The sequence below is a fragment of the Hordeum vulgare genome, chromosome 1H (genome assembly GCF_904849725.1).
Source record: "Hordeum vulgare subsp. vulgare chromosome 1H, MorexV3_pseudomolecules_assembly, whole genome shotgun sequence".
Taxonomy (NCBI): domain Eukaryota; kingdom Viridiplantae; phylum Streptophyta; class Magnoliopsida; order Poales; family Poaceae; genus Hordeum; species Hordeum vulgare.
The window spans coordinates 412,630,905-412,701,671 of record NC_058518.1 but is presented as its reverse complement, the minus strand read 5'-3'; the positions used below and the strand labels follow the sequence as shown (position 1 = coordinate 412,701,671).

The window sequence follows — 70,767 nt, the reverse complement described above, 5'->3', positions numbered from 1 at the left end:
CCGAGATGCTTGCACAAGTCCATAAATGGATCGCTGGAGCTTGCACACCTTGTTAGCATTCTTAGGATCGACAAAACCTTCGGGTTGTATCATATACAATTCTTCCTTAAGGAAATCGTTAAGGAACGCTGTTTTGACATCCATCTGCCAGATTTCATAATCGAAAAATGCAGCTATTGCTAACATGATTCTGACGGACTTAAGCATCGCTACGGGTGAGAATGTCTCATCGTAGTCAACTCCTTGAACTTGTGAAAAACCCTTTGCCACAAGTCGAGCTTTATAAACGGTCACATTGCCGTCAGCGTCCGTCTTCCTCTTAAAGATCCATTTGTTCTGAATAGCCTTGCGGCCCTCAGGCAGTATCTCCAAAGTCCACACTTTGTTCTCATACATGGATCCTATCTCGGACTTCATGGCTTCTAGCCATTTATTGGAATCTGGGCCCACCATTGCTTCTTCATAATTTGCAGCTTCATTGTTGTCCAACAACATGATTGATAAGACGGGATTACCGTACCACTCTGGAGCAGCACGTGGTCTCGTCGACCTGCGTGGTTCGACAGAAACTTGAACCGGAGTTTCATGATCATTATCATTAACTTCCTCCTCAACCGGCGTCGCAACGACACAGGTTTCCCCTTGCCCTGCGCCACCATCCAGAGGGATGAGAGGTTCGACAACCTCGTCAAGTTCTATCTTCCTCCCACTCAATTCTCTCTCGAGAAACTCCTTCTCGAGAAAAGCTCCGTTTTTAGCAACAAACACTTTGCCCTCGGATTTGAGATAGAAGGTGTACCCAACTGTCTCTTTTGGGTAACCTATGAAGACGCACTTTTCCGCTTTGGGTTCCAGCTTTTCAGGCTGAAGCTTTTTTGACATAAGCATCACATCCCCAAACTTTAAGAAACGACAACTTTGGCATTTTGCCATACCACAGTTCGTATGGTGTCGTCTCAACGGATTTTGATGGTGCCCTATTTAAAGTGAATGCAGTTGTTTCTAATGCATAACCCCAAAACGATAACGACAAATCGGTAAGAGACATCATAGATCGCACCATCTCTAATAAAGTACGATTACGACGTTCGGACACACCATTACGCTGTGGTGTTCCAGGCGGTGTCAACTGTGAAACAATTCCACATTGTCTTAAGTGAGCACCAAACTCGAAACTCAGATATTCACCCCCACGATCAGACCGTAGGAACTTGATCTTCTTGTTACGATGATTTTCAACTTCACTCTGAAATTGCTTGAACTTTTCAAATTTTTCAGACTTGTGCTTCATTAAGTAGACATAACCATATCTACTCAAATCGTCAGTGAAGGTGAGAAAATAACGATATCCGCCGCGTGCCTCTACGCTCATCGGACCACACACATCGGTATGTATGATTTCCAACAAGTCATTTGCACGCTCCATTGTTCCGGAGAACGGAGTTTTAGTCATCTTGCCCATGAGGCATGGTTCGCACGTGTCAAGTGAATCAAAGTCAAGTGACTCCAGAATTCCATCGGCATGGAGTTTCTTCATGCGCTTTACACCAATATGACCTAAGCGGCAGTGCCACAAAAATATGGCGCTATCATTGTTAACTCTAACTCTTTTGGTCTCAATGTTATGTATGTGTGTATCGCTATCAAGATTCAATATGAACAATCCTTTCACATTGGGTGCATGACCATAAAAGATGTTACTCATAGAAATAGAACAACCATTATTCTCTGACTTAAAAGAGTAACCGTCTCGCAATAAACAAGATCCAGATATAATGTTCATGCTCAACGCAGGCACTAAATAACAATGATTCAAGTTCATAGCTAATCCTGATGGTAACAGAAGTGAAACTGTGCCGAAGGCGATTGCATCAACCTTGGAACCATTTCCTACGCGCATCGTCACTTCATCTTTCGCCAGCCTTCGTCTATTCCGCAGTTCCTGTTTCGAGTTGCAAATATGAGCAACAGAACCGGTATCAAATACCCAGGCACTACTACGAGAGCCGGTTAAGTACACATCAATAACATGTATATCAAATATACCTGATTTTTTTTTGGCCGCCTTCTTATCTGCCAGATACTTGTGGCAATTGCGCTTCTAGTGACCCATACCCTTGCAATAATAACACTCTGTTTCAGGCTTAGGTCCAGCTTTGGGTTTCTTCGTCCGATTGGCAACAGGCTTGCCGCTCTTCTTTGAATTTCCCTTCTTGCCTTTGCCGTATATCTTGAAACTAGTGGTCTTATTCACCATGAACACTTGATGCTCTTTACGGAGTTCAGACTCTGCGACTTTCAGCATCGCAAACAACTCGCCGGGAGACTTGTTCATCCCTTGCATGTTGTAGTTCAACACAAAGCCTTTATAGCTTGGCGACAGTGATTGAAGGATTCTGTCAGTGATAGCCTCTTGCGGGAGTTCAATCCCCAGCCCAGCTAGATGGTTTGAGTACCCAGACATTTTGAGCACATGTTCACTGACACACGAGTTCTCCTCCATCTTGCAAGCATAGAATTTATCGGAGGTCTCATACCTCTCGATCCGGGCGTTCTTCTGAAAGATAAACTTCAACTCCTGGAACATCTCAAATGCTCCATGACGCTCAAAGCGACGTTGAAGTCCCGGTTCTAAGCCATACAAGACTGCACATTGAACTACTGAGTAGTCCTCCTTACGTGCTAACCAAGCGTTCTTAACATCCTGATCAGCCGTAGCGGGTGGTTCATCTCCTAGCGTAGCATTAAGGACATAATCCTTCTTCCTAGCTTGTAAGATTAGCTTAAGATTACGAGCCCAGTCTACAAAGTTGCTTCCATCATCTTTCAACTTAGCTTTCTCTAGGAACGTATTAAAATTCAGGGTGACTGTCGCGTGAGCCATGATCTACAACACAAATATATTCAAAGTGGACTTAGACTATGTTCAATATAATTAGAGTTTAACTTAATCAAATTATTCTCTAAACTCCCACTCAAAAAGTACATCTCTCTAGTCATTTGAGTGCTTCATGATCCACTTACACTAGCTCAAGTCCGATCATCACGTGAGTTGAGCATAGTTTCAGTGGTAAGCATCCCTATGCTAATCATATCATCTATATGATTCATGATCGACCTTTCGGTCTCATGTGTTCCGAGGCCATGTCTGCACATGCTAGGCCCGTCAAGCTTAACCCGAGTGTTCCGCATGCGCAACTGTTTTGCACCCGTTGTATGTGAACGTTGAGTCTATCACACCCGATCATCACGTGGTGTCTCGAAACGACGAACTGTAGCAACGGTGCATAGTCGGGGAGAACACAATTTCGTCTTGAAATTTTAGTGAGAGATCACCTCATAATGCTACCGTCGTTCTAAGCAAAATAAGGTGCATAAAAGGATTAACATCACATGCAATTCATAAGTGACATGATATGGCCATCATCACGTGCTCCTTGATCTCCATCACCAAAGCACCGACACGGTCTTCTTGTCACCGGCGCCACACCATGATCTCCATCAACGTGTCGCCATCGGGGTTGTCGTGCTACTCAGCTATTACTACCAAAGCTACATCCTAGCAAAATAGTAAACGCATATGCAAACACAAACATTAGTATAAAGACAACCCTATGGCTCCTGCCGGTTGTCGTACCATCGGCGTGCAAGTCGATATTATCTATTACAACATGATCATCTCATACATCCAATATATCACATCACATCATTGGCCATATCACATCACAAGCATACCCTGCAAAAACAAGTTAGACGTCCTCTAATTTTGTTGTTGCATGTTTTACGTGGTGAGCATGGGTATCTAGTAGGATCGCATCTTACTTACGCAAACACCACAACGGAGATATATGAGTTGCTATTTAACCTCATCCAAGGACCTCCTCGGTCAAATCCGATTCAACTAAAGTTGGAGAAACTGACACTTGCCAGTCATCTTTGAGCAACGGGGTTACTCGTAGCGATGAAACCAGTCTCTCGTAAGCGTACGAGTAATGTCGGTCCAAGCCGCTTCAATCCAACAATACCGCGGAATCAAGAAAAGACTAAGGAGGGCAGCAAAACGCACATCACCGCCCACAAAAACTTTTGTGTTCTACTCGAGAAGACATCTACGCATGAACCTAGCTCATGATGCCACTTTTGGGGAACGTCGCATGGGAAACAAAAAATTTCCTACGCGCACGAAGACCTATCATGGTGATGTCCATCTACGAGAGGGGATGTGTGATCTACGTACCCTTGTAGAATGTACAGCAGAAGCATTAGTGAACGCGGTTGATGTAGTGGAACGTCCTCACGTCCCTCGATCCGCCCCGCGAACCGTCCCGCGATCAGTCCCACGATCTAGTGTCGAACTGACGGCACCTCCGCGTTCAGCACACGTACAGCTCGACGATGATCTCGGCCTTCTTGATCCAGCAAGAGAGACGGAGAGGTAGAAGAGTTCTCCGGCAGCGTGACGGCGCTCCGGAGGTTGGTGATGATCTTGTCTCAGCAGGGCTCCGCCCGAGCTCCGCAGAAACGCGATCTAGAGGAAAAACCGTGGAGGTATGTGGTCGGGCTGCCGTGGAAAAGTCGTCTCAAATCAGCCCTAAAACCTCCGTATATATAGGTGGGAGAGGGGGAGCCTTGCCTTGGGGCTCAAGGAGCCCCAAGGGGGTCAGCCGAGCCAAGGGGGGAAGGTCTCCCCCCCCCAAACCGAGTCCTACTTCGTTTGGTGGGTGGAGTCCTTCTTTCCTTTCCCACCTCCTCCTTTTTTTTCTTTTCTCTATGATTTTCTTCCTATGGCGCATAGGGCCTTCTTGGGCTGTCCCACCAGCCCACTAAGGGCTGGTGTGCCACCCCCAAGGCCTATGGGCTTCCCCGGGGTGGGTTGCCCCCCCGGTGAACTCCCGGAACCCATTCGTCATTCCCGGTACATTCCGGGTAACTCCGAAAACCTTCCGGTAATCAAATGAGGTCATCCTATATATCAATCTTCGTTTCCGGACCATTCCGGAAACCCTCGTGACGTCCGTGATCTCATCTGGGACTCCGAACAACATTCGGTAACCAACCATATAACTCAAATACGCATAAAACAACGCCGAACCTTAAGTGTGCAGACCATGCGGGTTCGAGAACTATGTAGACATGACCCGAGAGACTCCTCGGTCAATATCCAATAGCGGGACCTGGATGCCCATATTGGATCCTACATATTCTACGAAGATCTTATCGTTTGAACCTCAGTGCCAAGGATTCATATAATCCCGTATGTCATTCCCTTTGTCCTTCGGTATGTTACTTGCCCGAGATCCGATCGTCAATATCCGCATACCTATTTCAATCTCGTTTACCGGCAAGTCTCTTTACTCGTTCCGTAATACAAATACCGCAACTTACACTAAGTCACATTGCTTGCAAGGCTTGTGTGTGATGTTGTACTACCGAGTGGGCCCCGAGATACCTCTCCGTCACACGGAGTGACAAATCCCAGTCTTGATCCATACTAACTCAACGAACACCTTCGGAGATACCTGTAGAGCATCTTTATAGTCACCCAGTTACGTTGCGACGTTTGATACACACAAAGTATTCCTCCGGTGTTAGTGAGTTATATGATCTCATGGTCATGGGAACAAACACTTGACACGCAAAAAACAGTAGCAACAAAATGACACGATCAACATGCTACGTCTAGTAGTTTGGATCTAGTCCATCACGTGCTTCTCCTAATGACGTGATCCAGTTATCAAGCAACAACACCTTGTTCATAATCAGAAGACACTGACTATCTTTGATCAACTGGCTACCCAACTAGAGGCTTGCTAGGGACAGTGTTTTGTCTATGTATCCACACATGTAAATGAGTCTTCATTCAATACAATTATAGCATGGATAATAAACGATTATCTTGATACAGGAATTATAATAATAACTATATTTATTATTGCCTCTAGGGCATAATTCCAACAAGTGATCCTATATATCAATCTTCGTTTCCGGACCATTCCGGAAAGCCTCGTGACGTCCGTGATCTCATCCGGGACTCCGAACAACATTCGGTAACCAACCATATAACTCAAATACGCACAAAACAACGTTGAACCTTAAGTGTGCAGACCCTGCGGGTTCGAGAACTATGTAGACATGACCCGAGTGACTCCTCGGTCAATATCCAATAGCGGGACCTGGATGCCCATATTGGATCCTACATATTCTACGAAGATCTTATCGTTTGAACCTCAGTGCCAAGGATTCATATAATCCCGTATGTCATTCCCTTTGTCCTTCGGTATGTTACTTGCCCGAGATTCGATCGTCAGTATCCGCATACCTATTTCAATCTCGTTTACCGGCAAGTCTCTTTACTCGTTCCGTAATACAAGATCCCGCAACTTACACTAAGTCACATTGCTTGCAAGGCTTGTGTGTGATGTTGTATTACCGAGTGGGCCCCGAGATACTTCTCCGTCACACGGAGTGACAAATCCCAGTCTCGATCCATACTAACTCAACGAACACCCTCGAAGATACCTGTAGAGCATCTTTATAGTCACCGAGTTACGTTGCGAAGTTTGATACACACAAAGCATTCCTCCGGTGTCAGTGAGTTATATGATCTCATGGTCATAGGAACAAATACTTGACACGCAGAAAACAGTAGGAACAAAATGACACAATCAACATGCTACGTCTATTAGTTTGGGTCTAGTCCATCACATGATTCTCCTAATGATGTGATCCTGTTATCAAGTGACAACACTTGCCTATGGTGAGGAAACCTTGACCATCTTTGATCAACGAGCTAGTCAACTAGAGGCTTACTAGGGACAGTGTTTTGTCTATGTATCCACACATGCAGTGTGTTTCCAATCAATACAATTATAGCATGGATAATAAACGATTATCATGAACAAAGAAATATAATAATAACTAATTTATTATTGCCTCTAGGGCATATTTCCAACATAAGTGGTAGTACACAGCGGAAGTACCGCCCAAGCGGTACTACCGCCTGATTAGAGAAAAATAGCCCAACCACTAAATCTGCCATAACTTTCGCGTATGAGCTTTGAATTGAGCAAACTAAAGCTTGTTTAATAGCACACGACAAGCGATGGGAGCTGGGGTACTTGGGTCAGAAGTTGTCCTCTCAGTTATTGTGCATGAATCCATCTCAACATTGTCCTCAAGAAAATTGTTCACGCTATCATCAGAACCTAATATCCTAGCAGCCAAAGCAGACTAGCAACCAACAGACCAGTAGACAAGCAACCCCGTGAAATAGATATAGAAGAGAAGAAGGGTTGAGGATCACAAAACACAAAAGAGTTTTTCAAAATTTTAATTCAAAAACTTAGGGTATGATCTTCTGCAGAATATAAATCAATAGCACCGGGTTGGTCATTTCGGAGTCACCGAGATCAATCACTCGCATAACAGAGACTTGGAGTCTTTTCGGTGTCACCGAAAAGAACTACTCGGTCTCACCGAGATGTTTCTCAGGAACCCTAAAACAGAAGTTGGTGGAACCGATTTCACCAACTCGGTATTACCGAGATGCATGCTGCAGGGGATCAGATCCAAAATTTCATCATTCTCTATGCTACGGGATCTTCTGGTGGAGAGGAGGGTTTGCACATGGTGGATTATAGATAAAAGTTTCTAATGCACATGAATTGGAACAATGGAGCGCAAGAGAAAAATGGAGTCGTACCCTAGCTTGGTGGAGGTCCGACTACGGCGACGAATCCCAACGGCGGAGGTGTCCGAGGATGAAAATGTGACGACCAGGGGTCATGTGCGGCATATTAGGGTTTTGGGTCGATGCGTTTAAGAGGTAATTTCAAAACATGCTGTTATGAAAATGCCAATGATATAGAGATATGAAACCTCTATGAATGAAGAACCGGCAAAAACTCCAACATCGAAAACATCATAGAAGATGCACCTGAACTCCGTTTTCGATGAACTCAAGCTTGTCATAAAGATGACCATAAGCTCTAAACTCACACAGAGAAACACCAAACAAGAACCAAGAAATATGATGCAAGGATGCAAATGGTCTGAGCTCTCAACGAACGATATGATCAAGCTACTCACTTGAGAGCCCCCTTGACAATACGGCAATCTATCCTAAATAGAAAAACTTATCAAGGGCAAACCTATACCTTGTACATAGTCCACTTGAGATAGATGATGACGATCTTGACTTCCTCAAAATGGACCACCTTTCTTGATTACGTTGGCTTGATGAAGGCTAGTTGATTGCTCCCCCATACTCACTATGGGTGAGCCACTCTTGAGCACATCTTCAAAAGTCCATTGCCACCACAACGGACGACAAACTTCAAGCATGATATCTTTGTGATGCTCCACTTAAACTTGCACACCGCAATCTTGATGACGATCACCACTTGATGTCATCCTTCATGGGTTGAATGAGATCTTCCTCTTGACGCAAACCCATGGGAACACACCTAACCCACATAGAACTCTCACGAAGACCATGGGTTAGTACACAAAGCGTAATGGACAATGCTTACCATACCATGGGATCACTTTACCCCCCTCGTTACATCTTGTACGCTTTGTGTGTTGATCAACTTGATTCATTATTGACTTAGTCTTGATCAACCTCGTGTCTTTATGATCATTTTTGGATAATACCTTGAATACCACCTTGCTCATCATATAAACTCCTTGAAACCAACATATGGACTTCAAGAAGTGCCTATGGACAAATCCTTCGAATATAACTTAAGGCAACCATTAGTTCATAGGGATTATCATCAATTACCAAAACCACATATGGAGAAATATGCTCTAACAGGCGGGATGGAGGTGGACGGGGCGGCGGGGGCGGGTGTACAGGGCCGGCGATGGAGGGCGAGAGGGGGTAGCGGGAGGAGGAGAACGGGAGGCAGCGAGAGAGGACGAATAGATAAGATCTGGTGCGGCTCGATGCGGGAGAAAACGATGTTTTTTATGGATCCCACCACAACTAGCTTCAATTAGCACCTCTCCACAGGGATAGTTCTTTTAGTGGGTTAGTACCAATCTAGCTCAAACTAGCCTATGTGTTTGGATGCTCTAAGGGTTAGTTGAGCCCCAACTAGCTCAAACTAGCTCTAGCGTGAGGATTCAAACAGGGCCTATGTTTAGGCTAAGTAGGCATATCCTTAGAATATTCTATGTAGCAGTTTCGATACTACGTTGTTCAAACGTTGTTTTCAGCAAACTATCGCTGCGTCGTTCCAAATCGACACAACTATTGTAATTGACATATACTCCCTCTATAAATAGATCTAAGAATATTTAGACCACTCCTTTAATGATCTAAACACTCTTATATTTGTTTACGAAGAAAGTACCGATAATTATATAAAACATATAAATACTTATAGCCACTATCAATCAAATCAATCTATTCACTTCTATCTTTCTTGTTTCTCTTCACTACTACCTCTTTTTGGTTTGTTCGATCCAAGGTCCAGCAGATACCACGTCAGTTTCGTGGTCTCCTATATCCGGTGACGTGCCACCCACAATCATATGCTCATCTGACGCCGTCAACTTAGCGACGAAGGAACAGACAACATCGTTACCAGGAAGGCCCGGTCCACAGACCACCGACAAGGTCACGAATCTCGACGCATCATTTACCGGCCCACACACGTCAGAGTCCATACACCGCGTGCACAGTGGCGATATCTCCGCGACACCGCCGCACGACTAACCTCGTCGTCACTGTAAAGCTTAGATTAAAGTCCGGTAGGTCGCGGCCGATCTCCGCTCTCCACTTCATCGCTTCCTCCGATTCCGGCGATCCAAACCGAATCCGGCCGATTCGAGGCGGACCGGGGAAGAGGAGAGGAGGCTAGGGGAGATGGACCAGGTGTTGAACAAGGTGGGGAGCTACTGGTTCAGCAAGAGGGCCACCAAGGAGATCGACTCCATCGGCGACGACCTGAACGTACGCGCTCTGATCCCTGGCCTGCATTGCGTTTACACTAGGAACGTTTCTGCTGTTTGCGCCGACGCTCAGCCGCTAAATTTGGGAGGAGCCAAACTAGATTGGGGATTAATTCGCTTGGGTTTGCCGTGGGGTCCGAGGTGTTCAGGAAGATGATTTTCTTTCTTCTTTCGATTTGTGCATTGTGTTAGATTAATTCATTTTCTTTCGAGTACTTGATACCTCGTTCCGCCGCAGAAATAGGATTCCGAGACTTCTCAGCTGGGAGACTGCTCCTTGATCTAAGTAATGTATTTATTGTTGTCATACTTCTCCAACCAGTTTTGAAGTTCCTTGGTAAATGACTCAACTAGATTGGGTTTGCAGGGAAGGATGTAATTTGGCATGAACCATGTGGTTCTACATGTATCCTCGCGTGCGTAATCGATTTACGTTATTGCTGTACAAGTCCATGATTACTCCTTTAGGTTTCGAATATCAATGTAGACAGGATCACAGGATAGTTGTATGTGCAAGCCCTTGAGTATGCACGCCCTCTCTCTCTCTCTTCACCTTTTCTTTTGAGCCATGCTAATGGGAGGCATTGGAATGTAGTGGAAACAAGATGCAGAAGATGTTTCAGCTCCGAGGGCCATTCCTTCTTTTTGAAAAAGAAGTAGATGTTCAGCTCGATGGTTTCCTTCATAGAGTTGAAATGGCTACTGAATTACTGATCGACACAATAAAGGAAATTCTTAACTATTTTCCTACAGCATAAGTAGAACTAAAAAACTAAATACTCACTCCGATCCATATTAATTGTCGCTGATTTAGTACAAATCAGAGACAGTTAATATTGGATCGGAGGAAGTACTAAATTTTGTTTCCAGCTCATGATACAGTTTGAGATAACCTCACATTCTGATTCCTGAAACTTTGACATGATTGTTCAGACTTTTGACTCACAAATAATCCATGAAAGATGTACCAAAACTAGTATTAACTTCCCTATATTAGAAACTAAGCTAATGAATCATTATGAATGAGTTTATCTATCTGTACAAACACCACCACCTCTGAAGGTGTGTTAGGCTGTTTTGGTGCGGTTCTTCCTACCAAATACACCTCCATTCGGCAGTAAGCAACTTCTATTTTTCTTTACTTTGCGTGATCTGAAACTGACAACTGATTTGAAATATATTGGAGATTATGAAGTTACTATATTCTGACGTTTCTTAGTATGAATTTACTTGTGTCATTCGCATGGGCCAGTCTAAAAGATATGCTAGTGCTTAAAAATACTAAAGTAGTGGTTGCTTGTCTGCTGGTCCTTCTGCTGGTCAGCATTTCTACTAGTACCTTTCAATTTTCATAAGTTTCTAAGTAAAAGCGTTGACCTCCATAACTATTCAATACTGCATGATATGTAGAGTAAAAAGGAGAGACTGCAGTGATGAGAGGCAGCTGTAAATCCACGCTATAGCTGTGAAGTGGGTATGATGGTCTGGTTATATCTACTGGACAAAGTGTAGTAACTGTGGTGGAAGTTAATTGCTCATGGCCTGTGATGGTGGTAGACAGATAGAGAGGACAAGGGAGAAACATAGGCTATTAATATCCATTATCGGGTGACTTTGTTGGTCTATTCCTGACACTGATTGTTCTCTGCGTGAGTTGGTCTGTAACTGAAGCTGCTTAAATTTCCTCTTCCATTGATTAAGCCTAGCCCAATCTGTGACTGAAGGGCAGCCCGGTGCATGTGACCCCCGCTTGCGCAGGGTCCGGGGAAGGGTCCAACCACTTTGGGTCTTTTGTACGCAGCCTTTCCCTGCATTTCTGCAAGAGTCTGTTTCCAAGACTCAAACCCGTGACTCGAACCCAGTCTCTGACTACTGTGATGAATTCTTCGTTTACTCTAAACTTCACTCTCTGTTATGCACATGGGCGATAATACTAGTTATCTCTGTTATGCTCTGCTCTTATATTTTCAGTGTTGAATAGTTTTTATTTTCTATTTATTTATTTTACTTTAATGTGTTTGCAGTATCAATATTGTTACAGTATATGTGGTTTGCATTAGCCCTTTCCATCAGTTCGGACTTTTGGTTGCGTTGGCTAGTGCATGAAGTTTAACATGGTATCGGAGCTAAGGTCTTGAGTTCAAGTCCCGGCCTTCACAATTTATTAAAAATTGCTCGTAGCCCCTCTTTGTGTCCACGTAGAGGCCTCTTGAGTCATACGTGAGTTTCGCGCGCCGTCGCTCTCTTCCGGTTGCACGTGTTGACTTGTCTTCCCCGTCACACGTGAGAGGGGGTGTTACAGTATGTGTGGATTGCACCGCCCTTTCCATCAGTCCGGACTTTTGGTTGCGTTGGCTAGTGCATGAAGCTTAACAAATATAAATATCATATGTGAAACATTTGCCACTGTTTTGATGTTTTACACTGTGTTCCAGACTCTGCTTTTAGGCAAGCCAAAGCTCTATATGCAGTTCTAGCTTCTAACATAACACTATTTGCATTTTGAACCCAGTCGGTTTCTTCCAGCATTGGCGGAGGAGCTAAATGGATGGTGAACAAGATCAAAGGTATGTCATGTCTATCCTGTATTTTCTTATGGCAAAAGTGCAAAACTATGTTGCAGAAAATATGTGTACCACCTGATATACTGCTCAACTGCTGGTACACATCAGCAGTATATAAAAGTTAACTATTGTAACTTTATAAGTATTGCACAATATGTTGCTTAGGATATAAATTCTGATGACGTTCATTAATTGATGCACATCGATATCTAGTATGTGAATGAAAATAACTATGTTTGTTTACACTTCATAACTAAATGTGACTTCTTAAGTTTGAGTTTCATATACTGTTGTGATTTATCAAATTACCAAGGAGGAAGCTGATCATTTCAGATATATCTGAAAAGCTGTGTGTTAATAATATTGAGCAATGAGCAGATGATTTAACTCACTAAAATGCTCCCTCCATTTCAAAATAGACGTCTTTTTAGAGCTGGACACACAAATTGAGAGTGTTGGGGCATGTCTATATGCCCCATCCCTTTTTCCTCACAAGATCATTACGTTATCTTTTTCCTCCACTAAGCAAAGTATTGCAAGTACAAGAGAAGTTAAATGCCTCTTTTATTCGACATTTTTTAAGGGCAAAGAGGAACACATTGACCAAAATAAGGACAATTATTTTGAAAATACTTGGAGTCGCTAAAAGGACATCTATTTTGAAATGGAGAGAGTGAGATAAAACCATGACGGCACCATCTTTGTAAAGAATAAGAAATAGCAGGTTGTTCATTTTATTGGATATGTAGATCTGGAAGGGGTGGCGTTTGTTACTTTTTGGAGCTGTACAATGTTTTGACGAGTTAAATATACACTCATGTTTCATAATATCTACCTAGTGGTCTGGTACGCAGTTAATGCTGGTTCCCTTCATTTGATAACCAAAAATGTGGCCTATGGGTTTAATTTTGTTAACTAGAACAAAGAGGCACTATCATGATGAGGTATTCTTAAAGACCAAAGGCATGCCAAAATCATCCTGAGACTCCGTGATGAATCTGTGCCATTATCGGCAGCCTAGTTGTTTGTATTATTTTGTTTGCTTTAAAGGACATCAATTTCAGGTGACATATTTTGATTGGTCAAAATTATAGTTCCAGTAACCATGACATAAGTCACATCTATATGAATAATGCTGGTAAGGGTCCATCTGCATTGTGAGGAAATGAGAGATTACCTTTAGGATTGTGACTCTGCTTCCCCACCTATTATAGGCAAAGCTGCTTGTTGTTTTGCTCCTTTCTATCCGTCTGACTGTCTAGCAACAAAAAATGCTTCTCAAATAAGAAAATTAGGCAAAAACTTCTGCATGTTGAAAAGGGCTGAAATTTCCAATGTTCAAGTTACTGCTCTTATTTTCCCTTTGAAGTACTAATATTTGCTGACCTGAGTACAACATGTCTTGGTCACAGGGAAGCTGCAGAAAGCATTACCCGATCTTCTCAAAGAATATGACATGCCAGCAGGCCTCTTCCCGCGGGACACAACTAATTACGAGTTCAATGAAGAGACAAAGAAGCTGACGGTTTACATCCCGTCAGCTTGTGATGTCGGGTACAAGGACTCGTCGGTGGTCCGGTTCTTCACCTGTGTGACTGGCTACCTTGAGAAGGGAAAGCTTTCCGATATCGAGGGCATGAAGACCAAGGTGCTTGTATGGACCAAGGTGACCTCCATCAAGACGGAGGGCTCAAAGGTCCATTTCACTGCAGGCATGAAGAAGACCCGCAGCCGCGATGCCTATGAGGTTGTCAGAGATGGTATCATCATAGACAAGTTCTAGAGCATACCTGGTCTGAGAGGTGCAATGTAATTACTTAGATATACTTTCTCGGCTAGCTTACATTGAAATCTGTTGTGCTATCCATCGGCCTATTAACCAACTGTGTTGCTGACATACTCCCATCTATGACTTTCTCTATATCTTCACAATTTGGTGCTTGTTCTGCTGTTCTATCCAGTTTTTAGTTTTCAATTCCTCTAGATCTTTCTATCCAGTTTTTAGTTTTGAATTCCTCTAGATCTTGGGTGCGGCGTGGCCTGTAAAGGCCATCAAGTTTGGATGCAGGTGGCAATGCAGGAAATGGGGGAGAAGAATAGATTATGGGAGGATTGTTTCTTCTTCAAGCTGTACTTGTGCTTCAGTCTTCGGTTTTTTCCTTGTTTTCTGGCGGAAGGTTCCATCAACCTCAAGCAATGCTTGTGCTTTACTCTTTACATTTTTGCTTGTTCTCTGATTGATGCTTTGCACGACACTTCGTATTTGTCATCTTCTTTTTTTGAGAGAGAGGCTGTCGGTTTTGTTTGTTGCTTTGCAAGTCATTGGTCGTTGCAATTTTATTTTGGCCGGTCGATGACTTCGTTGGTTCAAAGTCAGATCTTGAGCCTTAGTTCTTGCAAACAAATGCATACTACAGCAGGTACCACAAAATATTTATGAAGGATTGAAGGGCTAGACCTAGAGCTTGCAAACAGAGAAATGCCGAAGTGCGCACAGTCACGCGAACACAACCATTATGATTTGCATATTTGCAAAGCTCTCCAAGAAATCATACCATATGAGTATGCGTGGATTTGCATATTTGCAAAGCTCTCCAAGAAATCATATCATATGAGTATGTGTGTCGGGACCCCGATCCTAAGCCATAGGAATCCAGCATGTAACACATCACATCTCTTTGCGGTCTTACGCACGGTTATCCCCACGGCTGCAGCCTTACCTTAGCCGGGACCGTTTGCGCCTTTTGACTCGCGTATGCAATTGTGTCGCTAGCATCCAATGACAAAGAACCCGGATCGACATGTCTAGTCATAAACCAAAGCGGCAGTTCCACACAGGAACAAACATACATGACCCAGCAAAGCAGGTGTCGGTCACCAGCGAATGTAGACGAGTCGTAGCAAGCTACAGGGACTTCATTACATCGCGTGACATTTCCCCAAAGGGGACAGACACAACAGCTAAGAAGGACACATGCCGGTCAACCAATGTAACGGAGCAGTAGCGAACTACCATGGCTCGTTGGATCACAAATGGGCATTTCCCTGTAAGGAATGCTAATAAAGCCTACGGCTAGGTAATCGAACCCCATACATATCAAGTACAACACACGTACGCATGGCATACCGATATGTATAGATACATCGATGACATCACAACATAACCATAACATACAAACTTTATTTAGAAGGCTCGGAAGAGCCACACACATAATATTACAAGGTAGGGGTCTCACGACCCATCATCACAAGTCATACACACAGTTCTTACAAACCAGCGGAAGAGTAAAGCTGTCTGAGTACAGACAGATGGAAAGATAAAGGCACATGGCCTGACTATCTACAGACCCATCCTAGGGCCAGATCGTAGCTGGGATACCAGCTACTCGTCGTCGTTGATGTCTAGGTAGAACCCTCCATTAGGGTCATTAACAACCTCTGCAACAATTTATTAGGCAAACGTGAGTACAAAAGTACTCAGCAAGATTTTAGGATAAGCTATCTACTCATGCAATGTATCAATAAGGAATTGTGGGGTTTCATGCGGAAAGCCAGCATTTGACTCGTGGCTAGACAACTTGCATTTTTAAATAGTATTGACAATTTTGATTTCTCGCACACGAGTCCACTAACACCACAACAATACTCCATCGTGGAATCATTCCGTCTCCATACGGAAATGCCGTCCACGACACTCACGCTTATCTTGACAATTTTATGAGTAGCCATTAAAGTTATCTATGAACAACATATGTCTCCAAGTAGTCCATATCCGCGGATGCGGCTATTCGAATAGATCATAACCCTGCAGGGGTGTACTTCTTCACACACGCTCTCGCCACTTATCGCCGTGTGCACGTCATGCACCTCGGCAACCTTCAAGCGGAAGCCCAGCGAGGGAGTCGACCACGACCATTAACCACACTAATACTTAGTCCAGGTCTATCGCCTATCTGAGGGTAACCCGCACGGAAGTCCGGCCAAGGTTTCCGCCACGGCCCCAAACGATGTGCGCAGGGTTCCCAAGCCCACCATCCGGGTGCCACTTGGTACACCGTGCCACTGCCTACCGCATCATAGCCCACCTCTCAGGTCAACGCTACGCACGACCTCCAACATAACTATAAACACCAGAAACTACTTGCAACTCCTGAACCAAGTACTAGGCGGTTAATAAGTCGAGCGGGGTCATATTTCAGGGCCCAACATGTGGTAGTATCTCGTCTTGGATTACATACACGGAACTCAGTTCCTAAGGACGGTTCCAATGAAACAACCCGCCATGTACTCCTACATAGCCTTTCACCGGTACCTTTACCAAATCAGGTTCAACACACAACCTTTACTTACTGAACACATTCTCACAATTCTGTTCATCACCCAGATGACAAACCATACACAACTCTAAGCATAGCATGCATAGCAGGATAAGGCATATCATGGCTCAAGCATCTACCAGGTATGCTAGGTTGCAAGGTTCAGCTATTTACTGTTACAAAGACAGGTCATGCAAAGGAAGTGGGTTCAACTAACGTGGCAAAAGCATTTGAAGCATTTGATCTTAATGCAATAAGTAAGTGCAGGAGCGAAACATGGGATTTATCGGGATGATCAAAATGGTTGCTTGCCTTGTTGCTCAGCAGAGGGACAATATCCGTCAGTCGGATATTCGGTGGAATCCGGAGGAGCGGGGCCTACCGATAAAACAACATCAATCAATAACAATCATATGCAACAAGATGATGCATGAGCATGGCATGAAATGAAAGGTGGTAGGCTAATGTGACTACCATTTCTTAAGTTGAAGTTGATTTGAATCAAGATTCAAATATCACTTCAAACAAGGTATTTTCAAATACCCTTTTAATTGATTCGACCTGATGCCCAGGTAATCTTGTTTTAGCATGCATGATGATGGTATGTTGGGTTGCTGGTTGTTCTTGATCATGGTTTGGTCATAATATTTGAAGTGGAATTCAAATGGATTTCAAATTCCAAATCTATATTATTTAATAAGGTTATCCTAATCATCATTTAATCTGTTTGGTGATGTTAACATTTTCAAACATGTTTGAAAATATCAAAATCAGATTCCTTGGATTTTTCTGATACTTTTTCATATATAAATTATTTTCATTGGGTTTTGGGCATTTTTTGGAATTCTTTTAAATCAGAAAACTCTTTATTGCGTCATAACCACGCCAGCACTGCGTCAGCAGGTCAACTGACCTGGTCAGGTCAAACCTGACACGTGGGGGCCACTGGTCAGCGTCTCAGGAGCTAATCCCGCACTGACCAGCCCCTAAGTGGGTTTGACCCACTACTAGGGCCCACTGTCAGTGACTGCTTAGTGCTAATCCACCGGGATTAGGCCGGCCACGTCGTCCCCCGCCGGAGACTGACCGGCGGCGACCAGATCTGCGACGGATCTTCGCCGGAGACGCACCAGAGCGTGCTATGGTGCTCGGGATCGAGTGCCGAGAGCACTGGGATGATCCCGAGGCTTGGCCTCATCCTCTACGGGCATCAGGAGGGGCTATAGGTGGCCGGAGCATGCCGGCGACGAGCCGAGGCGGCTGCCGGAGCTCGGGTTCATGGGTCTCGGGGCTAGAGTGCCGGGGAGAGAGGGGAAACAGAGGGGAAATGCTCGCAAGCTCACGGTGGAGGCGAAGCTGGGCTCAGACTGCTCGGGGAAGGGCTGTAGCCGGCGATCCACCGTCGATTTGCCAGCGACCGGAGGTTGAAGACGACGGCACTGGGGGGCGTTGCAGGGCTCGGGGAGGACGGTTTCGTTGACGTGCGCGTTAAGCTCGACGTTGCGGAGAGGATGGAGCACTCGGGGGGGGGGGGGGGGGTTCCCTGTGGCCAGAGAGCTCGGGCTCCTCGAGCTCAAGCTTCTGTCAATGGCGGCAGGAGGAGAAGAAAGAAACCGAGAGGAGGGGGGAGGGGAATGGAGAGCGGCGATGGATAGGGACGCGCTCGGGGTAGTCATCCCCGTTGTCGCGCTGTCCTGGGGGGCACCGTAGGACTCCACGGCGAAGCAGGAGGTGGAGGAGGCCGCCGTGGTCGTTCTCTCCTATGCGAGAAGGCAGAGGAAGAAGACGACCCTACCCCTGGTGGGTTGGGCTTCGCAGGTAAGCGTAGGATAGCATTTTTCTATTTTTCTGTTTCTGTTTTATTTGCTGACATTGATTTCTATTTATTTTGGCTTCAGAAAGCAAACTAAAAATAATTTGAAAAATGCTGGGGTGTTAGTTGGAATATTTCCAATCACCCATAAAACTTTCAGCATTTTTGAAAACTATATATTTTTGAATTCAAATATAAGTTTGATGTTAGAGACTTGCTAGTTTAAAAATAAAATGCCAAAAGTAATTTGAAAATAGTTTTCTCCCCTGATAATTTGTTTTCAATATTTATCAGAAATATTGAACTTTTAAGAAGGCAATTTTGGGTTCATTGATTTTGACAAGATTTGAATTTCCTTTGAACAAGAAGTGGCTAGGGTTTTTGGTTGAATTTCACCACTTATTTGGAGTTTGTTTCAATTTCTTGAATGCAATGGAAGAAAACATGAGCACAAATACTAAACCCTAGTTAGGGATCCAAGGATGTGACAATGCGAATATGGATAAGTCGAACTCATCACCCGCACAACTTAAATCTTCACCACACATCCTCATGCATGTCACGTCTGCATGTCCACTCTCTCTCTCTCTCTCTCTTCTCTCTCCCAAACAAATCCACCATTTTATTCCACATTTCCTGATTTAAATCATTTATATCTTTTAAGCCAATATTCTGATTTGAAAACATTTTTATATATTTGAAATCTTGGCGCAAAGACCTTTAGAATAAGACTAATACTGAATATATTTTAAATAGTGTAACTTTTTTATACGAGTGAAATCAGTTATTGTACTAATGAAATAAGTGAAATTAATGAAATGTGTGAAATGATGATTTCAAAATAAGTGAAATGAGGGAAATTTGTTATAGAAACGAGTGAAATCTGTTATTCATCTAGTGAGATGAGTGAAATAGCCTATTTGAACTAGTGAAATGATGATTTTGAAACGAGTGAAAAGAGTGAAATTTGTTATTTGAAACGAGTGAAAAGAGTAAAATTTGTTTTTTGAAATGAGTGAAATGATTGAAATCTGTTATTGAAAAATTCAAACTAGTCAAAATATATCGAAGATTGGTTTTGTTCTAAAGGTCTTTTTGCCAGGAGTCAAAATATATAAAAAGTTTTGAAATTGAAATATTAGTCTAGAAGATATATACTTCATCCATCCCAAAATAAATGTCTCAAGTTTAGTACAACTTTGTACTAGAGCTAGTACAAAGTTGAGACACTTATTTTGGGACGGATGGAGTATGATTTAAGTTAGCTAAGGTGAAACAAAATGATGGATTTGTTTGTATGGGAAAAGAGAGAAGATAGAGAATGGACATGCAGATGTGATACCATGTGTAGCAAGGAAAAAATGCCAACGGTGACTGACCACCATGATGGACAGTTTCAAAATACAATATTTCACAAAGCGAAACATTTCTTTTTTTTTTTTTGTGAACACACATACACATGTATTAGGTGTATATGCAAAATTTCATAACATTACATTTTCATACATGGTATACATAAAAAAGACAAAATACGCTATTTCTAAATGGGCCAGCATATTATGTTATTGGGCCAGATTTTTTTTGTACAGCCTAAATCACAACATTTCTGAACGATTTTTCTCATGTTTCCACGTATTGTTTTCCATTTTTTTTAACTTTTAGATGGGCTTTTTGATTTTTGGTCGAGCACCAAAAGTTCGCACTCGTGTACAAAGACAGATGTGCGGCTGAGATATAAGATTCATGTATAATGAGTTAGACAAAATACACTTTCACGAGTATGTGCGAACACACTCCTCTTTTCTCGCCCCCTCCTACTACTCACCATCCACTCGCGGAGTTATGTTGAGGCTGGGGGGCAGTACCCCCTACCTTGGATCAGATCGAGGCCGTGGCCTCTTGTCTCATTCACTTCCATGGCAACACAAGACAACAATGAGCAATCCACTTTTTTAGGATCGCGATAACGCCCGCGCGTCGCTCCGAGAAGGGGTGACTCGAGCGGATCACACGCAACCGCCACCCCTTCTCCCTCTAATATTGCTCCCCCGTTGTCATCAAGGACGCCTCCGGTCAAAAGTCGACGACAACGGTGGGTTCTCATCCTCCTCACGCGACTGATGGCGGCGAGGGCCCCATCATTTCTTGCGTTGTGGGATCTTTGTCCGGAGCTTCATGGCGGCCCTGGACGGTGTGGTTCGTCCGACGGAGGGTGGCGACCCTGGATTTCTTCGGCGACCTCAACTATTGCTGTGACCGTGAGGGTGGCACAATGAATGGATCGGGGGGCTCGGCGCGACTCAGCTACTCATCTCCACGTGGTATGGGTAGTGGCGGCGGTGCCCGCTGAGGTATCAGGCCTATTGTAGGGAACCGACGGTTGGCGCGATCCTTTGGTTCTTTTTGATCTAAGATGGTGTTCTGTCGGTTGCTCACCCTCATGGATCTGGCCGTTGATGAGTTTCGGAATGCTCCGCGGGAGATCCTCATTGAGTGCATGACACCTGTAAATTTCTGGATCGGATGGGATTCGATCATGTGCACCCCTCTTTTAGCCTGAGTGGCTTCAATAGGGTGTGACGCATTATGGGACACGTTGATATTTCAATTTCCATGGTGAAGACAATGGCGAAGAACGTAATGGCGACTAAGGTCTGCCGCCTTATAATGGTGGATCAAGTCTTCGTGACGATGAGGAATTTGCTTGATCATTTGTGACTCGTAGCAACGACATCGGCAAGTGGGGCGACAACATAGGCGGACATTTCGGGGTAAAAACCCAAGACCTAGCCTTAGTTGGTTGTGCGTGATAGTGACCTTGTTGAAGGCATTATTTATATCGAAAAAGGCTTTCATCCTGTTTTATATATAAAGCAACGATCATCAACAACATAGTACAAACGCACGCCACCATAACACACACACACCCAAAGCCGGATACATAGGCAGTGAGCGGAAAAACACCACACCAAGCACTACAAGAGCAACCGGAGTCCTCACCTATGAACACACCACCGCGAAGAGATGAAGCCGCATACGACGAACCATGGGCTTTGTTGGGGAACGTTGCATGGGAAACAAAATTTTTCCTACGCACACATAAGATCTATCCATGGTGATGACCATCTACGAGAGGAGAGAATGGATCCACATACCCTTGTAGATCGCTAAGCGGGAAGCGTTAAGAAACGCGGTGATGTAGTCGAACTTCTTGGCGATCCAAATCACAATCTGTCCCACGAACTCCGTCCCGATCTAGCACCGAAAGGACATCACCTCCGCGTTCAACACACGTACAACTTGATGACGATGTCCGCTTTCTTGATCCAGCAAGAGGGGCAAAGAGGTAGATGAATTCTCCAGCAGCACGACGGCGTGACGATGATGATGGTGTAGCTACTCCGGGAAGGCTTCGCCATACCATATCGAACTAGCTATGGGGCGTCACGAGGTGGTGCAGAGAGAGAGGGTTGCGCCGTGAATTGAGGTGCCAAAAGCCTCTCTCACCTCCACTATATATAGGTGGGAGGGAGGGGTGGCACCCTATGGAAAAATCCCTAGGGTTGGCCGGCACGCCGAGGAGGAGGAGGAGTCCTCCTCCAATACGGTTTCGAGGAGGAGAACTCCTCTCCAATTCGGTTTGGCCCCACCTCCCCTTTCCTTCTCCACTTCGGCCGAGTAGGCCCTCTTGGGCTGGCCAGCAGTCCACCAGGGGTTGGTGCGCCACCCTTGGGCCTGTTTGGTCCCCTCCCGGGTGGGTGGCCCCTCCCGGTGGAACTTTGGAACCTATTCGTCACTCCCAGTACTTTACCGGTAACGCCCGAAATCCTTCTGAAAGCCAAATGGATACTTCCTATATATCCATCTTCGTCTCCGGACCATTCCGGAAACCCTCATGACGTCCGAGATCTCATCCGGGACTCCAAACAACATTCGGTCACCAACATCAATAATTCAACTATACCGAAACGTCACCGAACCTTAAGTGTGGAGACCCTGCAGGTTCGAGAACTATGTAGACATGACCGAGACACTCTCTGGTAATATCCAATAGCGGGACCTGGATGTCCATATTGGATCCTACATATTCTATGAAGATCTTTAATCGGTTGAACCTCTATGTCAAGGATTCAGTTAATCCCGTATAACATTCCCTTTGTCCTTCGGTGTGTTACTTGCCCGAGATTTGATCGTCGGTATCTCTATACCTATTTGAATCTCGTTACTAGCAAGTATATTTACTCGTTATGTAATACAAAATCATGTGTCTAACTCTTTAGTCACAATGCTTGCAAGACTTGATGTGATGTTGTATTACCGAGTGGGCCCCGAGATACCTCTTCGTCATACAGAGTGAGAAATCCCGGTCTTGATCCATGCTAACTCAACGGACACCTTCAGAGATACCTATAGAGCACCTTTATAGTCACCCAGTTACGTTGAGACGTTTGAGACACACAAGCTATTCCTCCGGCGTCAGTGTGTTACATGATCTCATGGTCATAGGAATATATAGTTGACATGCAGAAAATAGTAGCAATAAAAATGACACGATCACATGCTACGTTCATAGTTTCGGTCTTGTCCATCACATCATTATCCTAATGATGTGATCCTGTTATCAAGTGACAACACTTGTCTATGGCCACGAAACCTTGACCATCTTTGATCAACGAGCTAGTCAACTAGAGGCTTACTAGGGACGGTGTGTTGTCTAAGTATCCACACATGTATCTGAGTTTCCCTTCAATACAATTCTAGTATGGATAATAAATGATTATCTTGAATAAGGAAATATAATAATAACTATTTATTATTGCCTCTAGGGCATATTTCCAAGAGTCTCCCACTTGCACTATAGTCAATAATCTAGCTCACATCACTATGTGATTTACAATGTAACAAATCTAACACCCATACAGTTCTGGTGTTGATAATGTTTCGCTCGTGGAAGAGGTTTAATCAATGGGTATGCAACATTTAGATCCATGTGCACTTTGCAAATATTTATGTCCTCCTCCTTGATGTAAGCGCGGATGGAATTGAAGCGTCGCTTTATGTGTATGGCCCTCTTCTGAAACCTCGGTTCCTTGGCTAGAGCAATGGCACCAGTGTTGTCACAGAACAATCATTGGATCCACTGCACCGGGCACAACTCCTAGATCTGTCATGAACTGCTTTATCTAGACACGTTCTTTAGCTGCCTCTGCTGCAACTATGTACTCTGCTTCGCATGTAGAATAAGCTACCATGCTTTGCTTGGAATCGCACCAGCTTACCGCACCCCATTAAGAATAAATATGTATCCGGTTTGTGACTTAGAGTCATCCGGATTAGTGTCACAGCTTGCATCGACGTAACCATTTACGACGAGCTCTTTGTCACCTCCATAAACGAGAAACATTTCTTTAGTCCTTTTCAGGTACTTCAGAATATTCTTGACCGTTGTCCAGTGCTCCATTCCAGGATTACTTTGAAACCTTCCTGCCATACTTATGGCAAGGCTGACATTAGGTCTTGTGCACAACATTGCATACATGATAGACCCTATGGCTGAAGCATAGGGGACGACATGCATCTTTTCTCTATCTTCTGCAGTTACTGGACTGTTCCATTTTAAACTTCTTCAAAACTTTATCAAGGTATGTGCTCTGTGAAAGTCCTATCAAGCGTATTGATCTATCTCTATATATTTTGATGCCCAATATGTAAGCATCTTCTCCCAGGTCCTCCATTGAAAAACTTTTATTCAAGTAATCCTTTACGATTCCCAAAAGTTATATATTGTTTCCGGTCAACAATATGTCATCCACATATAATATTAGAAATGCTATAGACCTCCCACTCACTTTCTTGTAAATACAAGCTTCTCCATAAACTTGTATAAACCCGAATGCTTTGATCACCTCATCAAAGCGCTGATTCCAATTCTGAAATGCTTGCACCAGTCCATAAATGGATCGGGGGAGCTTGCATACTTTGTCAGCATTATCTGGATCGAGATAATCTTGTGTTTGCATCATATACAACTCTTCCTTAAGAAAACCATTAAGGAACGTTGTTTTGACATCCATCTCCCAAATTTCATAATAAAAAAATGCAGCTATTGCTAACATGATTTTGACGGACTTAAGCATCGCTACGGGTGAGAAAGTCTCATCGTAGTCAACTCCTTGAAATTGTGAAAAACCCTTTGCCACAAGTCAAGCTTTATAGACGGTGACATTACCGTCCGCATCCGTCTTCTTCTTAAAGATCCATTTGTTCTAAATGACCTTTCGCCCTTCAAGTAATACTTCCAAAGTCCATACTTTGTTTTCATACATAGATCCTATCTCGGATTTCATGGCCTCTAACCATTTGTTGGAATCCGGGCCCACCTTTGCTTCTCCATAGCTTGTAGTTTCATCGTTGTCTAACAACATATTGATAAGACAGGGTTTCTGTACCACTCAGGAGCAACACGTGCCCTTGTTGACCTACAAGGTTCGATAGCAATTTGATCTGAAGTTTCATGATCATCATCATTAGCTTCCTCTTCAACTGATGTAGCTTCGACAAAAACATCTTTTTGTCTTGCGCCACCATCTGGTTGAAGCAAAGGTTCTATAACCTCATCAAGTTCTATCTTCCGCCCACTCAATTCTTTCGAGAGAAACTCTTTTTCAAGAAAAGCTCTGTTCTTAGTGAAAAACACTTTGTCATCGGATCTGAGATAAAAGGTATACACAACTATCTCTTTTGGGTATCCTATGAAGACACACTTTTCCGCTTTGGGTTCCATCTTTTCAGGCTGAAGCTTTTTGACATGAGCATCACATCCCCAAACTTTAAGAAACGACAACTTTGGCTTCTTGCTAGACCACATCTCATATGGCGTTGTCTCGACATATTTTGATGGTGCCCTATTTAAAGTGAATGCAACTGTCTCTAATGCATAACCCCAAAATGATAACGGCAAATCGGTAAGAGACATCATAGAACACACAATATCTGATAAAGTGTGATTATGATGTTCAGACACACCATTACGCTATGGTGTTCCCCGCGACGTCAAGTGTGAAACAATTCCACATTGTCTTAAGTGAGTGCCAAACTCATAACTCAGATACTCACCTCCTTGATCAGATCGCAGGAACTTGATCTTCTTGTTACGATGATTCTCAACTTCACTATGAAATTGCTTGAACTTTTCAAACGTTTCAGACTTGTGTTTCATCAATTAAATATAACCATATCTACTCAAATCATCTGTGAAGGTGAGAAAATAACGATAGCCACCACACGCCTCTATGCTCATTGGTCCACACACATCAGTATGTATGATCTCCAACAAGTCACTTGCACGCTCCATTGTTCCGGAGAACGGAGTCTTAGTCATCTTGCCCATGAGGCATGGCTCACATGTGTCAAGTGATTCAAAATCAAGTGATTCCAAAAGCCCACTAGCATGGAGTTTCTTCATACGTTTTATGCCAATATGACCTAAGCGGCGGTGCCTCAAGAAAGTGGCGCTATCATTATCAATTCTACAACTTTTGGCTTCAATGTTATGTAAATGTGTATCATTACTATCGAGATTCAACATGAACAAACCTCTCACATTGGGTACATGACCATAAAAGATATTACTCATATAATAGAGCAACCATTATGCTCAGACTTAAATGAGTAACCGTCTCACAATAAACAAGATCAAGATATAATGTTCATGCTTAACGCATACACTAAATAACAATTATTTAGGTTCATCACTAATCCCGATGGTAAGTGAAGTGAAAGTGTGCCGACGGCGATCACATCAATCTTGGAAACATTTCCCACGCGCATCGTCACTTCATCCTTCGCCAGCCTTTGTTTTTTCCGTAGTTCCTGTTTCGAGTTGCAAATGTGAGCAACAGAACCGGTATCAAATACCCAAGCACTACTACGAGAGCTGGTGAGGTACACATCAATAACATGTATATCAAATATACCTTGTTTGGTGTTGGCCGCCTTCTTATCGGCCAGATACGTGGGGTAGTTCCGCTTCCAGTGACCAGTCCCCTTGCAATGATAACACCCAGTTTCCGGCTTGGGTTTCTTCGTCGGAGGGGCAACAACTTTGCCACTCTTCTTGAAGTTACCCTTCTTGCCCTTGCCGTTTTTCTTGAAGCCAGTGGTCTTATTGACCATCAACACTTCATGTTCTTTCTGGATTTCTGACTCAGCGACTTTCAGCATCGCAAATAGCTAGGTGGCAGTGATTGAAGAACTCTGTCAGTGATAGCCTCTTGCGAGAGATAAATTCCTAGCTCAGCTAGATGGTTAGAGTATCGAGACATTCTGAGCACATGCTCACCGACAGACCCGTTCTCCTCCATTTTGCAAGCATAGAATTTATCGAAGGTTTCATACCTCTCGATCCGGGCATTCTTCTCAAAGATAAACTTCAACTCCTGGAACATCTCATATGCTCCATGACGTTCAAAATGTCTTTGAAGTCTCGGTTCTAAGCCATACAAAACTGCACAATGAACTAATGAGTAGTCACCCTGACGCGACTGCCAGATGTTCATAACGTCGGGGGTTGCCGGTTGGGGTGGTGCTTCACCTAGCGGCGCATCAAGGACATATTGCTTTTGGGCAGCCGTGAGGATAAGCCTCAGATTATGGGCCCAGTCAACAAAGTTGCTTCCATCATTTTCGAGCTTAGCTTTCTCTAGGAACGCATTAAAATTTAGGGTTGCAACTACGCGAGCCATTGATATACAACATAAATTTGCAAATATTACTTAGACTATGTTCAAGATAATTGAGTTTATTTAATCATATTACTAATAAAATCCCACTCAAATTGGCATCCCTCTAGTCATTCACGTGACACATGATCCAAATTCACTAATTCAAGTGCGATCATCACGTGAGTTGAGTTAGCTTCAATGGTGAACATCTGTATGTTGATCATATCTACTATATGACTCATGTTCGACCTTTCAGTCTCTTGTGTTCCAAGGCCATGTCTGTACATGCTAGGCTCGTCAAGTTTAACCCGAGTGTTCCACGTGTGCAACTGTTTTGCACCCATTGTATGTGAACGTAGAGTCTATCACACCCGATCATCACGTGGTGTCTCGAAACGACGAACTGTCGCAACGGTGCACACTGTTGGGGAACGTTGCATGGGAAACAAAATTTTTCCTACACACACGCAATACCTATCCATGGTGATGATCATCTACGAGAGGGAGAGTGAATCTACATACCCTTGTAGATCGCTAAGCGGAAGCGTATATAACGCGGTTGATGTAGTGGAACATCTTCGCGATCCAAATTGCAACTCGTCCCGCGATCTCATCACGGTCCGTCCCGCGATCCCATCACGATCCATCCCGATCTAGTGCCGAACGGACGACAACTCCGTGTTCAGCACACTTACAACTCGATGACGATCCCCGCCTTCTTGATCCATCAAGAGGTGCGGAGAGGTAGATGAGTTCTCTAGCACGGCGGCGTGGTGGTGGTGGAGGTGAACTAATCCAGCAGGGCTTCGCCTAAGCACCACCGAATTAGACTAGAGGAGAAACCGATCTAGATGAAGTAGAGGGAGCACGTGGCAATTAGGGTTATGGCTGCCTCTAATTCCTCTAGTATATATAGGAGGGAGGGAGGGGAGGAGGCAGCCTCAAACCCTCAAGGTTTGGCCGAAATTGGAGGTGGAGGAGTCCTACTCCAATCCTACTAGGAGTAGGATTCCTCCTCTCCACTTGGAAACCCTTTCCTCCTCTTCCACCTTTGGTTTTTTTCCTTCTCAAACCTCATGGGCCTTAGTGGGGGCATAGGCTAGCCCACTAGGGGCTGGTTTGTCTCCTCCCACAGCCCATGAGGCTCCTCGGGGCGTGACACCCCTCCTGATGGTCCCTGGTACCCTCCCGACACTCCCGGTACACTACCGATGAGCCCGAAACTTTCCCGGTGACCAAAACAGGACTTCCTATGTATCAATCTTTACCGCTGGACCATTCTGGAGCTCCTCGTGACGTCCAGGATCTCATCCAGGACTCAGAACAACTTTTGGTTACCAACACACATAACTCAATAATATCGAAGCGTCACCGAACCTTAAGTGTGCAGACCTTGCAGGTTCGAGAACTATGCAGACATGACCTAAGACACTCCCCGATCAATAACCAATAGCAGGACCTGGATGTCCATATTGGCTCCTACATATTCTACGAAGATCTCTATCGGTTGAACCTCTATGTCAAGGATTTAGTTAATCCCATATGCTCTTCCCTTTGTCCTTCGGTACGTTACTTGCCCGAGATTCGATCGTCGGTATCTCTATACCTAGTTCAATCTCGTTACCGGCAAGTCTCTTTACTCGTTCCGTAATACAAGATCACGTGCCTAACTCCTGTCACATTGCTTGCAAGGTTGTTGTGATGTTGTATTACCGAGTGGGCCCTCAAATACCTCTTTGTCACACGGAGTGACAAATCCCAGTCTTGATCCATGCCAACCCAACAGACACCTTCGAAGATACTTATAGATCACCTTTATAGTCACCCAGTTACGTTGCGAAGTTTGATACACACAAGGTATTCCTCCGGTGTTCATGAGTTGCATGATCTCATGGTCATAGGAACAGATACATTGACATGCAGAAAACAATAGCAATAAACTCAGGCGATCATATGCTACATTTATAGTTTGGGTCTTGTCCATCAAATCATTCTCCTAATGATGTAATCCCATTATCAAGTGACAACACTTGTCTATGGCCAGGAAACCTTGGCCATCTTTGATCAACGAGCCAGTCAACTAGAGGCTCACTAGGGACAGTGCGTTGTCTATGTATCCACACATGTATTTGAGTTTCCAATCAATACAATTCTAGCAGGGATAATAAAAGATTATCATGAACAAGGAAATATAATAATAACGATTTATTATTTCTTCTAGGGCATATTTCCAACACACACTTGGGGAGAACATAATTTTATCTTGAAATTTTAGTGAGGGACCACCTTATAATGCTATCGCCGTCCTAAGCAAAATAAGATGCATAAAAGGATTAATATCACATGCAAATCATAAGTGGCATGATATGGCCATAAACTTGTGCTTCTTGATCTCCATCACCAAAGCACCGGCGTGATCTCCATCGTCACTGGCGCCACACCATGATCTCCATCATTGTGCTACAATCAAGGTTGCCGCGCTAACTATGCTATTACTACTAAAGCTATTGAGTAGCGATAAAGCAAAGCATCATCAAGCGGAAAATAATTAAATACAACCCTATGGCTCCTGCCGGTTGCCGTACCATCGACGTGCAAGTCAATATTTAACTATTACAACATGATCATCTCATACATCAAATATATCATATCATGTCTTTGGCCATATCACATCACAACATACCCTGCAAAAACAAGTTAGACATCCTCTAATTTGTTGTTGCATGTTTTACGTGGCTCTTATGGGTATCTAGTATGATCGCATCTTACTTACGCAAAACCACAACGATGATATGCAAGTTGCTATTTAACCTTCTCCAAGGACCATCTCGGTCAAATCCGATTCAACTAAAGTTGGAGAAACACACACCTGCCAGTTATCTTTACGTAACAAGTTGCATGTTAGTCGATGAAAACGGTCTCTTGTAAGCGTACGAGTAATGTTTATCCAGGCCGCTTCATCCAATAATCTGAATATCAACGCCCACAAACTCCTATGTGTTCTTCTCGAGATGTCATCTATGCATAGACCTAGCTCTGATACCACTATTGGGGAACGTTGCATGAGAAACAAAATCTTTCGTACACACACATAAGACCTATCCATGGTGATGACCATCTACGAGAGGATAGATCGAATCCACATATCCTTGTATATCTCTAAGCGGGAAGCGCTAAGAAACGCGATTGATGTAGTCGAACGTCTTCGCGATTCAAATCGCAATCCGTCCCACGAACTCCGTCCCAATCTAGCACCTAATGGACGACACCTCCGCCTTCAGCACACGTACAGCTTGATGACGATCTCCGCCTTCTTGATCCAGCAAGAGGGGCGAAGAGGTAGATGAATTCTCCGGCAGCACGATGACGTGATGGTGATAATGGTGGGGCTACACCGACAGGGCTTCGCTGTACCGTAGCGAACTAGCTACGGGGTGTCACGAGGTGGTGGAGGGAGAGAGGGATGCGCCGTGGCTTGAGGTGCCAAAAGCCTCTCTCACCTCCAATATATATAGGTGGGAGGGAGGGGTGGCGCCCTAGGGAAAAATCCCTAGGGTTGGCCGGCGCGCCAAGGAGGAGGAGGAGTCCTCCTCCAATACGGTTTGGAGGAGGAGAACTCCTCTCCAATTCGGTTTGGCCCCACCTCCCCTTTCCTTCTCCACTTCGGCCAAATAGGCCCTCTTGGGCTGGCCACCAGCCCACCAGGGGCTAGTGCGCCACCCTTGGGCCTGTTTGGTCCCCTCCCAATGGAACTTTGGAACCCATTCGTCACTCCCGGTACTTTACCGGTAATGCCCGAAATCCTTTCGGAAGCCAAATGGATACTTCCTATATATCAATCTTTGTCTCCGGACCACTCCGGAAACCCTCGTGACGTCTGGGATCTCATCCAGGACTCCGAACAACATACGGTCACCAACATCAATAATTCAACTATACTGAAACATCACCGAACCTTAAGTGTGCAGACCGTGCGGGTTCGAGAACTATGTAGACATGAACGAGACACTCTCTGGTCAATATCCAATAGTGGGACCTGGATGTCCATATTGGATCCTACATATTCTACGAAGATCTTTAATCGGTTGTACCTCTATGTCAAGGATTCAGTTAATCTCGTACATTACCTTTGTCCTTGAGTATGTTACTTTCCCAAGATTCGATCGTCGGTATCTCTATACCTATTTGAATCTCGTTACTAGCAAGTCTCTTTACTCGTTCCGTAATACAAAATCCCTTGGCTACTCTTTAGTCACAATGCTTGCAAGGCTTGATGTGATGTTGCATTACCGAGTGGGCCCCGAGATACCTCTTCGTCATACGAGTGGCAAATCCCAGTCTTGATCGATGCTAACTCAATGGAGACCTTCGGAGATACATGTAGAACACCTTTATAGTCACCCAGTTACGTTGCGATGTTTGATACACAGAAGACATTCCTCCGACGTCAGTGAGTTACATGATCTCGTGGTCATAGGAATATATACTTGGCATGCAGAAAACAGTAGCAAGAAAAATGACATGATCATATGCTACGTTCATAGTTTGGGTCTTGTCCATCACATCATTCTTCTAATGATGTGATCCTGTTATCAAGTGACAACACTTGTCTATGGCCAGGAAACCTTGACCATCTTTGATTAACAAGCTAGTCAACTAGAGGCTTACTAGGGACAGTGTGTTGTCTTTGTATCCACACATGTATCCGAGTTTCGATTCAATATAATTTTAGCATGGATAATAAACGATTATCTTGAAGAAGGAAATATAATAATAACTATTTATTATTGCCTCTATGGCACATTTCCAACAGGCTTCAAGGCGGCGCCTTCAGGAAGGAAACGATACCAGAGCGCCGCCACCGCCTCACCCGAGGGTCCGAGTTCCCCCTCGAGCAACACGTCGTGCAATAAGGGCTGCGACGATGCCTTCAAGAAGGGAACAGGCTTCGTCGTCACCGGTCCGTCCAAAAATAGAGCAGTTTTTTACCTCGGCGAACACTCACCGCCACCGGACGCCACACCTCGCCTACCATGCCTCCCACACGGGCATGGTCACCGTGCAGCACCAAGGCACATGCTACCACCACCAGGGCCGCCGCCCCGGCATCCAAGACCTTGACACCACCTCACCCGAGACCCATCGCTTTCCCAACTAAAGAGATGAATGGAAAGGCGCCACCTTTCACACCCCTGGGCGGTCCCCGACGCTGAGACCCCATAGGCCAGTCAAAACTGGCCACCATCGACCCGTCCTACGACATCGGGTGCAAGACAAGTTCGGTCCTGCTGTCGGGCATGAGACGAGCTTGGTCCTGTTGCCGTGCGAGAGACGAGTTCGGTCCGGTAGCACCGGGCATGAGACAAGCGATGGACCGCAACTGGGAGAGGGCCAACCCTTTGACGAAGGTAGTAGCCGGACAACAAGGTGAGGGATTGAAGGCCAATACAAGCCGCTCACCAACGGGCCGATGCCGGAGATATCCAGCCGCCGTCGTGAGACGATCCAGACCATCGCCATGGGCCACCACCACACTGTGGCAGCCCAAATCCACACCGGGACCCCGAGGGGCAACCCCGAATGCCGTGCAGCAGCAGCGATGGCGCACCGCCGAGGCCGCAGCCCGCCCAAGCACCGTCACGCTCCACCCTCGAGCCGCTCCCGCTGCCAGCCAACAGCAGGAGGAGGCCCCTCAACCTCGTCGGAGCACCACCCAGCCATGGCAGAGCATCCTACGACCCTTGCTGTCGCAGCCCGAGCCGACCGACAAGTGGATCTGGCCATCTTCACGACACCGCCCGCAGCAGGCAGCTCCCCGTCGTCCCTGCTTTGCCAACCACCCAACCACTCCGCAGCCGCCGCCGCTCCACCGGCAAGCCGCGCCTCCAGCACGGCCGCCCTAGTCATCGACGCGCCACCTCGCACGAACGAGCGTCCCTGTCAAGCCGTCGCGCCCGCATCGTGAGCAACAGGGGAGGGAGGCCAGGAGACCCCACCACCGTCGACACAGATCGGGTTTCGCTTGGCAGCGCCCTCCGACGACGGCAAGGAGGGAAGGAGGCGGAGAAGAGGAGTGGCTTGGCAGCGGCTAGGGTTCGCCCTGTCGCCCGCGGGAGCGGCTCGGGCGAGAGAATTTTCTTGTGTATGAAGATATTGTTTCGAGTGCGTGGATCTTCTTGAGAATGAAAACTTAAGATCTAGGATTGGACGATCACTGCACTATTTTCTTTTGAAGGTGTCGCTTTTGAAGAGTTTGGACTTCGGATGTTGTACCGACGGAGGTTCCTGCTGCAATTATAAGGAATTGATCACTGTAGCGTTTTTCCTTTCAGTCTTCTGACTGTATGAATTCATAATATCTTTATGACATTGCGTGTTGTATAGACTAAATTAATTGATATCTTCGTCATATTAATTTTTCCTTTTTTTAAAGAAAATGGCCGGAGAATACCCACTCCCACGGGATACCGGATTCCTCTCCACTTTCAGCTCGGACTTGTTTCAGCAACTTCGATTGGAGAAAGAGATCGTCCTATACAACTCCGAAGCGAACCCCCCAACTACGAGGAGGAGGAGGCTATAAAGGTGTGCCAATCCCCTCAACTTCCTCCTCACATCGCACCGCGAGACCAAGGATCGTTACCCAATCTTCCGAGGAAAACAGTCGAATCGAATCGAGACAAACGCGCGTCCCATGGCGAGGCAGGGCGACCCGAGCGGGAAGAAGGACTACTCGACGGCGATCCTGGAGAGGAAGAGGTCGCCGAACCGGCTGGAGGTCGACGAGACGACCGACGACGAGAACTCCGTCGTCGCCCTGCACCCGGACACCATGGACAGCCTCCAGCTCTTCCGCGGCGACACCGTCCTGCTCAAGGGCAAGAAGCGGAGGGACACGGTCTGCATTCTGCTTCCGGACGACACGTGCGACAAGGCCAAGGTCCGGATGAACAGGGTCGTCAGGAAGAACCTGAGGGTCCGGCTCGGCGACGTCGTCTCCGTCCACCAGTGCCCGGACGTCCGATACGGGAAACGCGTGCACGTGCTCCCCGTCGACGACACCGTCCAAGGGATGACCGGAAACCTGTTCGACGCCTTCCTGAGACCCTACTTCCTTGAGGCCTACCGTCCGCTCAGAAAGGGAGACCTGTTCCTGGTGAGAGGCGGCATGACGAGCGTGGAGTTCAAGGTCGTGGAGACCGACCCCGCGGAGTACTGCATCGTCGCTCCTGACACGGAGGTTTTCTGCGACGGCGAGCCTGTCAAGAGGGAGGACGAGGAGAGGCTCGACGACGTCGGCTACGACGATGTCGGCGGAGTCAGGAAGCAGATGGCCCAGATCAGAGAGCTGGTTGAGCTCCCGCTGCGCCACCCCCAGCTGTTCAAGTCCATTGGTGTCAAGCCTCCGAAGGGCATCTTGCTGTATGGGCCACCTGGGACCGGCAAAACCCTCATTGCCAGAGCTGTGGCCAACGAGACAGGCGCCTTCTTCTTCCTGATCAATGGCCCGGAGATTATGTCGAAGCTCGCCGGAGAAAGCGAGAGCAACCTCAGGAAGGCGTTTGAAGAGGCCGAGAAGAACGCGCCGGCCATCATCTTCATCGACGAGATTGACTCCATAGCCCCAAAGAGAGAAAAGACCAACGGAGAGGTGGAAAGGCGTATCGTTTCGCAGCTGCTCACTCTCATGGATGGGCTTAAGTCCCGTGCACACGTTATTGTCATGGGTGCTACCAACCGCCCGAACAGCATCGACCCTGCTCTCAGAAGGTTTGGAAGGTTTGATAGAGAGATCGACATTGGAGTCCCCGATGAGGTCGGGCGGCTCGAGGTTCTCCGGATTCACACTAAGAACATGAAGCTGGCTGAAGATGTTGAGCTGGAGCATGTTTCAAGAGACACCCATGGGTACGTCGGCGCCGATCTCGCTGCCCTTTGTACCGAGGCTGCTCTCCAGTGCATTCGCGAGAAGATGGATATCATAGACCTCGAGGATGACACCATTGATGCGGAGATACTGAATTCCATGGCCGTCACAAATGACCATTTCAAGATTGCACTGGGGACAAGCAACCCATCTGCTCTTCGTGAAACTATGGTCGAAGTTCCGAATGTCTCTTGGGAAGATATTGGTGGCCTGGAGAGTGTAAAAAGGGAGCTGCAGGAGACCGTCCAGTATCCAGTGGAGCATCCAGAGAAATTCGAGAAGTTTGGCATGGCTCCCTCCAAAGGTGTTCTGTTCTACGGCCCTCCGGGCTGCGGCAAGACCTTGTTGGCCAAGGCGATTGCCAATGAGTGCCAGGCAAACTTCATCAGCATCAAAGGACCGGAGCTGCTTACCATGTGGTTTGGCGAGAGCGAGGCCAATGTGCGTGAGATCTTCGACAAGGCTAGGGGGTCGGCACCATGCGTCCTCTTCTTTGACGAGCTCGACTCGATTGCCACCAAGCGAGGAAGCAGTGTTGGCGATGCCGGAGGTGCCGCCGATAGGGTGCTGAATCAGCTTCTTACCGAGATGGACGGCATGAATGCCAAGAAAACCGTGTTCATCATCGGCGCCACCAACAGGCCAGACATCATAGACCCTGCCTTGCTTCGGCCTGGGCGCCTTGATCAGCTTATCTACATTCCTCTGCCTGACGTTGAATCCAGGCTCCAGATCTTCAGGGCCTGCCTCAGGAAGTCTCCTGTGGCCAAGGATGTTGACTTGAATGCGCTCGCCAAATACACGCAGGGGTTCAGCGGCGCAGACATCACGGAGATCTGTCAGCGTGCGTGCAAATATGCCATCAGAGAGAACATTGAGAAGGACATGGAAAAGGAGAGGCGGCGGAAGGACAACCCTGAAGCCATGGAGGAAGACGAGGTCGATGAGATCAGGGCTGCTCACTTGGAGGAGAGCATGAGGTATGCACGCCGGAGTGTGAGCGATGCTGATATTCGCAAATACCAGGCCTTTGCTCAGACGCTGCAGCAGTCCCGTGGTTTCGGCACCGAGTTCCGATTCCCTGATCGGCCGGTGGGGGGCGCTACAGCCGCGGCCGATCCTTTCGCGTCCGCTGCCACGGCAGCTGAAGAAGATGATTTGTACAGTTAAATTTGCCTGCTGTTCCACCAACTTACCGTGGTTTCCTTTGATATACTTGCTGTATTTATGCTGCCATTTGTAAGACACAGGAAGACAATGTAATTATATTTTTTTCGTGCAGTGTTGTGATCATATATACTGAAGATTGTATCCTCCACCTTTTTCTACTGACAATAACAGAGCCTCTCCAGAATGTTGATAAATTAGTTTAGCTGAAAGTCTCTGCAATGCACCAATACCAATTTTTGGATTTTCTTGCCACCAGCATTAAACAGGCCAATGACATGGCCGTCCTGAAAGATCGAGCAATATACCAACAGCAGGGTTTACTCAACCAGCTCTGTAGAAAATTACTCCCTCCGTTCTTAAATATAAGACCTTTTAAAGATTTTAATATGGACTACATATGAAGCAAGTGAATGTACGCTCTAAAATACGTCTATATACATCCGTATGTTATTTATATTGAAATATCTAAAAGGTCTTATATTTAGGAACGGAGGGAGTAGTAATCACAGGGGAGTGGCTCGAGTCATTACCTCTTCCATATAGGAAATACAACTCCCTTCAGAAGTTGAGATTTTCCTATGGCTAGTACTATATCTCATAACAAAATGATGACCATGGATGGTCTGAAAAGGAGGTACATGAATAAACCAGAGGAGCCTATTTTGGAGTCCATAGGCTGCATCCCTCTCTGATGATCGTGGTTAGCGGTTGTAGAATACAAGCATCGTACTCTACAAGTAGGCAGTATATGGATTTTTTTGAGTTGAAGTGAACCTCAAAGAGCTTGCGCATTTTCTAAGCATCAAAGATTGCTTTTTCCACAAGTAACAGCACTAAGCAATGTTTGTGTAGTAAGCAACCAGCATACTGGTAATATCAAAGAGACAGTTCAAATAAATAGGACCGCAATCAACTTCTCAGCAGCTTCTCATACCAACCCAATCACTTTATTTCTTTCTTCTTTCCTTCATCAGGGTATAAAATGAAATATGGTAATGGAACGAATCGTTGCATTGTAATTGTATGTATATCAAGGTTACACGCCAGTGTCAACTGGCACCAAAAACAACTTTGGACATTCCTCGAGTTCTTGGCGGCTGCCATCCCGCCCACACGCTTGAATGATAAATTTCAGGCTGGCGACTTCGTTGGGAACCTGAAGGTCTGACACATAGAAGGCTTCAACGCTTGCGACACCAAGAAAACTCCTGGAAGCCTTGGCATTTGAATCCGCAGTTAGCTTCTCTACATATATGTTGTACTTCATGAATGATGCTTGATGACCCGGATTCAGCTTCCAGCTAATTTTCAGACTAAGAAGCTTAGATGTGTTGGAGTTATTTGACCAAGAGATGTAATTGCCTTCTGTCACCCACGATTCTGCTGAAGGGAACTGTGTGTTTTCGTCCATGTTCCGGATGCTTATGTGGCCTACGGATGCATGGTAAGGCGACGATCTATCTGCATCTTCCTCTGAGCTTCCATCTTCCTCTGCTTCTGAATCGATTTTGCCAGTGGTTTTCAATGTGCAGACAATGTTGATTCCAGTTAATGTGTAGCTGGCACTGGACTGGACAGTTGCTCGGTAGAGGACCCAGTTTTGGTTATCGGGAGCTTGTGACTCGACCTTATCAGATCGAACATATGAGCCGTACAAGTGATGGTGTTTCTTTCTACTGAATGTCGATATGTCCTCTGCAATGAGAATGGAGGTATTCCCCTTGTTTTTGGATGACAAGTCCAGGGATAATCCTATGTCACAGTTTGCATCAGCTTTGACCTGAATCAATCACCACGAAGGAACTATAACATTTTGCTGAGAAGAATAAGGCGTATAGAAAAAGCAGAGCAGTAAGGTAAGGTTGTGCATGTAGTGTTATCATGGACATACTTTTGCTTGGCACTTAAGATACCTCTTGTCAATGTTAGTAACAAATAACAAGAAACGTTTCTGCAGTGTGATTGGGAATGAAGTGAAGGTTCCACAGAGCATGCAGTGACTATGCTCAATGATCAGTTGGAAGATAGTTAAAATGGCATAACGAGTGGAATATATTTTCTCACCGAATAAAACACATGTACATATCCATCTTCCATGGAAAGTCCTCCATTAAAAAGCTGCTCTGAGAAAATTGCGTTCTGCCTGAGACTTCCTTGGACTGTCACACAATCCCCTCCACTGTACGGCTCATCCCTGAAACTATGTAGCAACCAGCGAAAATATGGTTATAAATTGGAAAAGCCTGTAGAAGTAATAATATGCCATGTAGAAGGAAAATAAAAATGGCTTGCTCGGTGATAAGACACTTAAAGGAAGCACAAGTTCAATTAGCACAATATAAAATAACAAACAGCCAGTCTGCTTGTCCAGCACAGTACACCTTTCTAGTTCTAGCATAAGAAATGGAAAATAATAAGAATGTAAAGCCCACATAATTTTTAGCTAAACTTAATGGTGAGCTTACTTGATAGAAGTTTGTACTGGTGGTTGAACTTCATCTCCAGTGTACTTAAGCATAGGCTGGTCAAAATGGGGCCATCATGACAGGTTAGTTCAGGATGGGTCGACAAAGTCACCTTTAAATCCTTTAAAAAGAAAGCAACAATTTTTAGAGGCAGGCATGGCAATGACATTTTTCAAACATAGTTTCACCCCTGCAGTTTAAACCTTTTCTGGTAACATATCATATTTCATAGAGGTGCAGAAAAAGAAGTGCTAGATGATCAATGTTATCAGTCAGGTAGGAAATTTCAATTCAAACCACGCAAGACAGCATGTATACGGTGCTTTTAAGATACATCACTTTGTGTCAAGGTGTAGAGTGTGAACAATATACATAAAAGACATGATCCAAGAGGATCTGTTGGCAGTATAGTACCTGAAAACTTTGGCAGGAAATATTGTTCCATGGATCACGTGAGACTTGTTGACCTTCAGAAGATACCTGGTAACCATGACCCTGGAGGAAATCAAAAGTTTAAAGCCAATTAATATAAAAAATATAAAATGGAGAAATTTTGACAATTGGATAGAGAAATTGCAACTATGTATATATGATACGAAGAAAAAAAAACATTAAGTAACTCATATACTATCCACTAGTTATACTCACTGTTAAGCATCAATTGTTGCATATCAAATCATTCCACATTGTGCTAATACCACATAGATACTTGGCCATGTAAATATATACTCACAGTGATAAAGTAGTATACATATTACCACACCGTAGTATATGAGACATGGCTATAAGCCTATAACTACACCTGCTGAACAGGTACAATTGAAGATATGAGCACTTAGGAACTACTACTAGAACATGGCAAGGTTTAAATAGCTCTTCATTCTAAAAAATTAGCATCGAGAATCACTGTATCATCATTCCTGGGCTTAGAGGTTCTGTAAACAGCTTCTACATCATATGACATCCCTAAGCTGCAGATTCTATCATTAATTATATTCTGAGCATGTGTATGTACTGACTTCTGCACCCAGTATAATTAATAAAAATGTTTAGATAATTAGTGTCACAATAATAATCGCTGGAGATGTACCTGATCAAAATCTGAGTAGAAAGGTAATCGTTTCGGATAGCTCCGAAGAACGTCCCATGATTTTTCAACGAGGCCCCACCAGCTGCACTATTACTGGGTGAATATTTTCAAGAAGTATGGCAGAACTTAGGAGAGTGTTAGCAGTACATTACCGATTTTGTGCACTCTGAAAGTCAGGTGGTTGCTTAGTTTCATATATCCATCCAGGAGCAAATATCGCAGTTGAGACATCATCTTTTTTAAGTAGATCAAGGGCAACATTTGTCTAGCAAAATAGACAGTTGACAGTTTAATAGAATGCATTTACATTCGGACAAAATAGTTAGAAGGGCTGATCTAATACATTACTGTTGTATTCAATAAATGTTGTATAGTCAGCACGTTTTACAACACTCGAGCATTGGAGTGTGTATCTATTTAATACTCAATATATGCAGGACAATCGTTGAGTTACACTCATAAGACCTTACTAATTTAGTTGTCAGTTTCGAAGCAGAGTACAGACAGGAAGGAATGCAATACACTGCAGCAAGAATCATGAGTTGAACCAAACAGAGAAAAGATTTCACATACATTCCATTGCCCACCACCGAAAGTATTTCGGCCGAAAACATCAATACCCATGTACACATCATACTTCCGGTCACCAGCAGTTGCAGCTGAATCTCGTGGATATTTTTCCTACCAAAATGATTCCAGTTTTTTCAGGTAATCATTGAGGAGGTATTGTGGGGGACCAGAAAAGGAAAAGAGGGTTACCTTCCATGTATAATTGGCAAATAAGCCATCACACAAATCAAAGAATGGCTTGTTATACTCGTTGAGCTTATCCTGCCAATCGAGATCGCCCCTCACAGTAATTGCATCATACCTGTAGTAGGGCAATGTCAGACGCCAATAGTTCATAAAACAAGTTTCACAACTAAAACCATTAATGCTTGCGCAGTAGGAAATACCATATGACTAAAGATCCAGGAACAGCAGCATGCATTCTCTTGGTTAGATGACTGACAAACTCTTTCAGGTTATTGATGAACTGAATGTCGAGCTTAACCTCAATATTGATCTGAAAGATAATTCAGCATCAGCAACAGTCATATCTCCAAGAACGGCAGCATAGACGTCCAGATAAAATTCTTATGGCGAATAAATTACTCAGTGGTTGTCCGATTTAGTCACAAAATGAAGATCAGGTTCCTCAAATCCAATTTGCATGGGGATCATGTTGTTAAAAAAATGTATATCGTTTTTTCACCAAGTACTGTATCGTTTCAGAAATTACAATATACGCTGTAGCATATAAGGATTACCAGCCAGCCATCAAAGCCTAAGGTAGCAGCCAGCTCTGCAAGCCTCTCGGCATACATCTGCGCGGAATCCTGTGTTGCAAACATCTCCCTGCAGATTTCTGCGCCTTTATCCCACTCCGTGATGAACGTTCCCAAAACCTTTGCTCAAAAACCGGTAAAGCAAACCCTGTTAAACGACCGCTTGAGCGAAGCCAAGAAGCAAGCAGGAAGGATGCCGGCGAGACCGTGCGTGGAGGCAAGCAAACGAACCTTGACGCCGTGGAGGTGCGCGGCGTTGGTCCAGCATGGCGGCGGGAGGGTGACGAGGTAGTGGGAGAAGTAGACGAAGACGTCCACGAGGTGCCAATGCCAGAGCGCGTAGGCATCGGGGTCGGCCCCGCCCTGCGGCGCGGCGTCGTCGCGGTAGCCGCCCTGGAAGTCGTGGCAGACGAGGAGGCGGCGCCGCGGCGGGAGCGGCGCCCCGGGAGAGGGGAGCGGCGTGGAGGCGCGGTTGAAGGGGAGGTGGAAGTTGGAGGCCTCGGAGAGGTAGGAGCGGGAGGCGAGCGCGGAGAGGTCGGTGATGGGGTAGGAGATGGGCGGCGCCGGCCTGGAAGCGTCGAACGGCGGCTCCCAGTCGCGCCGCTCGCCTTCGGAGGCGGCGGCGTCGTCCGCGGCGGGCAGGGTCATGAGCTCGCGGATGAGACGGAGGAGGCGGCGCAGGGAGAAGGGCATGTGCTCCGCCGCCGTTGAACCGGCGGCGGACGGCGATGGTCTGCCCACCCAAATTTATTGTCGGGCAATACGCAATTTAGCCCCTGGAGTTGGCAACTGTGAATTTTATGATAAATTTTGTCCAAAAATGAGCTCCTCCCCTCCTCCAATTTAAATCCTTCGATGAAATGAAAGCAAGCAGTACTAGTAGCATTTTGTGTGTACTAGCACTTGCTCCACACACACACACGCATCCACACATGGAGTTTTTTTTGTTTTTGTTTTTGCGGGATCCACACATGGAGCTTTAGACCGACGAAGAACTAAAATAGTCGATTAAGGAATTATCTAGTTGATCTCATTTGGAGATTCGGGTGATGGGGGGCAGTTGTTTGTCAGAGAAGCAAGGCTTAGCCACGTCCCTGTTTGACCACTCCATGTGATGATCTGGTAGTCACATGCATCTGCACGCTATGTTGTCCAATCCTTTGTTTACTATGGACGACGCTAGGCGTCGACCGACCGACGCAAGCAAGAGATAGGTAGCCGGAACAAAATCACTGTTTTGACCTTATTTGTAAGGGTTAATTATCCTTTTGTCCTCACTGATGTCTCTGTGTTCAGTTTTGCCATCAGTTGCGAATCGTGCTCAATTTTGCTCCTAGTCTGTCCGTACCGACTCGTTCCATGAAAATTGTCGTCTCCGTCAGGTCAACCTTTTGACTCAGCCCTTACAGGTGGGACCAGGCGGCAGAGACGCGCTAGACTTGTGGGACCCAGCAAATAGTCGTTGAGCAGAGAGCCGTTGCGGGTGTGCGATATAAGTGGGCGACAGAGAGCGCGGCGGTGACCACGACGACAGAGAGAGCGCGGCGGTGACCACGGCGACAGAGAGAGCGCGGCGGTGGCCACGACGAGAGAGAGAGAGAGAGCGGCGGTGGCCACAGCGACAGAGAGAGAGCGACGGTGGGAAGACAGCTATGGAGGGCGCGGCGGCGTTGAGATCCCCTTCGGCTCCGAGCTCGATGTCTTCTTCAAGCTCCCGCGCAACCTCGCGGATGCAGAGCCCGGCGTGTGTGGAGATGTCGATCTTCGTCTGTCCACGGTGTCGGGCAGGCATTGATCGGAGGGTTTCTCACACACCGAAGAACCATAATCGTCTGTTCTACGTGTGCGACGAGAATGGGGTAAGAATCGGGGCAATTGCACCATTTTCGTGGTTGGGATCTTTGAGCAATTGGTTGATCTGTTTGGCGTTCATGTAGGTGAAATGTTTCTTTCTTTGGGTCGATGCTCTGGCCAAGACTCTGATGAATGAACTGTAAGAAGAGCATGGAGAATGGTTGCCCATGCTGCCACGAATGGAAGTGGCCGCAGCACGAGCTCCGGAAGAAGAGGCAGAGGGCGAAGCACGCAATGACAGAGAGCTAGCTATTGAGCTTAGGATGTTGAAGAAAAAGGTTAGGAAGCTTGAAGATCAAGCACAAATACCCATTTGCAATTACTTTTGGGCATTTGTAGGTATGGTAATCGCACCGGGTGTAATGTTGAAATTGTATGGAAAGGCATGAATTAGGACCCCATGAATTATGGAAGAATTTGTAAGCTTGAAATTGTATGAGAAATTCACCTTGTTTAAAAGATGGGTACCTGATTGGCAATCTCTAGCAATGGCTAGACGACTGCTATTCTCGATTGCTCAACAATTAGAAATTGTCTTGCAATAACCCACCAGCGCGTGGGACCGAGGCAGTTTTCGAGGATAGAGTATTCAACCCAAATTTGTTGGTTCGCCCGACAGGAAGTGAAAGGATACTCTCAAGTATTAGCAGCTGAATGTGTCAGATTCAACCACACCTGAAAGATTAGTATCTGCAAGCAAAGTATGAGTAGCAAAGTAGTATGATAACAACGGTAGCAAGTAACAACAGTAGCAAGTAACAGCAACAGAGCAAAACAAGTAACAACAACAGTGGGACAAACTCGTAGGCAATGGGTCGGTGATTTGTTTGGATGATATTCATCATGCAACAGTTATAACACGGAGAGATATGTGTCTAGCTCCTGTTCGTCAATGTGATGTAGGCATGCATTCCGTGTGTCGTCATACGTGCTTAGGGAAAAGAACTTGCATGACATCTATTGTCCATCCCTCCCGTGGCAGCGGGGTCCAAAAGGAAACTACGGGATATTAAGGTTCTCCTTTTAATAAAGAACCGGACCAACACATTAGCACTTGGTGAACACATGAACTCCTCAAACTATGGTCATCACCGGGAGTGGTTCCGGTTATTGTCACTCCGGGGTTGTCGGGTCATAACACATAGTAGGTAACTACAACTTGCAAGATCGGATCTAAAAAACACATATATTGGTGACAACATAATAATTTCAGATCTGAAATCATGGCACTCGGGCCCTAGTGACAAGCATTAAGCATGGCAAAGTAGTAGCAACATCAATCTCAGAACATAGTGGATACTAGGGATCAATCCCCGTCAAAACTAACTCGATTACATGATAGATCTCATCCTACTCATCACCGCCCAGTGAGCCTACGAATATATTACTCACGAACGACGAAGAGCTTCATGGAATTGGAGAGGGAAGAAGGTTGATGATGACGATGGCGACGATTTCCCCTCTTCGGAGCCCAAAACGGACTCCAGATCTGTCCTCCAGATGAAGAACAGGATGTGGTGGCGCCTCCGTATCGCAAACGCGACGAAATCTTCTTTCTTGATTTTTTCTGGGACGAAAGTGAATTTATAGAGCTGGAATTGGGGGCGGCAGAGCCACGTGGGCCCCACAAGCTTGCTAGCCGCCACCAGGGGGTGGCAGCTATAGGGCTTGTGGCCCACTGGCCCATCCCCTCCGGTGGATCTTTGCGCATGTATTTTTCATATTTTCCAAAAATATTCTCCATAAATTTTCAGGACGTTCTGAGAACTTTCATTTCTGCACAAAAACAACACCAAGGCAATTCTGCTGAAAACGGCGTTAGTCCCAGTTTAGTTCCATTCAAATCATGCAAATTAGAGTCCAAAACAAGGCCAAAAGAGTTTGGAAAAGTAGATACGATGGAGACGTATCAACTCCCAAGCTTAAAACCTTGCTTGTCCTCAAGCAACTCAGTTGACAAACTGAGAGAGAAAGAAAAACTTTGACAAACTCTGCTTGATCTTGTTGTTGCAACTATGTCTAACTCATAACCAGAATTTCAGCAAGATCACAAGTTAACCACATAAGCAAGTGACTCAAAGGTCTCACGGTAAACTAATATCAATGGCATAATCATCTAACGAGCAAATAATAACGAGTTTCAAATACCAACACTTCAATCAAAACAAGCATGAAGCAATATGAATAGGTGGTATCTCGCTAGCTCTTTCTGAGACCGCAAAACATAAATGCAGAGCACTTTCAAAGATCAAGGGCTGACTAAACATTATAATTCATAGCAACGAAGATCCAGTCATAGTCATACTCAATAACAATCAAAAGCAAAGCATAAAAATGACAGAGGTGCTCTCTAATTGGTGCTTATATAAGAAGAGGATGACTCAACAGGAAAATAAATAGACAGGCCCTTCGCAGAGGGAAGCATTGATTTGTAGAGGTGCCAGAGCTCAAGCTTTGAAAACAGAGATAATAATTTTGGGTGGCATGCTTTCATTGTCAATGCAATGACCAAGAGTTCTCAATATCTTCCATGCTACTCATGCTATAGGCGGTTCCCGAACAAAAAAGTAAAGTTTTAACTCCCCCTCCACCAATCAATCACACTCCACGGCTAGCCGAATCCTCGGGTACCGTCCATACTAACATCAATCCGGGGGGAGTCTTGTTTTACAGTTATGTTTTCGATTTAAGCGTGGAACTGGGCATCCCAATTACCGGCCCCTTTCTCGTGAATGACAGTGAATAAACACATGCCGAGGATAACACTCATAGCATGGAAGATACCAATAGCCCCTGTCACCACATGAGCGGTTCGGGCATGCAAAACAGATTATTCCTTGAAGGTTTAGAGAGTGGCACATGCAAATTTACTTAGAACGGCAGGTAAATACCGCAAATAGGTAGGTATGGTGGACTCTCATGAATTTTTTTTGGGTTTATGGAAGTGGATGCACAAGCAGTATTCCGCTTAGTACAAGTGAAGGCTAGCAAAAGACTCGGAAGCGACCAACTAGAGAGCGATAACAGTCATCAAGATGCAATGAGTTTGGCTAACATTGAATGCAAGCATGAACAAGATATAAATCACCATGAACACGAACATCATAGAGGCTATGTTGATTTTGTTTCAACTACATGCATGAACGTGCGCCAAGTCAAGCCACTTGAATCATTCAAAGGAGAATACCATCCTATCATACTACATCATAGTCATCTCAAAATCTATGTTGGCATTCAAGACAAACCATTATAAACTCTCAGCTAGTTAAGCATGACATCAGAAACTATGATCTCTAAGTTGTCATTGCAAACATGGTTCTCTCACAACAAAGCTGAATCAGGCATGACAAGCTAGTCATATTTACAAAAACAAATAGATAGAGTTCATACCAGCTTTTCCAGTCTCAGACACTTCATCATATATCATCATTATTGCCTTTCATTTGCACGATCGAACGATGTGAACAATAATAAGAGCGCTCGTGCATTGGACTAAGTTGGATCTGCAGGCAACCACAAAGGAGAAGACAAAGTAATATGGCTCTTTGAAAGCTAAACAGGTATGCATGCAAGAACCACTAAACATTGTAACCAATATCTTCTACCTTGACCCAAAGAAAAATAAAACTATTTACACGGGAAAGCTCCCAACAAGCAAAATAAGAAAGAAAAAATCTTTTTGGGTTTTCTCAAAAGGACACAAAACAAGAAAACGAAAATAAACTAGCATGGATAGTACAGTGGCAAAGTGTAAACACCGGCTAACAAAGTGAAAGCATAAGCATGAATGTAAGGTCGGTGAGAACACGTACTCCCCCAAGCTTAGGCTTTTGGCCTAGCTTGGTCTACTCCCATGGATCGTCCTGGCGAAACCCAAAATCATAATGGGTGTTATACGGGAGTGCTACAACCACTGCCTGAATAGCTGCCTCACGAAGTCGAGCAGCCGTCGCCTCCCTCTCATACTCCTTTGCCTCTCCTATGGTTATGTAGTATCTTTGTTTTACCTGAAAGTCAAAGAAAGCAGGAGCAGGAAGGGTAATATGGAAAACACGCTGCCGGTTAAATATCAAGCGGTATAGGAGGGATCCATGATCCCTCTCAAGAAACTGGTAGTGTGTTAGAGCGACACGATCAAGGTAGGCTGTACGGAGAGGAGGGTCTTCTGAACGGATGGATACTCCAAGAAAATTTGCTAAGCGTGTAGCATAAATTCCACCAAAGAAATCCCCCTCAATGGCATTATTGTTCAGCCTCCTAGCTATTATAGCTCCCATATTGAAGCTCCTGTCACCTGTTACTGCGCTCTTAAGGATACTAAGGTCGGAAGCGCATAGGTGACAATGTGCACCCTTGCTGTTAATGCACCTACCTATGAAGAGGAAAAAGTAGTGCAAAGCAGGGAAATGGATGCTTCCTATGGTGGCTTGCGTGATATCTCTGGTTTCTCCAACAGTTATACTAGAGACAAAGTCTCTGACCGAAGACTTAGAAGGATCATTAATACTACCCCCATCGGGTATCTTGCAAATCCCATTGAAATCCTCCAAATCCATGGCGTAGGATTTATCATACAGATCAAACAGTATGGATGAGTCACGGCCAACTGAAAATTTAAATCCACGCACGAAAGAGGCAGTGAGCATAGCATAATGTTCACATTTATCTGAGAGGAATTCTTCTAACCCGGCATTGCGGACAAGTGTATCAAACTCATCCTGGAAACCTGCTTCGATCATGAACTCATCGACGACACCGTCCAAGGGATGACCGGAAACCTGTTCGACGCCTTCCTGAGACCCTACTTCCTTGAGGCCTACCGTCCGCTCAGAAAGGGAGACCTGTTCCTGGTGAGAGGCGGCATGACGAGCGTGGAGTTCAAGGTCGTGGAGACCGACCCCGCGGAGTACTGCATCGTCGCTCCTGACACGGAGGTTTTCTGCGACGGCGAGCCTGTCAAGAGGGAGGACGAGGAGAGGCTCGACGACGTCGGCTACGACGATGTCGGCGGAGTCAGGAAGCAGATGGCCCAGATCAGAGAGCTGGTTGAGCTCCCGCTGCGCCACCCCCAGCTGTTCAAGTCCATTGGTGTCAAGCCTCCGAAGGGCATCTTGCTGTATGGGCCACCTGGGACCGGCAAAACCCTCATTGCCAGAGCTGTGGCCAACGAGACAGGCGCCTTCTTCTTCCTGATCAATGGCCCGGAGATTATGTCGAAGCTCGCCGGAGAAAGCGAGAGCAACCTCAGGAAGGCGTTTGAAGAGGCCGAGAAGAACGCGCCGGCCATCATCTTCATCGACGAGATTGACTCCATAGCCCCAAAGAGAGAAAAGACCAACGGAGAGGTGGAAAGGCGTATCGTTTCGCAGCTGCTCACTCTCATGGATGGGCTTAAGTCCCGTGCACACGTTATTGTCATGGGTGCTACCAACCGCCCGAACAGCATCGACCCTGCTCTCAGAAGGTTTGGAAGGTTTGATAGAGAGATCGACATTGGAGTCCCCGATGAGGTCGGGCGGCTCGAGGTTCTCCGGATTCACACTAAGAACATGAAGCTGGCTGAAGATGTTGAGCTGGAGCATGTTTCAAGAGACACCCATGGGTACGTCGGCGCCGATCTCGCTGCCCTTTGTACCGAGGCTGCTCTCCAGTGCATTCGCGAGAAGATGGATATCATAGACCTCGAGGATGACACCATTGATGCGGAGATACTGAATTCCATGGCCGTCACAAATGACCATTTCAAGATTGCACTGGGGACAAGCAACCCATCTGCTCTTCGTGAAACTATGGTCGAAGTTCCGAATGTCTCTTGGGAAGATATTGGTGGCCTGGAGAGTGTAAAAAGGGAGCTGCAGGAGACCGTCCAGTATCCAGTGGAGCATCCAGAGAAATTCGAGAAGTTTGGCATGGCTCCCTCCAAAGGTGTTCTGTTCTACGGCCCTCCGGGCTGCGGCAAGACCTTGTTGGCCAAGGCGATTGCCAATGAGTGCCAGGCAAACTTCATCAGCATCAAAGGACCGGAGCTGCTTACCATGTGGTTTGGCGAGAGCGAGGCCAATGTGCGTGAGATCTTCGACAAGGCTAGGGGGTCGGCACCATGCGTCCTCTTCTTTGACGAGCTCGACTCGATTGCCACCAAGCGAGGAAGCAGTGTTGGCGATGCCGGAGGTGCCGCCGATAGGGTGCTGAATCAGCTTCTTACCGAGATGGACGGCATGAATGCCAAGAAAACCGTGTTCATCATCGGCGCCACCAACAGGCCAGACATCATAGACCCTGCCTTGCTTCGGCCTGGGCGCCTTGATCAGCTTATCTACATTCCTCTGCCTGACGTTGAATCCAGGCTCCAGATCTTCAGGGCCTGCCTCAGGAAGTCTCCTGTGGCCAAGGATGTTGACTTGAATGCGCTCGCCAAATACACGCAGGGGTTCAGCGGCGCAGACATCACGGAGATCTGTCAGCGTGCGTGCAAATATGCCATCAGAGAGAACATTGAGAAGGACATGGAAAAGGAGAGGCGGCGGAAGGACAACCCTGAAGCCATGGAGGAAGACGAGGTCGATGAGATCAGGGCTGCTCACTTGGAGGAGAGCATGAGGTATGCACGCCGGAGTGTGAGCGATGCTGATATTCGCAAATACCAGGCCTTTGCTCAGACGCTGCAGCAGTCCCGTGGTTTCGGCACCGAGTTCCGATTCCCTGATCGGCCGGTGGGGGGCGCTACAGCCGCGGCCGATCCTTTCGCGTCCGCTGCCACGGCAGCTGAAGAAGATGATTTGTACAGTTAAATTTGCCTGCTGTTCCACCAACTTACCGTGGTTTCCTTTGATATACTTGCTGTATTTATGCTGCCATTTGTAAGACACAGGAAGACAATGTAATTATATTTTTTTCGTGCAGTGTTGTGATCATATATACTGAAGATTGTATCCTCCACCTTTTTCTACTGACAATAACAGAGCCTCTCCAGAATGTTGATAAATTAGTTTAGCTGAAAGTCTCTGCAATGCACCAATACCAATTTTTGGATTTTCTTGCCACCAGCATTAAACAGGCCAATGACATGGCCGTCCTGAAAGATCGAGCAATATACCAACAGCAGGGTTTACTCAACCAGCTCTGTAGAAAATTACTCCCTCCGTTCTTAAATATAAGACCTTTTAAAGATTTTAATATGGACTACATATGAAGCAAGTGAATGTACGCTCTAAAATACGTCTATATACATCCGTATGTTATTTATATTGAAATATCTAAAAGGTCTTATATTTAGGAACGGAGGGAGTAGTAATCACAGGGGAGTGGCTCGAGTCATTACCTCTTCCATATAGGAAATACAACTCCCTTCAGAAGTTGAGATTTTCCTATGGCTAGTACTATATCTCATAACAAAATGATGACCATGGATGGTCTGAAAAGGAGGTACATGAATAAACCAGAGGAGCCTATTTTGGAGTCCATAGGCTGCATCCCTCTCTGATGATCGTGGTTAGCGGTTGTAGAATACAAGCATCGTACTCTACAAGTAGGCAGTATATGGATTTTTTTGAGTTGAAGTGAACCTCAAAGAGCTTGCGCATTTTCTAAGCATCAAAGATTGCTTTTTCCACAAGTAACAGCACTAAGCAATGTTTGTGTAGTAAGCAACCAGCATACTGGTAATATCAAAGAGACAGTTCAAATAAATAGGACCGCAATCAACTTCTCAGCAGCTTCTCATACCAACCCAATCACTTTATTTCTTTCTTCTTTCCTTCATCAGGGTATAAAATGAAATATGGTAATGGAACGAATCGTTGCATTGTAATTGTATGTATATCAAGGTTACACGCCAGTGTCAACTGGCACCAAAAACAACTTTGGACATTCCTCGAGTTCTTGGCGGCTGCCATCCCGCCCACACGCTTGAATGATAAATTTCAGGCTGGCGACTTCGTTGGGAACCTGAAGGTCTGACACATAGAAGGCTTCAACGCTTGCGACACCAAGAAAACTCCTGGAAGCCTTGGCATTTGAATCCGCAGTTAGCTTCTCTACATATATGTTGTACTTCATGAATGATGCTTGATGACCCGGATTCAGCTTCCAGCTAATTTTCAGACTAAGAAGCTTAGATGTGTTGGAGTTATTTGACCAAGAGATGTAATTGCCTTCTGTCACCCACGATTCTGCTGAAGGGAACTGTGTGTTTTCGTCCATGTTCCGGATGCTTATGTGGCCTACGGATGCATGGTAAGGCGACGATCTATCTGCATCTTCCTCTGAGCTTCCATCTTCCTCTGCTTCTGAATCGATTTTGCCAGTGGTTTTCAATGTGCAGACAATGTTGATTCCAGTTAATGTGTAGCTGGCACTGGACTGGACAGTTGCTCGGTAGAGGACCCAGTTTTGGTTATCGGGAGCTTGTGACTCGACCTTATCAGATCGAACATATGAGCCGTACAAGTGATGGTGTTTCTTTCTACTGAATGTCGATATGTCCTCTGCAATGAGAATGGAGGTATTCCCCTTGTTTTTGGATGACAAGTCCAGGGATAATCCTATGTCACAGTTTGCATCAGCTTTGACCTGAATCAATCACCACGAAGGAACTATAACATTTTGCTGAGAAGAATAAGGCGTATAGAAAAAGCAGAGCAGTAAGGTAAGGTTGTGCATGTAGTGTTATCATGGACATACTTTTGCTTGGCACTTAAGATACCTCTTGTCAATGTTAGTAACAAATAACAAGAAACGTTTCTGCAGTGTGATTGGGAATGAAGTGAAGGTTCCACAGAGCATGCAGTGACTATGCTCAATGATCAGTTGGAAGATAGTTAAAATGGCATAACGAGTGGAATATATTTTCTCACCGAATAAAACACATGTACATATCCATCTTCCATGGAAAGTCCTCCATTAAAAAGCTGCTCTGAGAAAATTGCGTTCTGCCTGAGACTTCCTTGGACTGTCACACAATCCCCTCCACTGTACGGCTCATCCCTGAAACTATGTAGCAACCAGCGAAAATATGGTTATAAATTGGAAAAGCCTGTAGAAGTAATAATATGCCATGTAGAAGGAAAATAAAAATGGCTTGCTCGGTGATAAGACACTTAAAGGAAGCACAAGTTCAATTAGCACAATATAAAATAACAAACAGCCAGTCTGCTTGTCCAGCACAGTACACCTTTCTAGTTCTAGCATAAGAAATGGAAAATAATAAGAATGTAAAGCCCACATAATTTTTAGCTAAACTTAATGGTGAGCTTACTTGATAGAAGTTTGTACTGGTGGTTGAACTTCATCTCCAGTGTACTTAAGCATAGGCTGGTCAAAATGGGGCCATCATGACAGGTTAGTTCAGGATGGGTCGACAAAGTCACCTTTAAATCCTTTAAAAAGAAAGCAACAATTTTTAGAGGCAGGCATGGCAATGACATTTTTCAAACATAGTTTCACCCCTGCAGTTTAAACCTTTTCTGGTAACATATCATATTTCATAGAGGTGCAGAAAAAGAAGTGCTAGATGATCAATGTTATCAGTCAGGTAGGAAATTTCAATTCAAACCACGCAAGACAGCATGTATACGGTGCTTTTAAGATACATCACTTTGTGTCAAGGTGTAGAGTGTGAACAATATACATAAAAGACATGATCCAAGAGGATCTGTTGGCAGTATAGTACCTGAAAACTTTGGCAGGAAATATTGTTCCATGGATCACGTGAGACTTGTTGACCTTCAGAAGATACCTGGTAACCATGACCCTGGAGGAAATCAAAAGTTTAAAGCCAATTAATATAAAAAATATAAAATGGAGAAATTTTGACAATTGGATAGAGAAATTGCAACTATGTATATATGATACGAAGAAAAAAAAACATTAAGTAACTCATATACTATCCACTAGTTATACTCACTGTTAAGCATCAATTGTTGCATATCAAATCATTCCACATTGTGCTAATACCACATAGATACTTGGCCATGTAAATATATACTCACAGTGATAAAGTAGTATACATATTACCACACCGTAGTATATGAGACATGGCTATAAGCCTATAACTACACCTGCTGAACAGGTACAATTGAAGATATGAGCACTTAGGAACTACTACTAGAACATGGCAAGGTTTAAATAGCTCTTCATTCTAAAAAATTAGCATCGAGAATCACTGTATCATCATTCCTGGGCTTAGAGGTTCTGTAAACAGCTTCTACATCATATGACATCCCTAAGCTGCAGATTCTATCATTAATTATATTCTGAGCATGTGTATGTACTGACTTCTGCACCCAGTATAATTAATAAAAATGTTTAGATAATTAGTGTCACAATAATAATCGCTGGAGATGTACCTGATCAAAATCTGAGTAGAAAGGTAATCGTTTCGGATAGCTCCGAAGAACGTCCCATGATTTTTCAACGAGGCCCCACCAGCTGCACTATTACTGGGTGAATATTTTCAAGAAGTATGGCAGAACTTAGGAGAGTGTTAGCAGTACATTACCGATTTTGTGCACTCTGAAAGTCAGGTGGTTGCTTAGTTTCATATATCCATCCAGGAGCAAATATCGCAGTTGAGACATCATCTTTTTTAAGTAGATCAAGGGCAACATTTGTCTAGCAAAATAGACAGTTGACAGTTTAATAGAATGCATTTACATTCGGACAAAATAGTTAGAAGGGCTGATCTAATACATTACTGTTGTATTCAATAAATGTTGTATAGTCAGCACGTTTTACAACACTCGAGCATTGGAGTGTGTATCTATTTAATACTCAATATATGCAGGACAATCGTTGAGTTACACTCATAAGACCTTACTAATTTAGTTGTCAGTTTCGAAGCAGAGTACAGACAGGAAGGAATGCAATACACTGCAGCAAGAATCATGAGTTGAACCAAACAGAGAAAAGATTTCACATACATTCCATTGCCCACCACCGAAAGTATTTCGGCCGAAAACATCAATACCCATGTACACATCATACTTCCGGTCACCAGCAGTTGCAGCTGAATCTCGTGGATATTTTTCCTACCAAAATGATTCCAGTTTTTTCAGGTAATCATTGAGGAGGTATTGTGGGGGACCAGAAAAGGAAAAGAGGGTTACCTTCCATGTATAATTGGCAAATAAGCCATCACACAAATCAAAGAATGGCTTGTTATACTCGTTGAGCTTATCCTGCCAATCGAGATCGCCCCTCACAGTAATTGCATCATACCTGTAGTAGGGCAATGTCAGACGCCAATAGTTCATAAAACAAGTTTCACAACTAAAACCATTAATGCTTGCGCAGTAGGAAATACCATATGACTAAAGATCCAGGAACAGCAGCATGCATTCTCTTGGTTAGATGACTGACAAACTCTTTCAGGTTATTGATGAACTGAATGTCGAGCTTAACCTCAATATTGATCTGAAAGATAATTCAGCATCAGCAACAGTCATATCTCCAAGAACGGCAGCATAGACGTCCAGATAAAATTCTTATGGCGAATAAATTACTCAGTGGTTGTCCGATTTAGTCACAAAATGAAGATCAGGTTCCTCAAATCCAATTTGCATGGGGATCATGTTGTTAAAAAAATGTATATCGTTTTTTCACCAAGTACTGTATCGTTTCAGAAATTACAATATACGCTGTAGCATATAAGGATTACCAGCCAGCCATCAAAGCCTAAGGTAGCAGCCAGCTCTGCAAGCCTCTCGGCATACATCTGCGCGGAATCCTGTGTTGCAAACATCTCCCTGCAGATTTCTGCGCCTTTATCCCACTCCGTGATGAACGTTCCCAAAACCTTTGCTCAAAAACCGGTAAAGCAAACCCTGTTAAACGACCGCTTGAGCGAAGCCAAGAAGCAAGCAGGAAGGATGCCGGCGAGACCGTGCGTGGAGGCAAGCAAACGAACCTTGACGCCGTGGAGGTGCGCGGCGTTGGTCCAGCATGGCGGCGGGAGGGTGACGAGGTAGTGGGAGAAGTAGACGAAGACGTCCACGAGGTGCCAATGCCAGAGCGCGTAGGCATCGGGGTCGGCCCCGCCCTGCGGCGCGGCGTCGTCGCGGTAGCCGCCCTGGAAGTCGTGGCAGACGAGGAGGCGGCGCCGCGGCGGGAGCGGCGCCCCGGGAGAGGGGAGCGGCGTGGAGGCGCGGTTGAAGGGGAGGTGGAAGTTGGAGGCCTCGGAGAGGTAGGAGCGGGAGGCGAGCGCGGAGAGGTCGGTGATGGGGTAGGAGATGGGCGGCGCCGGCCTGGAAGCGTCGAACGGCGGCTCCCAGTCGCGCCGCTCGCCTTCGGAGGCGGCGGCGTCGTCCGCGGCGGGCAGGGTCATGAGCTCGCGGATGAGACGGAGGAGGCGGCGCAGGGAGAAGGGCATGTGCTCCGCCGCCGTTGAACCGGCGGCGGACGGCGATGGTCTGCCCACCCAAATTTATTGTCGGGCAATACGCAATTTAGCCCCTGGAGTTGGCAACTGTGAATTTTATGATAAATTTTGTCCAAAAATGAGCTCCTCCCCTCCTCCAATTTAAATCCTTCGATGAAATGAAAGCAAGCAGTACTAGTAGCATTTTGTGTGTACTAGCACTTGCTCCACACACACACACGCATCCACACATGGAGTTTTTTTTGTTTTTGTTTTTGCGGGATCCACACATGGAGCTTTAGACCGACGAAGAACTAAAATAGTCGATTAAGGAATTATCTAGTTGATCTCATTTGGAGATTCGGGTGATGGGGGGCAGTTGTTTGTCAGAGAAGCAAGGCTTAGCCACGTCCCTGTTTGACCACTCCATGTGATGATCTGGTAGTCACATGCATCTGCACGCTATGTTGTCCAATCCTTTGTTTACTATGGACGACGCTAGGCGTCGACCGACCGACGCAAGCAAGAGATAGGTAGCCGGAACAAAATCACTGTTTTGACCTTATTTGTAAGGGTTAATTATCCTTTTGTCCTCACTGATGTCTCTGTGTTCAGTTTTGCCATCAGTTGCGAATCGTGCTCAATTTTGCTCCTAGTCTGTCCGTACCGACTCGTTCCATGAAAATTGTCGTCTCCGTCAGGTCAACCTTTTGACTCAGCCCTTACAGGTGGGACCAGGCGGCAGAGACGCGCTAGACTTGTGGGACCCAGCAAATAGTCGTTGAGCAGAGAGCCGTTGCGGGTGTGCGATATAAGTGGGCGACAGAGAGCGCGGCGGTGACCACGACGACAGAGAGAGCGCGGCGGTGACCACGGCGACAGAGAGAGCGCGGCGGTGGCCACGACGAGAGAGAGAGAGAGAGCGGCGGTGGCCACAGCGACAGAGAGAGAGCGACGGTGGGAAGACAGCTATGGAGGGCGCGGCGGCGTTGAGATCCCCTTCGGCTCCGAGCTCGATGTCTTCTTCAAGCTCCCGCGCAACCTCGCGGATGCAGAGCCCGGCGTGTGTGGAGATGTCGATCTTCGTCTGTCCACGGTGTCGGGCAGGCATTGATCGGAGGGTTTCTCACACACCGAAGAACCATAATCGTCTGTTCTACGTGTGCGACGAGAATGGGGTAAGAATCGGGGCAATTGCACCATTTTCGTGGTTGGGATCTTTGAGCAATTGGTTGATCTGTTTGGCGTTCATGTAGGTGAAATGTTTCTTTCTTTGGGTCGATGCTCTGGCCAAGACTCTGATGAATGAACTGTAAGAAGAGCATGGAGAATGGTTGCCCATGCTGCCACGAATGGAAGTGGCCGCAGCACGAGCTCCGGAAGAAGAGGCAGAGGGCGAAGCACGCAATGACAGAGAGCTAGCTATTGAGCTTAGGATGTTGAAGAAAAAGGTTAGGAAGCTTGAAGATCAAGCACAAATACCCATTTGCAATTACTTTTGGGCATTTGTAGGTATGGTAATCGCACCGGGTGTAATGTTGAAATTGTATGGAAAGGCATGAATTAGGACCCCATGAATTATGGAAGAATTTGTAAGCTTGAAATTGTATGAGAAATTCACCTTGTTTAAAAGATGGGTACCTGATTGGCAATCTCTAGCAATGGCTAGACGACTGCTATTCTCGATTGCTCAACAATTAGAAATTGTCTTGCAATAACCCACCAGCGCGTGGGACCGAGGCAGTTTTCGAGGATAGAGTATTCAACCCAAATTTGTTGGTTCGCCCGACAGGAAGTGAAAGGATACTCTCAAGTATTAGCAGCTGAATGTGTCAGATTCAACCACACCTGAAAGATTAGTATCTGCAAGCAAAGTATGAGTAGCAAAGTAGTATGATAACAACGGTAGCAAGTAACAACAGTAGCAAGTAACAGCAACAGAGCAAAACAAGTAACAACAACAGTGGGACAAACTCGTAGGCAATGGGTCGGTGATTTGTTTGGATGATATTCATCATGCAACAGTTATAACACGGAGAGATATGTGTCTAGCTCCTGTTCGTCAATGTGATGTAGGCATGCATTCCGTGTGTCGTCATACGTGCTTAGGGAAAAGAACTTGCATGACATCTATTGTCCATCCCTCCCGTGGCAGCGGGGTCCAAAAGGAAACTACGGGATATTAAGGTTCTCCTTTTAATAAAGAACCGGACCAACACATTAGCACTTGGTGAACACATGAACTCCTCAAACTATGGTCATCACCGGGAGTGGTTCCGGTTATTGTCACTCCGGGGTTGTCGGGTCATAACACATAGTAGGTAACTACAACTTGCAAGATCGGATCTAAAAAACACATATATTGGTGACAACATAATAATTTCAGATCTGAAATCATGGCACTCGGGCCCTAGTGACAAGCATTAAGCATGGCAAAGTAGTAGCAACATCAATCTCAGAACATAGTGGATACTAGGGATCAATCCCCGTCAAAACTAACTCGATTACATGATAGATCTCATCCTACTCATCACCGCCCAGTGAGCCTACGAATATATTACTCACGAACGACGAAGAGCTTCATGGAATTGGAGAGGGAAGAAGGTTGATGATGACGATGGCGACGATTTCCCCTCTTCGGAGCCCAAAACGGACTCCAGATCTGTCCTCCAGATGAAGAACAGGATGTGGTGGCGCCTCCGTATCGCAAACGCGACGAAATCTTCTTTCTTGATTTTTTCTGGGACGAAAGTGAATTTATAGAGCTGGAATTGGGGGCGGCAGAGCCACGTGGGCCCCACAAGCTTGCTAGCCGCCACCAGGGGGTGGCAGCTATAGGGCTTGTGGCCCACTGGCCCATCCCCTCCGGTGGATCTTTGCGCATGTATTTTTCATATTTTCCAAAAATATTCTCCATAAATTTTCAGGACGTTCTGAGAACTTTCATTTCTGCACAAAAACAACACCAAGGCAATTCTGCTGAAAACGGCGTTAGTCCCAGTTTAGTTCCATTCAAATCATGCAAATTAGAGTCCAAAACAAGGCCAAAAGAGTTTGGAAAAGTAGATACGATGGAGACGTATCAACTCCCAAGCTTAAAACCTTGCTTGTCCTCAAGCAACTCAGTTGACAAACTGAGAGAGAAAGAAAAACTTTGACAAACTCTGCTTGATCTTGTTGTTGCAACTATGTCTAACTCATAACCAGAATTTCAGCAAGATCACAAGTTAACCACATAAGCAAGTGACTCAAAGGTCTCACGGTAAACTAATATCAATGGCATAATCATCTAACGAGCAAATAATAACGAGTTTCAAATACCAACACTTCAATCAAAACAAGCATGAAGCAATATGAATAGGTGGTATCTCGCTAGCTCTTTCTGAGACCGCAAAACATAAATGCAGAGCACTTTCAAAGATCAAGGGCTGACTAAACATTATAATTCATAGCAACGAAGATCCAGTCATAGTCATACTCAATAACAATCAAAAGCAAAGCATAAAAATGACAGAGGTGCTCTCTAATTGGTGCTTATATAAGAAGAGGATGACTCAACAGGAAAATAAATAGACAGGCCCTTCGCAGAGGGAAGCATTGATTTGTAGAGGTGCCAGAGCTCAAGCTTTGAAAACAGAGATAATAATTTTGGGTGGCATGCTTTCATTGTCAATGCAATGACCAAGAGTTCTCAATATCTTCCATGCTACTCATGCTATAGGCGGTTCCCGAACAAAAAAGTAAAGTTTTAACTCCCCCTCCACCAATCAATCACACTCCACGGCTAGCCGAATCCTCGGGTACCGTCCATACTAACATCAATCCGGGGGGAGTCTTGTTTTACAGTTATGTTTTCGATTTAAGCGTGGAACTGGGCATCCCAATTACCGGCCCCTTTCTCGTGAATGACAGTGAATAAACACATGCCGAGGATAACACTCATAGCATGGAAGATACCAATAGCCCCTGTCACCACATGAGCGGTTCGGGCATGCAAAACAGATTATTCCTTGAAGGTTTAGAGAGTGGCACATGCAAATTTACTTAGAACGGCAGGTAAATACCGCAAATAGGTAGGTATGGTGGACTCTCATGAATTTTTTTTGGGTTTATGGAAGTGGATGCACAAGCAGTATTCCGCTTAGTACAAGTGAAGGCTAGCAAAAGACTCGGAAGCGACCAACTAGAGAGCGATAACAGTCATCAAGATGCAATGAGTTTGGCTAACATTGAATGCAAGCATGAACAAGATATAAATCACCATGAACACGAACATCATAGAGGCTATGTTGATTTTGTTTCAACTACATGCATGAACGTGCGCCAAGTCAAGCCACTTGAATCATTCAAAGGAGAATACCATCCTATCATACTACATCATAGTCATCTCAAAATCTATGTTGGCATTCAAGACAAACCATTATAAACTCTCAGCTAGTTAAGCATGACATCAGAAACTATGATCTCTAAGTTGTCATTGCAAACATGGTTCTCTCACAACAAAGCTGAATCAGGCATGACAAGCTAGTCATATTTACAAAAACAAATAGATAGAGTTCATACCAGCTTTTCCAGTCTCAGACACTTCATCATATATCATCATTATTGCCTTTCATTTGCACGATCGAACGATGTGAACAATAATAAGAGCGCTCGTGCATTGGACTAAGTTGGATCTGCAGGCAACCACAAAGGAGAAGACAAAGTAATATGGCTCTTTGAAAGCTAAACAGGTATGCATGCAAGAACCACTAAACATTGTAACCAATATCTTCTACCTTGACCCAAAGAAAAATAAAACTATTTACACGGGAAAGCTCCCAACAAGCAAAATAAGAAAGAAAAAATCTTTTTGGGTTTTCTCAAAAGGACACAAAACAAGAAAACGAAAATAAACTAGCATGGATAGTACAGTGGCAAAGTGTAAACACCGGCTAACAAAGTGAAAGCATAAGCATGAATGTAAGGTCGGTGAGAACACGTACTCCCCCAAGCTTAGGCTTTTGGCCTAGCTTGGTCTACTCCCATGGATCGTCCTGGCGAAACCCAAAATCATAATGGGTGTTATACGGGAGTGCTACAACCACTGCCTGAATAGCTGCCTCACGAAGTCGAGCAGCCGTCGCCTCCCTCTCATACTCCTTTGCCTCTCCTATGGTTATGTAGTATCTTTGTTTTACCTGAAAGTCAAAGAAAGCAGGAGCAGGAAGGGTAATATGGAAAACACGCTGCCGGTTAAATATCAAGCGGTATAGGAGGGATCCATGATCCCTCTCAAGAAACTGGTAGTGTGTTAGAGCGACACGATCAAGGTAGGCTGTACGGAGAGGAGGGTCTTCTGAACGGATGGATACTCCAAGAAAATTTGCTAAGCGTGTAGCATAAATTCCACCAAAGAAATCCCCCTCAATGGCATTATTGTTCAGCCTCCTAGCTATTATAGCTCCCATATTGAAGCTCCTGTCACCTGTTACTGCGCTCTTAAGGATACTAAGGTCGGAAGCGCATAGGTGACAATGTGCACCCTTGCTGTTAATGCACCTACCTATGAAGAGGAAAAAGTAGTGCAAAGCAGGGAAATGGATGCTTCCTATGGTGGCTTGCGTGATATCTCTGGTTTCTCCAACAGTTATACTAGAGACAAAGTCTCTGACCGAAGACTTAGAAGGATCATTAATACTACCCCCATCGGGTATCTTGCAAATCCCATTGAAATCCTCCAAATCCATGGCGTAGGATTTATCATACAGATCAAACAGTATGGATGAGTCACGGCCAACTGAAAATTTAAATCCACGCACGAAAGAGGCAGTGAGCATAGCATAATGTTCACATTTATCTGAGAGGAATTCTTCTAACCCGGCATTGCGGACAAGTGTATCAAACTCATCCTGGAAACCTGCTTCGATCATGAACTCATCGACGACACCGTCCAAGGGATGACCGGAAACCTGTTCGACGCCTTCCTGAGACCCTACTTCCTTGAGGCCTACCGTCCGCTCAGAAAGGGAGACCTGTTCCTGGTGAGAGGCGGCATGACGAGCGTGGAGTTCAAGGTCGTGGAGACCGACCCCGCGGAGTACTGCATCGTCGCTCCTGACACGGAGGTTTTCTGCGACGGCGAGCCTGTCAAGAGGGAGGACGAGGAGAGGCTCGACGACGTCGGCTACGACGATGTCGGCGGAGTCAGGAAGCAGATGGCCCAGATCAGAGAGCTGGTTGAGCTCCCGCTGCGCCACCCCCAGCTGTTCAAGTCCATTGGTGTCAAGCCTCCGAAGGGCATCTTGCTGTATGGGCCACCTGGGACCGGCAAAACCCTCATTGCCAGAGCTGTGGCCAACGAGACAGGCGCCTTCTTCTTCCTGATCAATGGCCCGGAGATTATGTCGAAGCTCGCCGGAGAAAGCGAGAGCAACCTCAGGAAGGCGTTTGAAGAGGCCGAGAAGAACGCGCCGGCCATCATCTTCATCGACGAGATTGACTCCATAGCCCCAAAGAGAGAAAAGACCAACGGAGAGGTGGAAAGGCGTATCGTTTCGCAGCTGCTCACTCTCATGGATGGGCTTAAGTCCCGTGCACACGTTATTGTCATGGGTGCTACCAACCGCCCGAACAGCATCGACCCTGCTCTCAGAAGGTTTGGAAGGTTTGATAGAGAGATCGACATTGGAGTCCCCGATGAGGTCGGGCGGCTCGAGGTTCTCCGGATTCACACTAAGAACATGAAGCTGGCTGAAGATGTTGAGCTGGAGCATGTTTCAAGAGACACCCATGGGTACGTCGGCGCCGATCTCGCTGCCCTTTGTACCGAGGCTGCTCTCCAGTGCATTCGCGAGAAGATGGATATCATAGACCTCGAGGATGACACCATTGATGCGGAGATACTGAATTCCATGGCCGTCACAAATGACCATTTCAAGATTGCACTGGGGACAAGCAACCCATCTGCTCTTCGTGAAACTATGGTCGAAGTTCCGAATGTCTCTTGGGAAGATATTGGTGGCCTGGAGAGTGTAAAAAGGGAGCTGCAGGAGACCGTCCAGTATCCAGTGGAGCATCCAGAGAAATTCGAGAAGTTTGGCATGGCTCCCTCCAAAGGTGTTCTGTTCTACGGCCCTCCGGGCTGCGGCAAGACCTTGTTGGCCAAGGCGATTGCCAATGAGTGCCAGGCAAACTTCATCAGCATCAAAGGACCGGAGCTGCTTACCATGTGGTTTGGCGAGAGCGAGGCCAATGTGCGTGAGATCTTCGACAAGGCTAGGGGGTCGGCACCATGCGTCCTCTTCTTTGACGAGCTCGACTCGATTGCCACCAAGCGAGGAAGCAGTGTTGGCGATGCCGGAGGTGCCGCCGATAGGGTGCTGAATCAGCTTCTTACCGAGATGGACGGCATGAATGCCAAGAAAACCGTGTTCATCATCGGCGCCACCAACAGGCCAGACATCATAGACCCTGCCTTGCTTCGGCCTGGGCGCCTTGATCAGCTTATCTACATTCCTCTGCCTGACGTTGAATCCAGGCTCCAGATCTTCAGGGCCTGCCTCAGGAAGTCTCCTGTGGCCAAGGATGTTGACTTGAATGCGCTCGCCAAATACACGCAGGGGTTCAGCGGCGCAGACATCACGGAGATCTGTCAGCGTGCGTGCAAATATGCCATCAGAGAGAACATTGAGAAGGACATGGAAAAGGAGAGGCGGCGGAAGGACAACCCTGAAGCCATGGAGGAAGACGAGGTCGATGAGATCAGGGCTGCTCACTTGGAGGAGAGCATGAGGTATGCACGCCGGAGTGTGAGCGATGCTGATATTCGCAAATACCAGGCCTTTGCTCAGACGCTGCAGCAGTCCCGTGGTTTCGGCACCGAGTTCCGATTCCCTGATCGGCCGGTGGGGGGCGCTACAGCCGCGGCCGATCCTTTCGCGTCCGCTGCCACGGCAGCTGAAGAAGATGATTTGTACAGTTAAATTTGCCTGCTGTTCCACCAACTTACCGTGGTTTCCTTTGATATACTTGCTGTATTTATGCTGCCATTTGTAAGACACAGGAAGACAATGTAATTATATTTTTTTCGTGCAGTGTTGTGATCATATATACTGAAGATTGTATCCTCCACCTTTTTCTACTGACAATAACAGAGCCTCTCCAGAATGTTGATAAATTAGTTTAGCTGAAAGTCTCTGCAATGCACCAATACCAATTTTTGGATTTTCTTGCCACCAGCATTAAACAGGCCAATGACATGGCCGTCCTGAAAGATCGAGCAATATACCAACAGCAGGGTTTACTCAACCAGCTCTGTAGAAAATTACTCCCTCCGTTCTTAAATATAAGACCTTTTAAAGATTTTAATATGGACTACATATGAAGCAAGTGAATGTACGCTCTAAAATACGTCTATATACATCCGTATGTTATTTATATTGAAATATCTAAAAGGTCTTATATTTAGGAACGGAGGGAGTAGTAATCACAGGGGAGTGGCTCGAGTCATTACCTCTTCCATATAGGAAATACAACTCCCTTCAGAAGTTGAGATTTTCCTATGGCTAGTACTATATCTCATAACAAAATGATGACCATGGATGGTCTGAAAAGGAGGTACATGAATAAACCAGAGGAGCCTATTTTGGAGTCCATAGGCTGCATCCCTCTCTGATGATCGTGGTTAGCGGTTGTAGAATACAAGCATCGTACTCTACAAGTAGGCAGTATATGGATTTTTTTGAGTTGAAGTGAACCTCAAAGAGCTTGCGCATTTTCTAAGCATCAAAGATTGCTTTTTCCACAAGTAACAGCACTAAGCAATGTTTGTGTAGTAAGCAACCAGCATACTGGTAATATCAAAGAGACAGTTCAAATAAATAGGACCGCAATCAACTTCTCAGCAGCTTCTCATACCAACCCAATCACTTTATTTCTTTCTTCTTTCCTTCATCAGGGTATAAAATGAAATATGGTAATGGAACGAATCGTTGCATTGTAATTGTATGTATATCAAGGTTACACGCCAGTGTCAACTGGCACCAAAAACAACTTTGGACATTCCTCGAGTTCTTGGCGGCTGCCATCCCGCCCACACGCTTGAATGATAAATTTCAGGCTGGCGACTTCGTTGGGAACCTGAAGGTCTGACACATAGAAGGCTTCAACGCTTGCGACACCAAGAAAACTCCTGGAAGCCTTGGCATTTGAATCCGCAGTTAGCTTCTCTACATATATGTTGTACTTCATGAATGATGCTTGATGACCCGGATTCAGCTTCCAGCTAATTTTCAGACTAAGAAGCTTAGATGTGTTGGAGTTATTTGACCAAGAGATGTAATTGCCTTCTGTCACCCACGATTCTGCTGAAGGGAACTGTGTGTTTTCGTCCATGTTCCGGATGCTTATGTGGCCTACGGATGCATGGTAAGGCGACGATCTATCTGCATCTTCCTCTGAGCTTCCATCTTCCTCTGCTTCTGAATCGATTTTGCCAGTGGTTTTCAATGTGCAGACAATGTTGATTCCAGTTAATGTGTAGCTGGCACTGGACTGGACAGTTGCTCGGTAGAGGACCCAGTTTTGGTTATCGGGAGCTTGTGACTCGACCTTATCAGATCGAACATATGAGCCGTACAAGTGATGGTGTTTCTTTCTACTGAATGTCGATATGTCCTCTGCAATGAGAATGGAGGTATTCCCCTTGTTTTTGGATGACAAGTCCAGGGATAATCCTATGTCACAGTTTGCATCAGCTTTGACCTGAATCAATCACCACGAAGGAACTATAACATTTTGCTGAGAAGAATAAGGCGTATAGAAAAAGCAGAGCAGTAAGGTAAGGTTGTGCATGTAGTGTTATCATGGACATACTTTTGCTTGGCACTTAAGATACCTCTTGTCAATGTTAGTAACAAATAACAAGAAACGTTTCTGCAGTGTGATTGGGAATGAAGTGAAGGTTCCACAGAGCATGCAGTGACTATGCTCAATGATCAGTTGGAAGATAGTTAAAATGGCATAACGAGTGGAATATATTTTCTCACCGAATAAAACACATGTACATATCCATCTTCCATGGAAAGTCCTCCATTAAAAAGCTGCTCTGAGAAAATTGCGTTCTGCCTGAGACTTCCTTGGACTGTCACACAATCCCCTCCACTGTACGGCTCATCCCTGAAACTATGTAGCAACCAGCGAAAATATGGTTATAAATTGGAAAAGCCTGTAGAAGTAATAATATGCCATGTAGAAGGAAAATAAAAATGGCTTGCTCGGTGATAAGACACTTAAAGGAAGCACAAGTTCAATTAGCACAATATAAAATAACAAACAGCCAGTCTGCTTGTCCAGCACAGTACACCTTTCTAGTTCTAGCATAAGAAATGGAAAATAATAAGAATGTAAAGCCCACATAATTTTTAGCTAAACTTAATGGTGAGCTTACTTGATAGAAGTTTGTACTGGTGGTTGAACTTCATCTCCAGTGTACTTAAGCATAGGCTGGTCAAAATGGGGCCATCATGACAGGTTAGTTCAGGATGGGTCGACAAAGTCACCTTTAAATCCTTTAAAAAGAAAGCAACAATTTTTAGAGGCAGGCATGGCAATGACATTTTTCAAACATAGTTTCACCCCTGCAGTTTAAACCTTTTCTGGTAACATATCATATTTCATAGAGGTGCAGAAAAAGAAGTGCTAGATGATCAATGTTATCAGTCAGGTAGGAAATTTCAATTCAAACCACGCAAGACAGCATGTATACGGTGCTTTTAAGATACATCACTTTGTGTCAAGGTGTAGAGTGTGAACAATATACATAAAAGACATGATCCAAGAGGATCTGTTGGCAGTATAGTACCTGAAAACTTTGGCAGGAAATATTGTTCCATGGATCACGTGAGACTTGTTGACCTTCAGAAGATACCTGGTAACCATGACCCTGGAGGAAATCAAAAGTTTAAAGCCAATTAATATAAAAAATATAAAATGGAGAAATTTTGACAATTGGATAGAGAAATTGCAACTATGTATATATGATACGAAGAAAAAAAAACATTAAGTAACTCATATACTATCCACTAGTTATACTCACTGTTAAGCATCAATTGTTGCATATCAAATCATTCCACATTGTGCTAATACCACATAGATACTTGGCCATGTAAATATATACTCACAGTGATAAAGTAGTATACATATTACCACACCGTAGTATATGAGACATGGCTATAAGCCTATAACTACACCTGCTGAACAGGTACAATTGAAGATATGAGCACTTAGGAACTACTACTAGAACATGGCAAGGTTTAAATAGCTCTTCATTCTAAAAAATTAGCATCGAGAATCACTGTATCATCATTCCTGGGCTTAGAGGTTCTGTAAACAGCTTCTACATCATATGACATCCCTAAGCTGCAGATTCTATCATTAATTATATTCTGAGCATGTGTATGTACTGACTTCTGCACCCAGTATAATTAATAAAAATGTTTAGATAATTAGTGTCACAATAATAATCGCTGGAGATGTACCTGATCAAAATCTGAGTAGAAAGGTAATCGTTTCGGATAGCTCCGAAGAACGTCCCATGATTTTTCAACGAGGCCCCACCAGCTGCACTATTACTGGGTGAATATTTTCAAGAAGTATGGCAGAACTTAGGAGAGTGTTAGCAGTACATTACCGATTTTGTGCACTCTGAAAGTCAGGTGGTTGCTTAGTTTCATATATCCATCCAGGAGCAAATATCGCAGTTGAGACATCATCTTTTTTAAGTAGATCAAGGGCAACATTTGTCTAGCAAAATAGACAGTTGACAGTTTAATAGAATGCATTTACATTCGGACAAAATAGTTAGAAGGGCTGATCTAATACATTACTGTTGTATTCAATAAATGTTGTATAGTCAGCACGTTTTACAACACTCGAGCATTGGAGTGTGTATCTATTTAATACTCAATATATGCAGGACAATCGTTGAGTTACACTCATAAGACCTTACTAATTTAGTTGTCAGTTTCGAAGCAGAGTACAGACAGGAAGGAATGCAATACACTGCAGCAAGAATCATGAGTTGAACCAAACAGAGAAAAGATTTCACATACATTCCATTGCCCACCACCGAAAGTATTTCGGCCGAAAACATCAATACCCATGTACACATCATACTTCCGGTCACCAGCAGTTGCAGCTGAATCTCGTGGATATTTTTCCTACCAAAATGATTCCAGTTTTTTCAGGTAATCATTGAGGAGGTATTGTGGGGGACCAGAAAAGGAAAAGAGGGTTACCTTCCATGTATAATTGGCAAATAAGCCATCACACAAATCAAAGAATGGCTTGTTATACTCGTTGAGCTTATCCTGCCAATCGAGATCGCCCCTCACAGTAATTGCATCATACCTGTAGTAGGGCAATGTCAGACGCCAATAGTTCATAAAACAAGTTTCACAACTAAAACCATTAATGCTTGCGCAGTAGGAAATACCATATGACTAAAGATCCAGGAACAGCAGCATGCATTCTCTTGGTTAGATGACTGACAAACTCTTTCAGGTTATTGATGAACTGAATGTCGAGCTTAACCTCAATATTGATCTGAAAGATAATTCAGCATCAGCAACAGTCATATCTCCAAGAACGGCAGCATAGACGTCCAGATAAAATTCTTATGGCGAATAAATTACTCAGTGGTTGTCCGATTTAGTCACAAAATGAAGATCAGGTTCCTCAAATCCAATTTGCATGGGGATCATGTTGTTAAAAAAATGTATATCGTTTTTTCACCAAGTACTGTATCGTTTCAGAAATTACAATATACGCTGTAGCATATAAGGATTACCAGCCAGCCATCAAAGCCTAAGGTAGCAGCCAGCTCTGCAAGCCTCTCGGCATACATCTGCGCGGAATCCTGTGTTGCAAACATCTCCCTGCAGATTTCTGCGCCTTTATCCCACTCCGTGATGAACGTTCCCAAAACCTTTGCTCAAAAACCGGTAAAGCAAACCCTGTTAAACGACCGCTTGAGCGAAGCCAAGAAGCAAGCAGGAAGGATGCCGGCGAGACCGTGCGTGGAGGCAAGCAAACGAACCTTGACGCCGTGGAGGTGCGCGGCGTTGGTCCAGCATGGCGGCGGGAGGGTGACGAGGTAGTGGGAGAAGTAGACGAAGACGTCCACGAGGTGCCAATGCCAGAGCGCGTAGGCATCGGGGTCGGCCCCGCCCTGCGGCGCGGCGTCGTCGCGGTAGCCGCCCTGGAAGTCGTGGCAGACGAGGAGGCGGCGCCGCGGCGGGAGCGGCGCCCCGGGAGAGGGGAGCGGCGTGGAGGCGCGGTTGAAGGGGAGGTGGAAGTTGGAGGCCTCGGAGAGGTAGGAGCGGGAGGCGAGCGCGGAGAGGTCGGTGATGGGGTAGGAGATGGGCGGCGCCGGCCTGGAAGCGTCGAACGGCGGCTCCCAGTCGCGCCGCTCGCCTTCGGAGGCGGCGGCGTCGTCCGCGGCGGGCAGGGTCATGAGCTCGCGGATGAGACGGAGGAGGCGGCGCAGGGAGAAGGGCATGTGCTCCGCCGCCGTTGAACCGGCGGCGGACGGCGATGGTCTGCCCACCCAAATTTATTGTCGGGCAATACGCAATTTAGCCCCTGGAGTTGGCAACTGTGAATTTTATGATAAATTTTGTCCAAAAATGAGCTCCTCCCCTCCTCCAATTTAAATCCTTCGATGAAATGAAAGCAAGCAGTACTAGTAGCATTTTGTGTGTACTAGCACTTGCTCCACACACACACACGCATCCACACATGGAGTTTTTTTTGTTTTTGTTTTTGCGGGATCCACACATGGAGCTTTAGACCGACGAAGAACTAAAATAGTCGATTAAGGAATTATCTAGTTGATCTCATTTGGAGATTCGGGTGATGGGGGGCAGTTGTTTGTCAGAGAAGCAAGGCTTAGCCACGTCCCTGTTTGACCACTCCATGTGATGATCTGGTAGTCACATGCATCTGCACGCTATGTTGTCCAATCCTTTGTTTACTATGGACGACGCTAGGCGTCGACCGACCGACGCAAGCAAGAGATAGGTAGCCGGAACAAAATCACTGTTTTGACCTTATTTGTAAGGGTTAATTATCCTTTTGTCCTCACTGATGTCTCTGTGTTCAGTTTTGCCATCAGTTGCGAATCGTGCTCAATTTTGCTCCTAGTCTGTCCGTACCGACTCGTTCCATGAAAATTGTCGTCTCCGTCAGGTCAACCTTTTGACTCAGCCCTTACAGGTGGGACCAGGCGGCAGAGACGCGCTAGACTTGTGGGACCCAGCAAATAGTCGTTGAGCAGAGAGCCGTTGCGGGTGTGCGATATAAGTGGGCGACAGAGAGCGCGGCGGTGACCACGACGACAGAGAGAGCGCGGCGGTGACCACGGCGACAGAGAGAGCGCGGCGGTGGCCACGACGAGAGAGAGAGAGAGAGCGGCGGTGGCCACAGCGACAGAGAGAGAGCGACGGTGGGAAGACAGCTATGGAGGGCGCGGCGGCGTTGAGATCCCCTTCGGCTCCGAGCTCGATGTCTTCTTCAAGCTCCCGCGCAACCTCGCGGATGCAGAGCCCGGCGTGTGTGGAGATGTCGATCTTCGTCTGTCCACGGTGTCGGGCAGGCATTGATCGGAGGGTTTCTCACACACCGAAGAACCATAATCGTCTGTTCTACGTGTGCGACGAGAATGGGGTAAGAATCGGGGCAATTGCACCATTTTCGTGGTTGGGATCTTTGAGCAATTGGTTGATCTGTTTGGCGTTCATGTAGGTGAAATGTTTCTTTCTTTGGGTCGATGCTCTGGCCAAGACTCTGATGAATGAACTGTAAGAAGAGCATGGAGAATGGTTGCCCATGCTGCCACGAATGGAAGTGGCCGCAGCACGAGCTCCGGAAGAAGAGGCAGAGGGCGAAGCACGCAATGACAGAGAGCTAGCTATTGAGCTTAGGATGTTGAAGAAAAAGGTTAGGAAGCTTGAAGATCAAGCACAAATACCCATTTGCAATTACTTTTGGGCATTTGTAGGTATGGTAATCGCACCGGGTGTAATGTTGAAATTGTATGGAAAGGCATGAATTAGGACCCCATGAATTATGGAAGAATTTGTAAGCTTGAAATTGTATGAGAAATTCACCTTGTTTAAAAGATGGGTACCTGATTGGCAATCTCTAGCAATGGCTAGACGAC

At 45.4% G+C, this 70,767-nt stretch overlaps 7 protein-coding genes across 7 annotated transcripts; 4 read left to right on the top strand and 3 right to left on the bottom strand.

The window, feature by feature from the left end:
- The first annotated feature begins 9,724 nt into the window (after positions 1–9,724).
- On the top strand, positions 9,725–14,465 carry LOC123441297 (uncharacterized protein At5g01610-like). The gene is made up of 3 exons (XM_045117781.1): positions 9,725–9,961; positions 12,473–12,527; positions 13,937–14,465. The coding sequence occupies exons 1-3, from the start codon at positions 9,875–9,877 to the stop codon at positions 14,305–14,307; spliced, it is 513 nt and encodes a 170-aa protein (XP_044973716.1). The 5' UTR covers positions 9,725–9,874; the 3' UTR covers positions 14,308–14,465.
- Positions 14,466–34,070: 19,605 nt separating this feature from the next.
- On the top strand, positions 34,071–36,473 carry LOC123441258 (cell division control protein 48 homolog E-like). Its single transcript, XM_045117748.1, has one exon. It carries the CDS (start codon positions 34,071–34,073, stop codon positions 36,471–36,473), a length of 2,403 nt encoding a protein of 800 aa, XP_044973683.1.
- Positions 36,474–37,398: 925 nt separating this feature from the next.
- LOC123441246 (cytosolic endo-beta-N-acetylglucosaminidase 1-like) lies at positions 37,399–42,194 on the bottom strand. The gene is made up of 11 exons (XM_045117739.1): positions 41,588–42,194; positions 41,339–41,476; positions 40,985–41,094; positions 40,788–40,899; positions 40,602–40,709; positions 40,181–40,293; positions 40,029–40,110; positions 39,353–39,433; positions 38,939–38,994; positions 38,538–38,673; positions 37,399–38,253 (listed from the first exon to the last, which is right to left on the bottom strand). Exons 1-11 carry the CDS (start codon positions 42,047–42,049, stop codon positions 37,510–37,512), a joined length of 2,142 nt encoding a protein of 713 aa, XP_044973674.1. The 5' UTR covers positions 42,050–42,194; the 3' UTR covers positions 37,399–37,509.
- A 5,758-nt stretch (positions 42,195–47,952) lies between these two features.
- Positions 47,953–50,001, top strand: LOC123399795 (cell division control protein 48 homolog E-like; the record flags this gene model as incomplete). Its single annotated transcript, XM_045094180.1, has 1 exon — positions 47,953–50,001. A coding segment is annotated over one exon (2,049 nt), but the record flags the coding sequence as incomplete, so codon positions are not given.
- Positions 50,002–50,926: 925 nt separating this feature from the next.
- Positions 50,927–55,722, bottom strand: LOC123441234 (cytosolic endo-beta-N-acetylglucosaminidase 1-like). The gene is made up of 11 exons (XM_045117728.1): positions 55,116–55,722; positions 54,867–55,004; positions 54,513–54,622; positions 54,316–54,427; positions 54,130–54,237; positions 53,709–53,821; positions 53,557–53,638; positions 52,881–52,961; positions 52,467–52,522; positions 52,066–52,201; positions 50,927–51,781 (listed from the first exon to the last, which is right to left on the bottom strand). Exons 1-11 carry the CDS (start codon positions 55,575–55,577, stop codon positions 51,038–51,040), a joined length of 2,142 nt encoding a protein of 713 aa, XP_044973663.1. The 5' UTR covers positions 55,578–55,722; the 3' UTR covers positions 50,927–51,037.
- Positions 55,723–61,480: 5,758 nt separating this feature from the next.
- Positions 61,481–63,529, top strand: LOC123399786 (cell division control protein 48 homolog E-like; the record flags this gene model as incomplete). The annotated part of the gene is made up of 1 exon (XM_045094172.1): positions 61,481–63,529. A coding segment is annotated over one exon (2,049 nt), but the record flags the coding sequence as incomplete, so codon positions are not given.
- A 925-nt stretch (positions 63,530–64,454) lies between these two features.
- Positions 64,455–69,250, bottom strand: LOC123441223 (cytosolic endo-beta-N-acetylglucosaminidase 1-like). The gene is made up of 11 exons (XM_045117717.1): positions 68,644–69,250; positions 68,395–68,532; positions 68,041–68,150; positions 67,844–67,955; positions 67,658–67,765; positions 67,237–67,349; positions 67,085–67,166; positions 66,409–66,489; positions 65,995–66,050; positions 65,594–65,729; positions 64,455–65,309 (listed from the first exon to the last, which is right to left on the bottom strand). The coding sequence occupies exons 1-11, from the start codon at positions 69,103–69,105 to the stop codon at positions 64,566–64,568; spliced, it is 2,142 nt and encodes a 713-aa protein (XP_044973652.1). The 5' UTR covers positions 69,106–69,250; the 3' UTR covers positions 64,455–64,565.
- Positions 69,251–70,767: the final 1,517 nt, after the last annotated feature.

Coding starts and splice junctions, on each gene's coding strand:
- LOC123441297 (XM_045117781.1), top strand. CDS start 9,875: ATGGACCAGGTGTTGAACAAGGTGGGGAGCTACTGGTTCAGCAAGAGG. Junction 9,962..12,472: donor CCATCGGCGACGACCTGAAC/GTACGCGCTCTG, acceptor TTTTGAACCCAG/TCGGTTTCTTCCAGCATTGG. Junction 12,528..13,936: donor GATGGTGAACAAGATCAAAG/GTATGTCATGTC, acceptor TCTTGGTCACAG/GGAAGCTGCAGAAAGCATTA.
- LOC123441258 (XM_045117748.1), top strand. CDS start 34,071: ATGGCGAGGCAGGGCGACCCGAGCGGGAAGAAGGACTACTCGACGGCG.
- LOC123441246 (XM_045117739.1), bottom strand. CDS start 42,049: ATGCCCTTCTCCCTGCGCCGCCTCCTCCGTCTCATCCGCGAGCTCATG. Junction 40,294..40,601: donor TCGGTGGTGGGCAATGGAAT/GTATGTGAAATC, acceptor CTATTTTGCTAG/ACAAATGTTGCCCTTGATCT. Junction 38,254..38,537: donor ATGTACATGTGTTTTATTCG/GTGAGAAAATAT, acceptor TGATTGATTCAG/GTCAAAGCTGATGCAAACTG.
- LOC123441234 (XM_045117728.1), bottom strand. CDS start 55,577: ATGCCCTTCTCCCTGCGCCGCCTCCTCCGTCTCATCCGCGAGCTCATG. Junction 55,005..55,115: donor CGCACCTCCACGGCGTCAAG/GTTCGTTTGCTT, acceptor TTTTGAGCAAAG/GTTTTGGGAACGTTCATCAC. Junction 53,639..53,708: donor TTTCAGAGTGCACAAAATCG/GTAATGTACTGC, acceptor GTAATAGTGCAG/CTGGTGGGGCCTCGTTGAAA.
- LOC123441223 (XM_045117717.1), bottom strand. CDS start 69,105: ATGCCCTTCTCCCTGCGCCGCCTCCTCCGTCTCATCCGCGAGCTCATG. Junction 68,533..68,643: donor CGCACCTCCACGGCGTCAAG/GTTCGTTTGCTT, acceptor TTTTGAGCAAAG/GTTTTGGGAACGTTCATCAC. Junction 67,350..67,657: donor TCGGTGGTGGGCAATGGAAT/GTATGTGAAATC, acceptor CTATTTTGCTAG/ACAAATGTTGCCCTTGATCT.